Source organism: Euleptes europaea, chromosome 1 (assembly GCF_029931775.1).
Source record: "Euleptes europaea isolate rEulEur1 chromosome 1, rEulEur1.hap1, whole genome shotgun sequence".
Lineage (NCBI taxonomy): Eukaryota > Metazoa > Chordata > Lepidosauria > Squamata > Sphaerodactylidae > Euleptes > Euleptes europaea.
Window position 1 is genome coordinate 88320335 of NC_079312.1, and position 71588 is coordinate 88391922.

At 41.9% G+C, this 71588-nt stretch overlaps 3 protein-coding genes across 8 annotated transcripts in view; 1 reads left to right on the top strand and 2 right to left on the bottom strand.

Annotated features, from left to right (window-relative positions):
* LOC130491687 (deoxycytidine kinase 2-like) overlaps positions 1-678 on the bottom strand; it is a 6201-nt gene extending 5523 nt beyond the window's left edge. The window contains exon 1 of the mRNA XM_056865477.1: positions 579-678. Coding sequence (XP_056721455.1) covers positions 579-678 — 100 coding nt within the window. The remainder of the gene's footprint in view (positions 1-578) is intronic.
* HNRNPH1 (heterogeneous nuclear ribonucleoprotein H1) overlaps positions 1-9620 on the top strand; it is a 16863-nt gene extending 7243 nt beyond the window's left edge. Inside the window, exons 2-13 of one of the 4 annotated variants that reach the window (XM_056865421.1) lie at positions 2260-2394; positions 3165-3320; positions 3486-3629; positions 4798-4936; positions 5805-5983; positions 6075-6146; positions 6204-6337; positions 6538-6673; positions 7005-7088; positions 7196-7246; positions 8218-8310; positions 8880-9620. In XM_056865421.1, coding sequence (XP_056721399.1) covers positions 2260-2394; positions 3165-3320; positions 3486-3629; positions 4798-4936; positions 5805-5983; positions 6075-6146; positions 6204-6337; positions 6538-6673; positions 7005-7088; positions 7196-7246; positions 8218-8310; positions 8880-8998 — 1442 coding nt within the window. In that variant the 3' untranslated portion in view covers positions 8999-9620. Of the gene's footprint in view, positions 1-2259; positions 2395-3164; positions 3321-3485; positions 3630-4797; positions 4937-5804; positions 5984-6074; positions 6147-6203; positions 6338-6537; positions 6674-7004; positions 7089-7195; positions 7265-8217; positions 8311-8879 lie in introns of those variants that run through there. The other 3 variants (XM_056865429.1, XM_056865438.1, XM_056865446.1) reach the window with 3 other exon arrangements.
* Positions 9621-13500: 3880 nt separating this feature from the next.
* On the bottom strand, positions 13501-45541 carry RUFY1 (RUN and FYVE domain containing 1). Of its 3 annotated transcripts, none has more exons than XM_056865363.1 (18): positions 45271-45541; positions 35470-35643; positions 34464-34581; positions 31825-31926; positions 31502-31625; positions 30612-30673; positions 29040-29105; positions 27416-27485; positions 26594-26695; positions 25365-25481; positions 23694-23861; positions 21938-22035; positions 21055-21174; positions 17929-18058; positions 16945-17039; positions 16229-16277; positions 15557-15634; positions 13501-13665 (listed from the first exon to the last, which is right to left on the bottom strand). In XM_056865363.1, exons 1-18 carry the CDS (start codon positions 45539-45541, stop codon positions 13522-13524), a joined length of 2088 nt encoding a protein of 695 aa, XP_056721341.1. In that variant the 3' UTR covers positions 13501-13521. The 3 variants fall into 3 exon arrangements, with proteins under 3 accessions (XP_056721341.1, XP_056721357.1, XP_056721349.1); XM_056865379.1 differs by having other exon boundaries at positions 45320-45424; XM_056865371.1 differs by lacking the exon at positions 45271-45541 and adding an exon at positions 36785-36854.
* Between the last annotated feature and the right edge of the window lie 26047 nt (positions 45542-71588).

Below are 71588 nucleotides of genomic sequence, written 5' to 3' on the forward strand. Positions count from 1 at the left end.
AAGGATACAATACTCAGTAGTACTGTGTGTCATGTAAAAAAAAAAAAAAGGAGGGGCAGATCATGAGAGAGGGGGCATCTTGGCCATCTTCTGGGCATGGAGTAGGGGTCACTGGGGTGTGTGGGGGGAGACGTAAGTGTGAATTCCCTGCATTGTGCAGGGGGGTTGGACTAGATGACCCTGGTGGTCCCTTCCGACTCTATGATTCTATGAAAATGGAACCTGGGTATTGAAGAGTCAAACTAGTCAGCTATAGGCTTTGAAAATAAGGGACTTTTGGGGTGCTCATCCTAAAAAGATTAGTAAGAAAACACAGTGATCTTTACTGTAGTTGACTCTAACGAGATCCTGGCCACTCAAGTACTCCTCCCAGAAATTTGGCGCCAGATTTTTGTTTGCCGCGGGAGTGTGTGTGTGTGGGAGAGCAGAGCAGTCATTCTTCGCAGTGCAAGAAGGCAGGCCTTCTATAGCAGCAGTCCCCCTTGAACTAAGCCCATGGAGAACGCTAAAAGAGATGATGAAAAAGTAACAGCGGTATGAGCTAGTAAACCTAGGCGAAACAGCGGATTAGCACTTACCAATATTCCCTTCAATTGAAACTTTCTTGAGGCGTTTTTGGAAGCTCTGGTCTAGGGATTTAGGTGGGTTGGGATAGAGGCGCTTGGCTGGAGGATGCATCGTAAGCTGTTTCTGTGCTCTGTAAGAAAGGAACTGAGGCGAGCGGCTCCCGCGCTTTCAGTCCCGTTTAAGAACCCCGCGTCTATTTAGCCAATCCTGGCGCCCTCGGCCTTTCGTCTTTGGGACCACCCTCCGATGGAGTCCGGGTCGATTCAGTGCGAATCCGCCATTCTTTTTTGTGCCCCTCCCCTTGCAGAACTAGGCGCTGCTTGTCTGGGCATATAACTGCGTCTGACCCTGATTTAGGAAGTGAGTGTTACATTGATAGAGCGGGAATGTTACTGTTGGGGGGAGCTTGCTAAGCACACTAGCTGTTCCATCCTTTTAAATTGGCCATTTTTTGTGAAAGCAGTGAGTTTAAATTTTCCTAACTCTGGGTTCAGGCTGCTAATTTGAAAGGAAGCTGTAGTGAAATCATTTCGGACTTCACCTTTGATGTGAGCAAGGTTATGATTCCACGCCGCTCTATTTCGGCGTTATGCAAACGTTTCACGCTGTCCCTCGACTAGTTCCGGAGTTGTGAATCGGGTCAGGAAAAGATCCAAGTTTGCTGGAAAACAGTTGATCTTTCTTTGCCTGGTATTCTGGTTGCCTTGTAAAGGCACTACGGTACTCGTCCCAAACGATTAAGTATGAAGGCCCAGCAGTAAAATCTGCATTGTGTGTGGCTTGGAGTACCTCGTTTAACTTGGGTAACTCCTCTCTTGGTTATTGTCTAAACGTTTAAATTATTTTGCTGGGCGAAGCTTGAGAGCTGAGTAAGCACAAAGCGAACCCGCGCACTGGGGAAGAGGGCTTTGTTCTTCGGCGCATGCGCAAGGCACCGTGCGGGGGATTCTTCCCGCGGAAAGTAGTGTGGAACAAAGTGGGGGGAAGGACCTCGCCGCGCGATTTTATGCATTGACTCATACTCGTCTTAGTTCCGTATGAGTTGCTTTCATTATAGGCGCATAACAGCCGAAGCCTTAGAATCGCGAGAGGCGGTGGTTGCTATGGAGCATGCGCAGATAGCGCTTGAAAGAGCGGGGGAGGGGTGAACTCGGCAAGGCGCGTGCGCTGTGTGGTTTAAATGCGCGCATGCCCTTTGCGTTTTCTCTCTCGGCCACGCCGCGCTACGCTTGAGAAATAGGTGAGCTGGGCGGGTGTCGTCTCTCAGATTAGCCGCCCTGCACTTTAGTCGTCTTTCCTCGCGCTTCTGCCTTGATCCGGCGCCCTGCGCCATAGCCGACTCTTTTCTAAGCTGCCAGCGGTGGCTGCGGCCTACTCTTTGTGAGGCGGAGGCGGCGCCAAAGGTCGGCCGAGCGGAAGCGCAAACAACCGCTCGGCGCCATTTCCTAGCGCTCACCGCCGATCGGCCTTCTGGGTTAGAGAGGTGAAGAAACCCTTAAAACCGCCCGCGCTGCTCCGGTGGACGATTTCAGTTTGCGATGTGTACGTGGGGGTGAAACGTTTTTGTTTTTTGGGGGGTGGCAGAGAAGCGTGGGAGGAGGGGCGGGCAAGCGGAAAGTTTGTAGGGAAAGGGTGCTGGGTTGCCAATGTTGTGTCCCACTCAGTGTGGCGACTTCTTTGTCTGCCCCGTAGCAACAGAAGGCGAAACTGAGACCACGCTCACTTCCAGTATGATGCTGAACACGGAAGGCGGGGAGGGGTATGTCGTGAAAGTGCGCGGGTTGCCCTGGTCCTGCTCTGCGGATGAGGTACAGAGATTTTTTTCGGGTAAGTATTGTTTCATGATTCTTGGCATACTTCCTTGAGACTTCAAAGACACTTAAGAAATGGAAAGTGTGTATGTTTCTTGTTCCCTCCCTGGTATTTTATTTTTAGATTGCAGGATGGATTTACTTCATTCAGTCTTTTGCAACTAAATGGGGTGGTACTAAGGTGCAAACTTCCTTGCGGTAAGAGGGAGAGATGTTTAACTGTTTTAATTTCAAGAGTATGAATTTTGTTTGTTGTTAAACATATTCTGCTTTTCCTGATGGCTCTATAAGCATCTTATGTTTTATAATTATATCAAATAACAGTGAAGACCCGCATTTTTTTTGAAGGCACAGACTTAAGCATTCTAAGATGACTCCAGTGAAGTAACTAGTTCCAAGAAATGTGATTCAGAAATTAGTAAATGAAATGTGAAGCACGGTAGATGGGAACAAAGTTGCATCCCTAAATGGTGGATTATCTGTTTGGGATTTTTTCCCTCATGTTTCTCCTTTTTAACTCTTTTGTGTTCTCTTACCGTTTCCACTGTGCTCATTTTTAGATAATTTCACAGCATGGCCTGTTTAATTTGGTGTTGCTTTGTACTGTTCATCTATTTATCTGTTTTTCATACTCGGGCTAGACTGTTGCTACTTCAGAGGAAGGTACACTCTCTTCCAATAAGTTTTAAGTATGCATAGTTAAAATGGCAAAGTTGGTCTTACTGAATACAGGATTTACTTACAGCCATGGTCTGTGGGTTAAACTCGTTGTCTGCTCTCTCTTAGAATGCAAAATACTAAATGGATCTTCAGGGGTCCGTTTTATCTACACAAGGGAAGGAAGACCAAGTGGAGAAGCATTTGTTGAACTGGAAACTGAAGAAGATGTGAAGCTGGCACTGAAAAAAGACAGAGAAACAATGGGACACAGATATGTTGAAGGTTTGGATTGAATTGACATAGTAACTGCCTAGCCTTTGATTTGGGTGGAGTTTAGATGCATGACTTTTTTGTGAATGTAATGTGAATATGTTCTCTCAATGATTGTTGTGCATTGACCTTTTATGCCAAATTCCAAAATTGATTAATTCTGAGTGCCTCTTCCAGTCTTCAAGTCAAACAACGTTGAAATGGATTGGGTTCTGAAGCATACTGGTCCTAACAGCCCTGATACTGCTAATGATGGTTTTGTACGGCTTAGAGGACTTCCATTTGGTTGTAGCAAGGAAGAAATTGTTCAGTTCTTCTCAGGTATGTGGGGTACAAGTAAAAGCTATAGCTGTGTTGGTAAAGGTTAGAATTCTAGAGGTGCTGAACTAGTGCCTAGTTATGTTAAATAAAACCATGACTAAACTGCCAGTTTTGTAACAGGCGTGTGTATAGCTTAGTTAAACCAAACCCTGATCTATTTTATGATTTGAGAGATGCCTCCAAAATTTAAAATCTCAACTAAGTTGATTTTAATTTAATGCTGCAAATGTTGGGTTTGGATAATATGTTAAATAGATGTTGATAGGTTGGAGTAAAATAACTTTAACAATTCCTATCTGCTAAGCATATAAAATGCCTGACTAAAAATATCATGAGTGTCTGGAACGTGGATGAATAATTGTTGTGATAATATTGCTTAGCTTGGTGGTAGAAAGCAGAATGAAATTCTGTGAAATATCTTTTTGCAATCAAGGTACAGAAGAAACATTTTGTTACAATATTTGCTAGTTCTGCAACTTGACATACAATTGTTTGCATAATAAAAATTGGCTTGTCATTGAAATACTGTTTGTTTGAGAAACAACGAGTAGACTATATAGACGTAAATGTTACAGTAGAATCTTTGGAATGTGTTGCAGTAGTCTGAATAAGTTTGAATGTGTTTTATTTTGAATTGTGATATGATCAGCCTGCCATCTTCAGTTTTTAATTGAAAAGTTTTCATTCTTTATAGATACTACTTTATTGTGTGCATATATAATTTTTTTACATTTATGAAAATAAATTTTTAATTTTGTTACCAGCTCTGAATATTGCATGTAGTATTTGAGTGAGTTTAAATAGATACTTGTCATGATTGCATAATTGATCTTACTGTTTTCTAAAGGATTTTTAATTGATAGACTGCAAAGAATTAATATTTTTAGTAAAATATGGCTTCTTTTAATGTTTCTTAACACAACCTGTGTTAATTAGAGAAAATGTTGATCTAAATTTGCAGACATATAGTCTTTTCACAAGCAGGCTGAGTTAAGAATCTTGTCAAATAGTATTTGTATGTTTTTGTTACATTGTTTAATAGAATGGTATTCTGATTCTGAAATTAAAGTATAACATCTGGTGTATTTTAAAGCTATAAGAAAATCATGATTGGGCTTGTGATGTTAATATTACCCCCCTACTGGGGTTATTTGTCCTTGGGTTGAAGGGTTGGAAATCGTGCCAAATGGGATAACATTGCCGGTGGACTTCCAGGGGAGGAGTACGGGGGAGGCCTTCGTGCAGTTTGCTTCACAGGAAATAGCTGAAAAGGCTCTAAAGAAACACAAGGAAAGAATAGGGCACAGGTGGGGATGGATGGTTGGTTGGATATGTCGCTCTTCTTATGGTAAACTGTAATTAAATCCATATTCTCTCTTCTCAAGTGCTCACCTCACAATATGTAATGCCATAGCCTACTAACATCTCCAGTTTAAATTGTAAATGTTGTTTTTGTTCTTTCACACGTGCAGACTAGCTGAAATTCTAGTTCTGCTGTTACCTTGTAGATAACTCAAAGCCATTAAATGTGTTTAACTTTCAGAATTAAGGAAGTTGAGAGACTATGGCTTTTAATTTTTCTAATAGCACCAATTATGCCTATAGTTCTAAAAACACTTAGCTTCTTATTACCATAAGAAAATGTAATTTCTAAACATATTCTATACATTGATGTAACATTTTCTTGTAATTTTTCACGAACATAATTTTCAAAATGTCACAAAGGTTTCTATTCTAAATTTTGTGACTTATTAAAGCATGCACTTTTTTATGCTAACGTGACATGCGAAAGCAAATAATGGGGTTAGTGAGCACACTTCAGAGTGTGCATATGGGTTAAAATTCTGGTGGAGACTAGCTTTTTAACCTCACCTCTGCATATTGCAATATGAGCAAAATGTGGGTCCTGTTGAGTGGACATTTCCCTCCAGGGTACATTCTGATAGTCCCAAAGACTAAGCAGTTTGCTCTCCCTAACCCTTAAGGCTGGGATACCTAAATGAGCTTACAAATGCTCAATAATTGAATTGTTAGCCTTGGATTAAGATCCATAATTGTAAAAACAATTCTGGCTTAAAATTGCCAGTTCCAAGGCTGGTTTAAAATGCTTGTTTTGTATAAACGGGTGTGCAAGGTAAGGAAAACTCAGCTAGTTTTATGTGTAAACCTTTTTAGGTACATTGAAATCTTCAAGAGCAGCAGAGCAGAAGTGCGTACACACTATGATCCTCCCCGCAAACTCATGGCCATGCAGAGGCCAGGTCCTTACGACCGGCCAGGTGTGGGAAGAGGCTATAACAGCCTTGGTCGAGGAAGTGGATTTGAAAGAATGAGGCGTGGTGCTTATGGTGGAGGTATGTATCTGGCTTTTAAAATATAGTTCCCCTGTAATAACGCACCTTTTAGAAGATTTGCTTCAATGTTATTCTAAATTCTGGCTTGCAGGCTATGGTGGCTATGATGACTACAATGGGTATAATGATGGCTATGGCTTTGGATCTGATAGATTTGGAAGAGGTAAGGATTCTTGATTAGGGCAAATGAGGTAACTTTTTCTACATACACAACATTTAGAATGGACTGTTCTCTCCACAGGCATGTCGGATCACAGGTATGGCGATGGATCCTCCACGTTCCAAAGCACAACTGGTCACTGTGTCCACATGAGAGGATTACCATACAGAGCTACAGAAAATGACATTTACAACGTGAGTAGACTTATTTTGCCAGATTGTATTTTTGAGGAATACAATTGTCCTCATTCTGTCCAGTTCTTGGGTAGACTTATTTTGCCAGATTGTATTTTTTGAGGAATATAATTGTCCTTATTCTGTCCAGTTCTCAGGAATATCACATGAGAATTTTCAAGAAAATTAATGATGGTTTGCATTTGACATTCTTTACATAGTTCTTTTCGCCTTTGAATCCTGTGAGAGTCCACATTGAAATTGGACCTGATGGTCGAGTAACAGGGGAAGCAGATGTTGAGTTTGCTACTCATGAGGATGCTGTCGCTGCAATGTCCAAAGACAAAGCAAATATGCGTAAGTTAAGCTGCTTTCCCCCCTCTTGTACAGTTCTTTGCTTTGCTTCTTTGAGGTAGGATTCCATTGAATATACCTGTTGGTATTGCTTGTTGTCTGTATGTGTGTTAAGTGCCGTCAGGTCGCTTCTGACTCGTGGAGACCCTGTGAATGAAAGTCCTCCAAAATGTCCTATCTTTGACAGCCTTGCTCAGATCTCGCAAACTGAAGGCTGTGGCTTCCTTTATTGCTTGTCTCGGTAAATACTTTTACCATTGAGGTTACTTATTTGTCCATCAAGGCATATTAATTCTCGTGCGTTAACTTGTTAACTGTGTTTGTATTTCCTCAGAACACAGATATGTAGAACTATTCTTGAATTCTACAGCTGGAGGAAGTGGTGGTGCCTATGGCAGTCAAATGATGGGAGCAATGGGTACGTGCAGGAAATTCAATACCCTGTTAATTGCCAAGATTTTTCAATGTTGGATAATCCTATACAGAGCCTACTTATTTCAATATTCAATGTTTTCTCAATTGCAGTCAAGGAAACCGAAGGTGTAGTTCAAGACTGGAACACTAACACTCTGGCAGGTATATAAACCTTTTCCGGTATTAATTTTGCAACATTTAGGCTTTTAAAATATTTATTTGAATGCTGACATGAGTGCCTACTTTATAGATAGGGGTTACAAGAAGTTGGGAGAGGGTGATTGATAGTTGCTTACAATAGTATTTTTATTCAAGGCTTCATTTTGGAGGGTGGAATTTTAATGGTAACAGTTGCCCACAGTGGTTTCTCCTTCACCTGATGCCGTGAAACTTGGGTATAGAAGTTAAATCTAAAGAAGAATTCTGAAGCCTGTCTTCCTGGTTTTTTAAATTTTTTATTCCCCAAAATGGCAGCTGGTTTCCTCTGTTGCTTGGGGGTGTATGCTTCCTTTATAGTACTTTATGGAATGGTTCAGATGGCTTAATGTTGTGTTTTACAAGATTAAGTTAAAAAAACAAACTATATGTTCAACTGCAAAAAAGTTTTGCGGGGCTACTGAAATAGGGCAAAAGTTAGAAACATTGAATGCTCCTTTGCACGAAATCTCTAGTCCAGAATAGAATTACTAGGCTCTGATATGGAAGGTCTGCTGCCACAAGTTGGCATTCCTCTTAAGATACGCAAGTATGAAAGCTAAGCAAGCACCAATATGTGTCACCTGTTACCACTTGAGGTGCGTCGGTGTATGGTTGACTACATCAGAAGTGCCGTCTGGCTGCAAGGAGTAAAAATGGCATGATGAAATAACAAAATCACTTTTTAATACTTGGGAACTGTTGGCACCTGAATTCTAAGTTACATGCTAACACAAAATTGGTCACTAGAAAACAGCTATCTGAAAATCCCCCCTCCCCCACAGCAATGAAAGAGCATTAGGAAAAACATTTCAAATCAGAGTCTATGTAAAAGTAAAAACGAGCAGAATTTAGCTTTTTTTAGGTAGCACATTCTCTAGATTTTTTTTTATAAAATGCTAATCAAGGTCTTAATATACCTGTCCTTAACTTGAAAGGGAGCCAATCCAGTTATGGTGGTCCAGCTAACCAACAGTTGAGTGGGGGTTATGGAGGCGGCTATGGTGGTCAAAGCAGCATGAGCGGATATGGTAAGATGTTTTCATCCATCTTAGAGGGGTGTGTAAGAGTTGGCTAGTATATCTCATGTAAGGATTAATTTCTTTGGCAAACACATCACATATGCTGAAACTCAAGAATTTTATTTTAGCTACCTTTTAGAAACTTGGGAAATAAAAAGTTTAGAGGAGCAAAAAAAGGGTTACCTTGTAGCTGCTCATCAAACCAATTGGGTCTAAAGCTAGATTGTTTGCTGTGCAGTGTTAGGATTTCTGGGTCAGTATCTAGTTCATCTGTCATCTGATAGTGTGAGAAGGGCTACCTGTAATACTGCTTGCAATAGAGGGAGGCATGAAGATGTTTTAGGACTTCCTTTGCACAAGCTTACAGAAAATCTGGGACACTTGTTTGTATTTGGCCTTACAGAATTTTGAACTTTAATGAAAGATATTAAACAGAAGCAGGTTTGTCTTTTTTAATAGTACAGGAATATGCAATGTAATTTAAGAGGGTTAATGTGGTTGGGGCAGGGAGGAGAATGCATGTTCCTGTGGCTGTTAGCTCTTGCACTAAACTGCCCAATGTACGTTCTCTGTTGTAGGTAACCAGAGTGCAATGAACAGCAGCTACTATAGTAGTGGCAATCGGGCATCCATGGGAGTGAATGGCATGGCTGGAATGTCCAACATGTCCAACATGAGTGGTGGCTGGGGAATGTAAACCGGTCATCTGACTTTTTGACAACTTTTTTTAAAAAACAAAAAACTAAGTTTAACAGTTTTGCAATACAAGCTTGTGATTTATGCTTTACTTGTAAGTGAATCAGGATCATTTTAAAACATTCAGGTTCAGTATTTTTTGAATCTTCTGAAACATTCATCTAGAGTGTAACGGTCAAGTAAAGAATTTCCTGTTAAACAATTTTCAGATTTTTTCCAGTTTTTGTTGTAGGAGTGTATTTGAGCAGTAAGCGTATTTAGGTTAAAGCTGTTTCAATTATGTTAAGTGTTGCTCTTATACCATATAACACCAAACTGTTTTCAGTGCATGTTCAGGAACATGCTTTTTGTACAAACAAGATATAGGAGCTGTGTTGGCAACTCAAAAGTGAACATTTGGCATGTTAGTTCTAGTTTTTCTTTTAATATCTTGTAAGGCACGTTTAAGCTTTTTAAGTTAATGGGGAAATGAGACGCAATACAGCTACCTTTAGGAGTTTGGTCTTGGTGTTCGTATGAAATCTGAGGCCTTGATTTAATCTTTCATTGTATTGTGATTTACTTTTTGGTGTATTGCGCTAAGTGAAACTTGTTGAAATAAAACATCCTTTTTAAAACTGGAACTTTTCTTGATTTCAAGTGAATAATTGTGATTAAACACCTATCTGGAGGAAAGATAATTCACTTCAGCTGACAAACTCCATATCCTTAATCGCTGAATTTAGGTTTCAGGTAGCTGCATTGGTCCAAAACAAAAGCCATATAGTGTCCTTTATGAGGGCCATTCATGGGAATTCTTTTCTCCAGTTTAATTTGACTGCGTTTTAATGGAAGGCTGTACTTAATTCCCCACTGGAAGCTACATTATCTGCTATGTCAGTGTAAAATCTGCCAGTAGCAGATTGTTAAATACATGAGGATTCACAAAGCTTCTCTAACCCCAAAACCAGGAATAATTTGTTTTATTATTATTTGTGCCTAGGTTGTGGCCCCTTACGACAGCAGAATAAGTGCTATTGCTCCATGCCTGCTTTATTCAAGCATCCACATATTGCTAGGGCAGTGTAAAAAGCCAGGGAATTATTTCAGAGATGATGCACGGAAGGACTCTGTTTCCTTCCCCTATACAATACCCTTTTTCAGGCCTGGCATTTTGTGAAATTGCTTATTCCCAGCCTCAAATACTGGTCAGGCTGCAGGACCTTCATTTCATAAGGCCTATAATACCACAGTGTCAGACCTTCAGTCTTTATTTTTTTATAGCAGCAAGAATTTGATGGGAGCATAACACCTTTGTGAGTAGCTGTGGCCTACTGCTAAACACAAGTGTTGGCCTTTGAACATGACTCTGTTCATGTCTTCCTTGCTTTTAGGAATGGTAGTTGACGGCTACTCAGTTGTCTACAGCTTAAGAAGCTTGCCTCTTCAGACAGCACAGAGGAGAGGTAGAGTGGCAATTTGATCAAAGAATTGTCACTCTGCATTGGATAACATGTTTAGCTTCCAAAGCAGTTGAATATTTAATCTGGCTAATCTTATAACTGGCAAGTTATAAATATTAAATGTACTTATTGATTACTGCTGAACAGAACAACTTATGGTGGATTGGGGGGAAAATAAATTTAGCAGATGTGCTTACTATTACCACAACTATCCATACATGCCTTGGGGAATTCATACATGCTTACACACACCTTTACATTTGAGGAAGTAACTGCCTTTTATTTGAATGAATGGTAAACATCCTGAAGCATAACACTCACTTTGTTTGAAAGAATCGTGGCATGACAACATCTTAATATAGAACAGTGTTTACTGAAAATAGAGCTACAGCATTTTCCGCAGATTCACCTGGCATACATCTAAATGGGCCTACTGTACATTTTATCTTCCCTCTTGAAGTCTAAATAGAAGTATCTGGATCCAGTTTCTTTAAATCACAAAGTACCCTTCAATGTGACAAGGCAGCCTTTCCCAATGCCTTGAATTCCATGGGGATTACTCCTTCAGGCCTCTCACTTGACCTTCATGTTCTGGGGTATTTTGAGCTGCAACATGAGGAAACAAGAAGTGATATTCTGGGATAGAAATCATTTGTGGCCATGGAAATCCTTTTCTGGATACAACCCAGTAACTAGAGAAAAGTATTTTATTTATACCACCCCTTTGCTATAGGTGGGGATTGGGGAGGCAAGGAAACCTGTGTTAAAAGTGTCGTTTAGGTCATTCTGTGAACTCAAGGGAGTCGTGCAATAGTGTTTAAAGCACTTTAAGATTGGGTTGGTTTAAGCCTGGCTCAGTAACTTCTGTGAGATAGTGCTGGGATCTATTGAGAAACAGGTCTGTGACTGCAAATAAAGTCTGTTTTGCTCTAAGAAAGCTGAGATCAACAAGCACTACAGTCATTCTGAAGAACATTAGCCAAAATTACCTGTAAGGAGAGGCTTGCCAACAATTCCAGGTATCTTAGAACTATTAGCAGGTTTTGGCCTGAAATTACCTTTTGAAATGTGATTTTAATAGGCTAGCTTCACAACGTGTAACTGCAATAAATCAGCACAAGTAATTTTTAAAAAAACATCTCAATTGATTCTGCAAGTATTTTCATGAGACAAGTACTGTGCCCTCTTCAGAAGATGACTAACATGGACTAAAGATGTCACCATGGCAATGAGATATTGGGTGCTACCGAGTTGGTGGGGTTAAAACAAGCAAGAAGGCAAAAGCAGCTACAGAGATGCTGTTTTCACAGAGGGCAGAATCATGCCTGAGAATGCCTGCAACTGAGCCAGAAAAGGCAAATCCTTATACAAAAGTTTGACCCCTTGGCCTGAAAAACTATATGTCTGCTTATAGTGTTAAAAAGGATGGTCTTCTAAAAGTCTTGTGCTGAAACACACCCGAAGAACCCAGAACCAAGTCTGTGTTCATTACCAGTTCAATGCAGCCCACTAGAACACCAGTTAACAGCTTCGGAGGATAAATCTATATTTGAATGTACCAGGAGCACAATAAACCCTCTGCATCATAACAAAAGTATGTAAAGTAGTAAATACAAAGTTTTTTTAAAATATTAATCATTTCTGGAGTACCATAGGCACTAGCTAATTTTGCAACAATACTCACAAATTATAGTTCTTCCTATTACCATGCTTGTCTTGAGAACACACATCTAAATGAAGATATCCTCAATCTCTGCTTAAAGGTTTTACCATCATCTTGACTCATTCTATACCTTGGGTTGCCCAATCTTTCTAGTGAGGAAACTCTTCTGCTTTTCCCTTGTATCTTGGGATTCCTTGAGATTCTGTTCTTAGCCTGCTACTGTCCTGTTACTAACAGTCCTGGGGTGAGCTCAAGTCCCAACTTTTAGTACCATGTGTATACTGATCGCACCTAGCTATGGTACTTCCTCATCCCACCCATTTCCCTTTCCCAGTTGGATACCTTTATCTGGATGTCTCAGTACCACAGATTGAAAAGAAATTGAGTTTTACAACTGCGTTTTCTGGGTTTACTGACATCACTGAATACGTGACATCATATGAATACGTCAAAGCCTGGACTTCATCTTCCTTTCCCATGTCTGTTTTCAGCTAATCAGGTTTATATAGCTCTGCAAAAGAACATGCATACGTGCAGTATTATACTAGTATTAGAGGAGCAAGAGTTGCTCATTATGCAACCCCCATCACACAACCTGTTTCACATTTCTATTAATATTGTATATGTTGCTTTGAAGAGATCATAGCTTATATCTGTTTGCTTCCACTGCACACTCCTTACCAGCTTAGCAAGACTCTGCATACTTTAAACCAGTATTATACTTGCTGCAGGTTTTACCTATAAGAGTTCTGTATGGATTTGCAAGAAATGACTTATGAAGGTGCACATCAATTCTATTTAAGCCTTTTTATTCTGTAATCACTATCTATTTTATACGTGTTTTAGAAACAGGAATCTATACATTATTTTACTTTGAAGTATAGTGAAGGCACATTCATTTATACATTGCTTTAAATGTCATTCATAGTGACAAACGTGAAGATGTTGACATTTTCACCTTTAACTACATACAAATCTAGAGGCATTTTCAAGTGGAATTATTACAACAGGTAGACTCATGAGAAGGTTATAGTGTTCAGAAAAGTAATTTTTGTTTTCGAGATCGAATGTACAAATGTAGTATACAAAGTTACAGGAAAACAAAATAGTTCTTTCATACTGATGAAAGCTAGAAGTGTAACTGCACTTCAGACTTTCAGCATGCAGAGCACATTTTATTTTAAAACATTTTTTATGGCACTTGGTCTATGCAAAATATTTAATTTTCATAATTTCTGTAAGATCAATTTTTTTTGCAAATCTTCCTTGTCCCATTGTAATGTAGCAAGCAGTAGTTCATAAGGAAGCTCTTTGAGGCATAAAGAATGGTGAAACTGAGATTCCCCCCCCCCCCAAAGCCCATTAAACATTTGGCTGTTTGTCCAGTCTAGTTTGGTTTCCTTGAAACAAATGGACGTCTTATGAAGCATTGGATGAACACCTCTGAAGCAGTAAGGTGTGGCAAGTATCACAGACTCGTACAGGCTTTGGATAGGATGGGAGTGCAAGTTCATTGCTGGAACAAGTACTGCAAAAGATGTCGCCACAGTTTCGACAATGATGCTGCAAGGAAGTTACAAACATGATTAAGAGCTGTGAGTCTTAGAAGTGATTCCCCAAGTCAAGGAAAGTAGTTGTGCTTAAACTGCACAAAATTCAGTGAGACAAGGTTATCATGCCCAGAAGCGCAACTGACTTACTCTAGACGGGTTGCTGGGCATGAGGGCAATGGGGACAAACCTGCACAAAAGGTTCAGACCAGGGATTGAAACTGGAGATGAATTCTCTGCAAAAGACCTCAAGCCCCACAGTCCGTGGACTCAGAGTAAATGCTTAACAGTTTCCATCTGGCAGGGGAGGTACCTTGATCACGAAAGGTGGTTTTCGCTCATCCATTGCACTTCGGGTGTGCTGACCCTTGCCATTTCCCCAAATGCGAGAAACTCGACTTTTGGGGAGGAGCCGTGACTCAGTGGTAAAGCATCTGCTTGGCATGCAGAAGGTCCCAGGTTCAATTCCAGGCATCTCCAGTTAAAGGGAGTAGGCAGGTAGGTGATGTGGAAGACCTCGGAGACCCTGGAGAGCCGCTGCCAGTCTGAGTAGACAATACTGACTTTGATGGACCAAGAGTTTGATTCAGTATAAGGCAGCTTCATATGTTCGTGTGTTCACCCTAGTTATACTGTTGTAGGTTCCTTAGGACCAGCAGCACCACAACCACAATGGTAAGAACCAGGCAAAGTGTTCTTGTTGAGCAACATGAATGTCCACACCACGACAACTTAATGACCTCGGTACATTCGGAGACCAACCCCATTGTTCACCAAGGACAGTTCTAAACATGACGATGAACTCATGCAAAGGTCACACACGAAATATTCCAGCATGATACTGCTGAGTTAGGGGATGCTTCAAGTTGCCCTAGGCTACAGGTATGAATCAGTGCAGTCAAAGGAACTTGTATTCAGGCAGCTATTGACATAGACAATGCCACATGATGGAGCAGTTTTACCCCAGGAAACCCAGCGCAAACTACTCCCCTTTGTGGGCAGTGCTCCTCCTTTATTCCTCCTTTGTGGGCAGGAGGAATTTTGATGGACTCCCCAGAGGACAAGATTTGGGCTGGTAAGACAAGCTGAGATGCTGCCTTTACTGGGTAGCTGGGAGAAGGGGAAACTCTGAAAAGAGAATGGGGCCCAGTTTACAGAGCACGGGCTTAAAAAGCACCAATGCTATGCTTAGTTTAAAGCGTTCAACACAAGACAGAAAATGCCTTAATAATAAAATATCTCCTGCTTTCAATGCCTTCACTAAGATGACTGTTCCTGGGGTCTCTCGTGAAAGACTGGCATCTACCATGCCCACTGACTTTTGGACAGCCATGCTTATCTGCAATGTTGACATAACACTATGGATTGGAAGGGGCCATCTTTGGCATAAGGATCTCTCCCCACCCCCACCCACCCAAGAAAGTTGATTTCTGGAGTCACAGAGGCCATGTGGATTAACAGCCATGGGAGTTGGGGGCAGGCTTCACTGAGGAGAGGGAAGGAGTACAAAGCGTTCTATTCACCTTCCAGCTGCACTGCTCCCACTGGTCTATTAATCCACACAAATCCTGCAACTCTGGGAGCCAACTGTCTTGGGATCAAAATGTACTACTGCGGGGGAAGGGGGAGACAAGAGAAAAGAGCCATATCCGTCAGCATCTTCCACTGACAGACTGCTAGATCCAGCTCAAAAGATTTGCAGTACTGCATATTGATGCTTACATTTTCTACATTTGACTGATAATTGCCCATGAGTTAAAGGAGTCAAACCTTGGGCCCAAGTCAACTTTTACCCAGTTCATCATCCCCAGTACTCTGTTGAAATTTTACTCCTTGCTAGGAACTATGCCTTGAAGACTGTCCTTTTTTATTTAGTATAGGTTACTCTAATCCATTAGTATTACCTTTCTCCTAGAAATGGAGAACTCTTTCTCACATTGTTTGCAGTGGGTTGCTTCATCATCTTTTAGCCAGGTATGGCCCTAATTTTTCAACAAAATACAAAAAGAAAAAAACTGTTTTCAGTATTCAATTTTAAACGTACAGTACCACAACAGCAAGAGACTAAAAGGCAATCTAGGCCAACCTCCTCCCACAGCTGCCCCCCAAAGCCAGTCATACGCAGGAGCATTTAGCTCTCCTGAGAGATAGGGTCAAATCATTAGATTCCAGTCCGGTAGCACCTTAGAGAGCAACAAGATTTTGGGGGTATCTGATAAAGGGAGCTTTGACTCCTCCCCCCCCCACAATCTTGTTGGCCTCAAAGGTGCTACTGGACTGGAATCCAGCTGTTCTGCTGTAGTCTAACACAGCCACCCTCTGAAACTATCTTCACGGAAGGTCAAATAATTGGTAGTGATAGTCTATGGTCATTTAATGATTGTTAGAGAATGCCACATTTGGAAGACAGGAGGGATCAAGAAGTGTCAAAACCTGCTTTTAAGGCAAGCTTTTGATAACATCGCAGCCTTCACTATTGCAGCCTCCAGTATCTCAAACTGCCTTGTGCTGTTGGGGAAGCTGCAAATAAAATAACAGATGTGAGGTCAACCTTACAGCTCTTAAATCTGGAATACCTTTAAAGCTTTATTTACTTCTTTAATATCTTCCATCTTAAGCTTGGACCTGAAAAAGGAAGACATTTGTGTTACTATTAAGCATGGCATTCAAAGCACTTCTGTTGGCAGGACAAGTCTGTCTTCTAGAAAAGGGAGCCTATCTCCAATGGAAGGGTCCTCAATGGAAGACCCAATCCTTATTGAAATCCTTTAAAGTAATATTATTTCCATATTGCAGGTAAGAGATAGAAAAGCTGGTTTAAGACTACCCAGATACTTTCTGAGTCATGTGGAAGTCACTATAACAGATCTCGATTTTCTGAAATATTTCTAGAATAAAACACATTCCAAACTTAAGGGACCAAAAGGTGCCTTGCAAGCAACCCATGCTTCTATTACAGCAGTAATTTCTGAAACCTCTTGTTCACCTGGCAGCAGTTTCGCTACCTAGCAAAGATTCTATGGCATGTGGCAATCCTCCTTGTCATTCACAGCGTGTTTAGAGCCTGCATGTCTGCTCCTCAACCTTTACCCATTTATAAATAATTATTCACTGGAATAGCCACAGCAAACACAATTGGCCTTCCAGCATAAATAGAATCCTTAACATTTGCAAAATGTGTAGATTTTGTGGTCCATTATTTCTTTGCTGTTGTGTATATTAGTCAATAACACAACCTCCTTAGTAGTGAGAGATTTTTCTATATTGACAGGAATTAGTAGAATGTCATTACTGGCTAAGGTGAAGTCCCATTTCTTGAAGGGCTTGTTCCTGTTCTTCACAGATCTTTTCAAGCTGCTGCTTCTCTTCTTGCAGTTTCCGCAACTCCTATAAGGAAGACCCACAAAAAGAAGGGAGGCATATTTCTTCTTCCTCTTCTGTCCTGAATGGGCCTTATACAACATGAACTGATTGCAGCAAGGAGAAGGGATCATTTACCTACATTACAATAAAGTAATGCATTATGGCTAGAGCCAGTGAACACTGGAAGGCCATTCATAGAAAGCTCTTGCAGCATTTTAGAGGACTTACCAAGGCAGTGGCTTACTTAAGTAGGGCAACTACATTACTGTATCCAATAGCGAAGCAGCTGATCCCCGTGCCAGACCACAACAGCCACAAAAAACCAGGCCACCTGGTCTAAAGGTTGCTTTCAAACTAAGTTTTATGCTAACAGAAAGAGCTTCTGTCACTGGAACAGGAGGGATGGGATGAGCAGCACATCTGGGAGTCTGCAGCAGGAAGGGGGAATTGGCAAGAATTGCCCTGTCCTGTCAGCACAGCTTTTCTGCAGCTCTGAACTGGTGAGAATCTACAGGTAGCGAGCCCTGAGACAGCTGCTCAGCCATTTCATTGGAGGGTCTTCACCTCCAGGCTTGGAAGTCTTCATCAGCATATTTAGTATTTGAATTTGATGGAGCTTTTTAATTTTTGTTTTTAAATAAACTTATTACAGCATCCAGGAAAGCGTTTGAAGACCTTAAAACAAGCATCTTCTTTAGATTATTTGTGCTTTCAAGTTGCTTAATACTGAAAATGTTATTAACAATTCATCCCTAGCAATTCAGTTTTCCTGAACCAGTAACTTGCCATTATAAACCCTTTAGCCTTGAAGGACAGGATTATCCAACAGTTAGTTGCTTGCTGAAAGGCACACACACAAGAACACCCCCCCCCGGTTATTTCCCAGATAAAATTTGGTTTTCAAGCCACGTACCTTTTTCAGCCCTTCTACTTGCTGCAGTTCCGTTTTGAGCAAGGTGGTAGTGTCCTTCTCCTGATGCAACTGTTGTTGCAGCGTCTGTCTTTGTTCTTTCTCAGATCTTAATTCTTTTTCCAGAGTAGAACTGTTAATGATAATAAAGGAGTTTGTTAGAAACAAAGCTGGTTTCCCACCAGTACTGATGCTTTATTGGAAATTCTAAAAAATACCCAGTGAACGACAAAGATGAATAACATACTTTTTCCTTGTGTCACTGAAAGGGCTTTTTCCATGTATGTGTAGATACCAGCTGAGGACCAGAAAACTACTTGAGGCAAACCCTTCCCCTCCTTGCTCACTGGTGCCTGCCATGCACTGGCCAGACACCTATCAAAATGTATAAGTCACCCATGTTCCAAGCAGGGCTCCATCCTTTAGCATCCTTCAAACATGTAAGAACCACACTGGATACACTTTAGAAACATTTAAAAGTGAAATACTTGCACTGTCTATAGATGGCCTACTCGGTCAACTGTCAGCGTAGCCAATTCTACAGAGCCACAACCCAGAAGGCCCGGACCCGAGTGCTAATCATTCTCATCCCTTGGTTGTAAGGGACCTTTCACTGGAGACAGCAATAAATTCTTATTGGTTAATAACTTTTAGTCAGGGATGGGAAGCAGCCTGGAAATTCAGAATTCTATTTTATAGAAACAGAAAGAGACCAAAGTCTCATGAAACTTGAACTTCCACCATTCAATGGCAAAATGCTGGTCCATTTTCTATCAACACAGAGTGGTGTCTGTCTTTATAGTGAGATCCTTTACTCTGAGAACAGAGTGAAAACTGGTTCAGTTTTATATCTGATGTAACTTCAGAATAATAATAATTATCAATTTTTTAGGTCACTCTATCCCAACATGTCGGGCTCAGAGTGGCTTACAACCATGTTATACAATTAAAACCCATACAACATATAATTTAAAACCAACAGTGCCCTTAACTCATGGCGGCAGCATTAGTCCACACATTCAGAGAACAATTATTTATAAATATTTTCAGTAATAGAAGAAAAGGCAGGGGGAAGGGAGAGAAAGGGAGGCCAGCAAATAAAAGCGGTTGCTGTCTGCAGCCATACGCCTGGTGGAAAAACCCTGTCTTACAGTCCCTGCGGAATAGATTTAAATCCCGCAGAGCCAAGCTCTCGCTTGGTAGAGTGTTGCACCAGGTTGGGACCAGAGCCGAAAGTAATTATTAGGACTATCTCTTTGGTGCTGCTCAGCCAATTAGAGCTTCTAAGTGCTGAGCCACTAGATCTTGGCAATCAATCAGTGTATTTTCAATCTAGTGCTCCAAGATGATCTGGAAGCTAGGTGAGTGTGGGTGGTGGATGCTTTATGAGCTCCTGCCCTTCAAAAAGTATGTGTGTATTAGGTAAGCAGATTCTGTTCCCTTTCCCTGAGTCCCCACCACCATGTCTAAGAAAGCAGAGAGCACTCTGTTTTTGCATTGCTGTCTATAATAAACTGGGCTTCCTGTCTATCTCCTAGTTTTAACTGACAAATGCGTGACAGCTTGCAACATGAAGGACCTTTTCTGAAACTTGTTCCTATTGATTGGGAAGCTTTATAGATAGCCAAAAATAATAATAACCACCACCTAATCCACATGCTAGAGTTGTTGAGGATACAAAATCAGGTACAGTTTTGTCTAGTATTACATGACAAGGTGTAATACAACACACCTATTGTCAAAGGCTTTCATGGTCAGAGTTCATCGGTTCTTGTAGGTTATCCGGGCTGTGTGACCGTGGTCTTGGTATTTTCTTTCCTGATGTTTCGCCAGCAGCTGTGGCAGGCATCTTCAGAGGAGTAACACTGAAGGTTACTCCTCTGTTACTCCTCTGAAGATGCCTGCCACAGCTGCTGGCGAAACGTCAGGAAAGAAAATACCAAGACCATGGTCACACAACCTGGATAATCTACAAGAACTGACAACACACCTACACTATGCAACCTTAGCTAATCAAGTGTTTCTCAAGCCAGTTCAACACTTTGTTAGGCAAAGAATGTGTTTAAAATTTATCTACAGAAAAGCAACAACAGCAATAGATAAATATTTGGAGCTTATATATCGGCCCTGGAAATGAAAGAAAGAATCTATTGCTCAGGTGTTTGAAAAGTAAAGCGATTTCTTTTTTAGGTACTTTTTGCATGCTCTGCTTATGCTAACACATGAGGTGGTGGTGGATCTTCCATTAGCTGGATGAATTTAAGGAGGTTTGCCATCTGACCTTACACAGGACTTGTGAACCCTCATAGACCCTAGCTTGAAAAATGGGCTAATTCAATTCTTAGGCAGATAAAGCAAAAGGTTTAACAATACAATTGTCTAAGTTCACTACAGCCACATCCTGTACTGTCCTAGCAAAAAGCATATCCTAGAACTGCATAAGGTGCAGTAACTCAAATGTCTGAGTACCTTTTCTCACAGGAAAGGTTAAGTGCTTAGTTTATGACGAAGAATGGCAGTGGTTTACAAAACGATGAACCATGTGGAGAGATATGATCACTTTGCTGTCCTCAGAACACTGTTCCTGCTGTAATCAGGGATGAAGTTACTAGCATTTTGACACATCCACTAATAACTGCTTCTGAGCTAAGAAACTGCTAAGAAAGTTCCACTACAAAACAAGCTTCATCCCCGCCCTTCCTCCACAATTTGCATGCTTTCTCCGTAGTGTCACAATTTAGTCGAGGTATGGATAAATTCAGAAATTATAGGATTGGATCCAACCAGCTTTTCAGAAATTATAGGATTGGATCCAACCAGCTTTTCCCCTTCAATCTCCCCAAAAGGCTATGCTGGGAATTGTGGGACCTGCACAGACAAAAGCCATATGGGATGGGGTTGTAGTAATGTAGAAAAGGTGGGAAAGATTGAAAAAGCATAAATTACAAATAATTGTAGCACACCCCTGTGCAATTATTGGCATAAATTCAATTTGATTGTTTGGTCACATACCAAAGTGGATTATAGATTCTGTACCAGTTTCTAAGGTCCTATTAATACTAAACCCATGCATAAGTCAAGGTAGGATTGATACATCAGTTCTTTGAACACAACAGAATCTAAGAGTACCATTTGCTATCCAGTTGGGTTAGCAGTTGTTTCAGTGACTCCGTTTTGCCACCCATATCTTGTTTTAACTTTATATTTTTCTCTTCTGCAACCAGCCTGGCTTTTTCTGCACGTTGCAATCTAAAGCAAAATAAGAGAGATACGTATGTAAGCTGTGACTGCGACACAGAAGTATTCTAGGTTTTGCCCTTCACCAAAAGTACTTCCTATGAACCCCCCTCCCCCTTGTCCACAGTCATAAAGCACAAGTTGTGGCAAAGTTGGTCAGCCTTCTCTGCATTCTTTCACACACAGATGTGTGTTACAAATGTTGGGTTGGTTCCAGCAGCAGAAAGGAGGGGAGATTCCCGTAGATTCCTCCCTCTCATTGCAGACTCCCTCTTCATCACTCACCCTGTTCCTGAAAGTCCACTGTTCCCTAGGGGGTAGCACTCAGTGGGCTGCAGCAAGAAGATAAATGGGTGGAAATTTGTCCCCTCTTCTGCTGGTGGAAGTGGCTTATGCCGACAGATCTTGCTCGCCCAGTGTCTGATCTAGTGATGCACTGTTAACTAGTATCAGTCAAACTCCTACCACACACAATAAGATTTATTAATGTCCCATCCAAAATTTACAGCCTGTCTTGTCCTAGTTCAGAGCAGCGCAGGCTTCAAGATTCCCCTCCCTTCTTTATTTTCATCAAACTACCTCTGGTCCCCATCTCTTTAGTGCCCATATGACTGGGAAACTGACTGAAAATAAAGCAGGTAGGTAGGCCTGATGGGAAAAAATCATATACGTAAGACTGTAGTCCAAAGGTTGCCAAACTGATCACCCTGAGCACCGTGTGGCATTTCTATATGCTGTACATATCTTATAGAGTTTCAGACTGGAAGCGACATACCTGTCTTCCATCTGCTTCACAGAAGCCATCATTTGCTGCGTTTTGTCTTCAAACGAAGATATTGCTTCTTTTTTCTGTTGCAATGAACTTTCTGCATTCTGAAGGAAAAGTGTTGAAGTAGCTCACTTCAATTCATCATTCAAAAACCAAACCACTTACGGGCCAGGTTTTACGGAACAGAGTTTATCCGCACAATAGCAAAACCAATCAGACACAAGATTTGTTAGATCTTATCAGACCAACACATTTTTTCAATGCCAGAATGTAAGTGTGCATCACTTCCAAAGGAACAGAGCAGGTAAACTGGTTGTAAGAATTAAACAACTGGCAGGATCCCACAGATGTGGATGAAAAATTCAGAATTACTGGAGAAAGCAAACTAGAGAATCACTAGATAAAGATTAAGGGTTGGAGCCAAAATTCTGTTAGAGTTCTGATGATGGACCAGACCCCCCCCACACACACACACACATTGAAGCCCACTGAACTTGAAACGCAGCTCATAGGTGACTGGGGACCTCAGAAACCGCATAGAGGTCTGCAGTGGGAGGGAGAAACCAGAGAGATCTCTTTTTTCACTGACAAGAGTGCTGTCTATCTGTCAGCACAAAATAGCCTTAGGACTCAACCCTAAGTTAAGACAAAATGTTAAAGTCTCACAAAAGGTTAAACACATGAACACATGAAGCTGCCTTATGCTGAATCAGACCCTTGGTCCATCAAAGTCAGTATTGTCTACTCTGACCAGCAGTGGCTCTCCAGGGTCTCAGGCAGAAGTCTTTCACATCACCTACTTGCCTAGTCCTTTTAACTGGAGATGCCGAGGACTGAACCTGGGACTGTCTGCATGCAAAGCAGATTCTCTACCACTGAGCCATAGCCCCTCCCCAAACAAATACAAAGAAATATGAGATCCAAACCCAACACATGTCTGTAGACTGACAGACAATATGACTAAGATGCATCACATGGGCCTCTAAAATGATTTAAGGTGCATCACAGAGAGAAACAAGGAACATTAATGGGGTTCTCTTACTAGTGCTCAGTACTATCTATCATCCCAACAAGAAGCAGAAAGGCAAACATGCATGCTATGCCAACGACCTTAGCCAATTAAAAAAAAACAGGCTAAGGATGGTGACAGGGGGACATCTATAACTTGCCCTAGAAACTGCTTGCATCCCTGTAGCAAGTTATCAAGTGACTAAATACCTTAATTGAGCATCCGACTGTTTTAACCATATCGTGGAAAGCAGCCTTTAGAATCTTGGCGGGAGGCAGAAAGTTTTAGCTCCCTTTCCTCTGGCCACCAAGAGCAAGTGTGCATGCACTCATACTCATAATGAATCACTGTGCGTGCAAGCACATGAAAACCACTTAAGACCAGTATGTGTATTTCTGCTGCTGGGTGAGCACACAAAGAGGTAGGAAGGTCTGCAAGGTGCCCGACAGGATGCTAAATCACCTAAGTAAAAAACAAAAGGGTGGAGAACCTTTGAACAAGATGGGAGGATGCAGGCAGATAGCTGGCCTTGGACTGGACTGACTTGGGTTCAAAACCCTGTTCAGTTACAAAACCATTGGGCATCCTCGGCCAAGTTATTCTCAGGCTAAATTCTCCATCTATGAAACAGGCATAGCAATGACCCTATTTCTGTTGAGAGAACCAAAAGTCACAATATAATGTACATGTTCAAAAAGTTTTAAACATGGTTAATGAATATTGGACTTCTCTCGCTTTACTTCATGCATTTACCTGAGATTTATGGAACATCTGCAAATTAATGGCTTTAACTTCCTCCAGCTGTTGACGAAGGGCCACCAGAGTATCCTGTTTTTCATGTGTATCTTTCTCTAGAAGTTTCATGGCAATTTCCATTTCTATTTTCATTCCAATTTGCAGCTCCAGCTCTTTTTCTAGTTCCTTAAAAATTACAATGCGAAGCACAAAAATAAAACATTTCTGCTACGCTATCAAGACTTATGTTAGGTCACAAACACATTGTATTTTTTATGCCTTATATAACAGAATTTCATAAACTGAACCATAATGGAACAGGATCTGAAAAATCACAAGATTACTTCTTCATGCACACTGAACTTTTCAGGAAGCCCAACTCCATAATGACCCTATTAAAGGCATTCATGAAGGTTGGGGACAGCATCCAAAAGTGGAATTTTTTTTAGCACAGTCCCGGGCACACAGGCACAGACGCACATGTACACACAATGCTCTCTGTATCCTGGTCAGGAGACACAAGTTAGCGAAATATATTCTCCCACCCCACTAGGAGATCATTCTTATTACATTTACAGGCCTGCTAAGGAAGCTAATATTTACTGACACATTCAACTTCCTGCTTCTTGACACACATACCAACCAAGACTCAGAAGCCCCCAAAGAGTTCCAGCCTCGTATATTCATGGTACAGCCTGGGGTCCCACAACTTCATTCCCTTCGTCCTTCTTTCCAGTCGCTGCAGAGGCTCTCCTCTGCTGTGGCGTTCACTTCCTCTGCCGCTAGCACTTGTGTGTGTGAAAGGTCAACGTTGTGTAGTGGTGGAGGAAACGAGGGTTTCAATGGAGGGAGAGCCTCTGCAGCAGCTGGAGAGAAGTTCAAGGGGAACAGTGTCATGGGATCCAAGCCATGGTGGGCATGCATAAAAAACAGCTCTGTATGCTGGGCTCCCCATCCATCCCCTGTTCACCTCCCCTTCCAAGTGGATCTCCTTCCCAAGCTGCAGTGGACTCAGTATACAGAGCCTGATACAGGTTGAGATACAGGGAAAGAAACCAAGCCACCTTCTTGGTGGTCCCTCTCACTGGCTGAACTGGGCTCAGAACCCGGGGGGGCGGGAGGGAGGAGATGGGAAAAGAGAAACAGGTATTGTTTGCTTGTACTGATGTTATGTGCAAGTGCAAGGCTAGGCTAAGGATCCTTACCACACACACAGTCCCCAGTACATTTAGTATCTGCCTACACATTGTATGTTCCTGACAAGAGTGCTGTGCAAATGCAGTACCTGTGGAGAGGATGCGTGCATGGCAAGGAGCTACTGAACGTTATATCCTTATGTGCACAGTTGGCATTCTTAAGGGCTTTCCCTGTGAGGAAGGTTAGATTTGGGGCTGGGCAGAGAGAGACTGGCCAATGTCACCAAGGGAACTTAATGGCTAATCAGGAACTTGAATCCAGATCTTCATGGCTGACCCCCTGTAAATTTATACCACACTGGCTAATGTTCAAACCTGTCCTGGGTATTTTGTACTTAAGCTTTATGCCACACCCCATATGCACCTTTTTCCTTCCCTGCCTCTGAGTAAAGCAACTCATGGCCCCCATTTCATCAGGTTTCAGACCTGGAACACTGAAACCGAATGCACCAGCTATTGTTCACACTTCATTCTAGACAATACAGTATCTCACCGTTCTGATTCTTTTCTCCTCTTTCAGTTGTTTCCAGACATCACTGTACATTTCATCCAGGCCTTGACGTGTCTGCTTATATGTTTCCAGCTCAACTTTGGTGTCCTGCTTAGTTACCTAGAACAAAAAGTGGTATGATAAATTTCAGCAAGTCAACTGGAGTAGAGATGCTTCCACATAAGGGGTTGGAGCTGATGGAGTGTTTCTGCCGACAGATCTCTGCTCATTTCCCTCCTCCTGCAACAGCACAAAACACCCCCCCCCCAACAATAATGAGGAACATTCACAGTACTTGTATGAGTGGATAAATGGATCCAATCCATGCTTTTAAAGAGAACACTCAGCCTTTATGCTCCATTAAGAATAGTATCATACCTACACAGAAGACAGACAGCACGCACCCACTGTTAGGGGCAACAAGATAACATGCTTCAAAATGCATAATGAAAACTGAAATGCCAATTTCTGAAACTATAGTCAGTTTTTTTTCTTTTAAAAACTTAATTATCCTAATCTGATCACTTTAGTGGAAAGAGCTCCGCTTGGTGCACAAGGAGTTGAATTCTCCACTGAAGTTAATGGGGAAATCCTCTCCTGCAGGAGCTCCATACGTGCATCAAATGGCATACATATGACAATATCCACAAACTCATACCACAGAAAATATTGCAATTTACCACAGACAGGAAACAACTGTCTTTAAAAATAAATAAATAAAAATAAAAGGTAGGTCTGTACATAGTAAAGAAGAAAAGCACTCTAAAATGTTTAAAATGATGCCTAAAGCACTACACTTGTGCCACCTCATACCAAAAGAAACAGCATTATTTATTACTTTTTTCCTCATTTTAAAAAAATAAAAGATTTGGAACATTTTAAAAAGATATTTTGTGCACAGTCTCAGGTCTCTTCTTCTTAAGACAGAGTAGTTGACTTTTTTTTTTTAAAAAAAGGTAAGCCGAGATTCCTAAATATTTTACTTCATTTTACCCTGCCTTTCTCCCCAATGAGGATGCAAAGCAACTTACATTGTTCTCCTCTCCTCCATTTTATTCTCACAACAACCCTGTGAGGTAGTTTAGGCTGAGTGTGTGTGACAGGCTCAAGATTACCCAGCAAGCCACCATGGTAGAGTGGGGATTTCAACCTGGGTCTCCAAAATCCTAGTCCGGCACTCTACCCTATTACATCACATTCCCCATGCATGTCAGCAATATACTATATCTGACCTCAACATGCTTTTCACTTCGTTCACGGATTAATTCATTTTCCTGCTTCAGCTCTTGCTGTTCTTCCCGAAGTGCCTTGATCCGGTCTGTTGCTGCAGCCAGCTGGCAAAAGGAGAGGGGAGGGGAAGATGGTAATGACAGAAAGAAACAGGACTGTATCATCTGGATGAACTTAAAACCTACCATTGTGGCAAGTCAGGGCAAGATCATATTAAACAATTCAGCTGTTAAAATACACATACTTGATTACACTTTTATTACCAGTACTGACATTTTCTACCACTTTATGCTTTTTCATTAAAAAAGAAAGAAAGAAAGACCTACTGCAATGTATCCAACCAGGTTGTTCTGAAGACTTAACAGACTTAAGTGTTTCAAACTCTGAGCAGCAATTCCTACAGAATCCCCTCTCCCACTTCAGGTTTCCACTGGGCCCCCGATGCTGTTCCTGAGAGGTTGCTGATCCCTGGAGCAAAATGTGGCGGGGAGGGGGGAGGGGAACTCAGTGAACTGCCGCTCAAGAGGGAAGTGGGCAGGTTCCACAAGAAACCCACAAATGTCTGGGTATGCTTTCAGTTAGAAAGCAAGCAGAAGAAGCAGAACTTCTCACTTTTTTACCCCGGTGAAAGCTCAATTTCCTCATGCAACTAGCAGGTTGTACTCTAGAGTAGGGGAATTGTTTGGCTTTCCCCCCCACTGTGAATTTGTTCTGCTCAGATTCTTGTCAGAACCATTTGATTGGAATCTTTTGACTTCACCAATGAGATTATTCCAAAATAATAAAGGAAACAGTTGAGGAAGAAAGATTAGGTTACCACACACCTCTTCTTGGAGCTTTGAGTTAGTTTTTTCTAAGCATTCTATCTTGGTCTGAAGGTCTCCAACAGTGCAACTGCAGCAAAAGATTACAAATATCTGTTTAACACCAACCACTCACACTGAAAACCTAAGCAGTCATCAGGATCCCCCCCAGTGCTTACAATTTCTGGTCTGATATACAGTGATATACATACCACAGCCCTTGGAGTATTTATACATTACATTTCTGAGGAGTACATATCAATACTTTCCCCGGATGATTCGTACTTTACGTTTGCATATGAGCATTCCTGTAAGTGGTCTGCAGAGAGCCCATTTATCCTAACAAGCTTGGCCTCGAGCAATCTGCGTTTGAAAGCCCAGGGTAAAATGTAAGCAGATAATACTTTCATGATTTATAAGTATATAGATTGCTCATTGATCTCGGACCTCCAAAGATTCCCCATGTAAAGGGCAAGGATTAAAAGGATCTCTGTGGCATCAGAGAAGCTAAGCCAATATATCCATGAACAGTCAACGAAAGAAAAAATGAGGTCAGGATGGGTGCAGCAACCAGCTACAGAAATAGATCCTTAGCTAGGGACTGGCTAATCGGAAGTCCCACCTGGCCCCACACGCTTTTTAAAACTCTTGTTTCTTCACTTTAAGAATAAGCTTAATAGTGTTATTTTATCTTAATATAGCTGGATTGCAAGAGATCTTATTTTGGATATGACTTATAGCTTGGTAATACAAACCTGAATTGACTGCAAGTCACTTGAGCAGATCTTAAGGCTGCCCCCGCTCTACTGCAATTCCCAGCCTTGTGCCAGAAAAAGACACTTAACCCCAGCATTTGCAGAACAGCTGGCCATTTCATAGTTCTCACAATAGAGGGAAGTAAGCAGTGGGACCTGTATTTTAACTGTGGTGGGTTTTTTTTAAAAAAATTCATTGTACATTATACAGATGCAGTACAGCAGCCGAGTTTGTGTATGACACAAAATGATTGAGTTATGATAGGTTGGATCCAGCTTGCAGCAGGAGCTGGCAGAGTAGATCTTCCCAACTTTTCTTATGCAGACTGTCATTTGTCCCAAATATCCTCTTTGAGGGATGGGAGAGTCTCTCATATAACGCGAAACACAGTATAGGGTGCTGCAGCGATGAGGGAGAATCAATCACAGTGTGGTGTAGTGGTTAAGAGTGGTGGTTTGGAGCAGTGAAGTCTGATCTGGAGAACCGGGTTTGAATCCCCACCCCTCCACATGAGCGGCGGAGGCTAATCTGGTGAACTGGATTTGTTTCCACGCTCCTACACATGAAGCCAGCTGGGTGACCTTGGGCAAATTACATTCTCTCAGCCCCACCCACCTCACAGGGTGTCTGTTGAGGGGAAGGGAAGGTGATAGTAAACCGGTTTGAGTCTCCCTTAAGTGGTAGAGAAAGTCGGCATATAAAAACCAACTCTTGTTCTTCTCTCTTCTGCCTACTCATTCCACAAGCTTTCCCACTGGATCTTACCAGTGAAAACCAAAGCAAATTGTGAGGACCTCCCAGTTCCCTCATAGCATTCATTATATTGATCAAGCTGCCAGAGCTGAATTTTGGTTCTTACACAGCAGGAAAACAACAGAGCAAATCCTACCTTAGATGGCGGTTAAGTTCTTCCACATAGTGTTTCTGATCAAGCACAGCAGTAATCCCTCCATCTCTGTTTTTAAAAACAAAAATTAATTATCTCCCCTCAGAAGCACTGGTCCTTTGAAGTTCTACATTTACAGTATACAAAGGTTTTCAACCAATAAGCTACATACATTATGAGACGGTATGTGCCCTTCCCTTACATGGAACAAATGTGGTCTCAATAAGATGGGAACTAGATATACAAACACAAGGAATGACACACACAAAGCCAATAAAACTGATCCAGTATCTTGAAAGTCAAACCTTACTTTGCTAATGCAACTCAAATAAATACCTTTAAAAGAAGAATTATGTTGAGAAAACAAAGACTGACATTGGCATGAAAAGAAGCAAACAGAAACATAACAGAAACAAGAGGAAATAAGACCATTAAAAAAATTAAGTAGGCTTTTTTGTTTTCCAAAAGGACATCAAGCCACATATAAAATGCAAATTAATGCTGTTATGATTAATGGAATCACAGCTGTAAGAACTCCCTTAACCAGTCATACTGGTGGAAGGTAAGAAAAACAAATGAGGAAAAATGTTTTCTTGGATGAAACTAAAGGCAGGGCTATATGTCATGAGGCAAACATGGAGTTTTCAAAGGTTTAAAATGGCCTGAGTGACATTTGCAGGGAAGAGTTGATGGGTGGTGGGGAAATATAAGTATCTCCTCTACTTCTTTTGTAAAGCACTGTCCATGGGTGGAAGGAGGTGCTTATATTCTTCTTCCCTGAAAATACTGACAAGCCATTTTAAACCATTGGGAACCTCAAGTTTGCCTCATTACATATAGCTCTGCCTCACTGTTTCCCCCTGAGCTGGGCTCTGGAGCTACAAGTGAGTGTAACTGGTGGTGGTTGGAGGGGACAGGAGAAAGGATTTTTGATAGAAAAATTGGCAGGTAAGGGGAGGACTAAGCTTCCCACCTGCTGATACTTCCTAGCAAGTGTTTCCCCACCCCACCCCCAATTCTCACTACCACGGCAGACAGATTTGGGAATTACTCATTCAACCAAACCTGGAAATTCAGTAGAAGATGGGCATTTGACTGAATTATTAAGAACTGTGAGATATTTTAAAAACATAATTTATTAGAATATCAACAAAAAACACTCTTTGTAATGTAAGAAAAAAAATTAGTTTATCACCCAATGACACACACAAAATGAAACTGAATAACTGAAATGAATTCATATAACAATGCTCTACAAATCTAAGATTTTTTTATACATCTGGTTTCGGGTCCTCTCAAAAATGTTGCTGCTGAATGAAGGGATGTGAAAGTGACTGAGGAAGTTTGATTCTTGAAGTTCTAGGGACACATTGGAAATCTAGCACTCCAAACTGGCACATACAATACTCCACACTCTCTCTCACACACACACAATTGACATTTTCTCCATTTAGATTTAATTTTCCTCTTGCCAAAAGGAGATAGAGAAGGATCTGAAACCAACTGTGTTCATTCCAACATTTCAAAGGTTTTCTACTGAACAATAATTAAGAATGGAAGATAAAGTATACCTACTGTTTGCCATCATCAATGTTTTGTGTATCCTTAAGGTACAGGGAGAAATCAATCACTGCAACCTGAAAAGACCAAATTAAATTTACTACTACTTCTTTAATTCAATGAAATTAATAACATTGTAGGCAGAACCCTGACAAGATTAGCTGTGGGTTACTTTCTTACACCCTCTTCATGTTAATAAAAGGTTTGGGTGGATGGAATACAACAATTAAAACCCAACTGTAGGTAGCAGATTAGATTGCCTCAGTAAATGCTTTACCTTGAGAATCTAGATGGATCACACCCAAAGCCAGTCATTGATCTGCACAATCCATAGCGACAGTTACTGAAGACCATTAAAGTCCATAAGGTGGGACTGACAGAACAAAGAAAACAATTCTTCACACCTTCAGTGCTGGTCTATTGAACTGCATTCAGTCAAGGGCTATAGATTTCAATTGGCCATAGGAAGGAACCGGAACAACAACATCTGCCCAGAAGACTGGGCTGATGGGACAACATGTCCCTATTTCTGGGAAGATATTATTCCAGTTTTTTCCAACAAAGAAAGCCTGTCACATGATGGCAGCTTTAAACAAACACCATCAGGGAGCTTTCTCTGTAGGTAAATTGTACCACTGATTGTCATCACTCTTTGTAGCAGCAGAAGCTTACTTGCTCTGGAAGAAATCCAATATTAGCAGAACAGATCTGTAGGATTCAGTGCAACACGCATGAAACATTGCACACTCTAAAACACAACATATCACTATTCTCCACAGTGTAAATATAAGATATTTGGATCAGCAACTGAGTACAATAAGACTGAATATATCTTAAGCAACATTATTTTGGCTTAACTGGTATGCGAATTAGAAGCACTATTTAATCTAAGGGGTGGTTTTCACCTGGGAATCCAAATCTTCTCCTTTTAAGCAGAGGTTTGCATCAATGACATTTAGCCCCACTAGAAGACCTACAATCACTGCTCCTTCTTCTTCCATCATCAAGGCATCAGGCTCATAAAATTCACTAGGGAAAAAATAGTATAAGAAGTAAATCTTGTGTGCTGCAACACCTACCACGGCAGAAAATCCATGCAAGAATGGTTTATTAAAGGCTGCATCCAAGTCAATACCCCTATGCACGATTCAAAAACATTTACTTTAAACCCTTTCCTTTCTGTATAATGAACTAATGTCCTTTTGAAATAAAAAAATATTAAAAATACCTCAACAGATTCTTGTGGTCCAACAGAACTTTTAGGTAGTCTGCTAGTTTCTTTTGCATGACAGCGAGATAAAGCCAAGCTCTGCCTCTTCCTATTGGAGTCCTACAAGAACACCAGCCAACATCAATCACACCTGTCATGTAGCACATTACATTTGACAGTTTAGCATACAGCACACTTTTCAGAAACACTGAAAGAAAACTTACATATTTAGGCCTGTCCTTTTTTTAAACACTGCCTCACAGTTAACTGAAAAACTGTTTAATCACCAATATAGTACAGTAATTAGGCTGGCCAGGTTGCCCACTACCCCTGCCAGCTCTCTTACAGCTCAGCCGTCTCGCAGCAGGAGAAAATGGGGCAGGGGAGATGATGTGGACACAGCTATGTTATTTTCAGTTACCACATTCATGACACTCTAAGGAATTTTCCCTTCTCTACAGTCTTTACCATGGAGACTGGGAGAATTCCTAGAATGTCTCATGATGCTTCCCCTCTCCATCCCCTGCACCCCCAAAACCTCACCGATTACCAGGGATGCCAAGATTGCCTGGCAATCCTAATTGTAGTACACTATTACAAATGAGAGTTATTTGTTACATATACTTTAAGGGATATTACATATCCTTTAAGGGATACACACACACATACAGGGGAAACACATGCGCAGGATTTAGATAGTCCATTTCTGAACGTGTTTACAATGTAAACAACGTAAGTTCTTCTGTGTTCAGTGTGACCTTCAGCCTACTACCCAGCTTCAGAAAGAGAGACTAAAAGAGCAGGATTGTTTGGTATCTTTCAGAACATTTCATATCAGATATTTTATTCTTTATTTCATTTCTAGCCCCACCCTTTTACATGTTTCCTTGCAGAGCAAACCTATGCAGAGTTACTCCAGTCTAAATCCATTGAAGTCAGTGGACTTACTTGGGCCCCATTCAGAAATAGCTGCCCCATCATAGAATGCTTGGCTCAGAGTAATTGGCAGCCACTTTGTGACTGTTGCTTCCTCCCATGGCAGCCATTTTGTGGTGGCACCACTACCCTTCCTCAGAATCCCAAAGGTGCCCGCAGGCTCATCCCTTGCCTATTGCATACCTCCTAGCTGTACTCTTTAGACCCATTTTTATGCTGATAGATGCATCACATCATTAAATGAACAGTTCTCATAATTCACTGATAATTGGGAAAGAGTTTTAAATTAAGAATACTACAGTACACGGTTATTTATAGAGTATACTGAATACATTAACATCTTTTTAAGAGAAGCTTATCTCCTAACAAAAACTGTTTACAGTGTGGAGAAAGTATGCCACACTTTACACACAACAATCCCAAAACAAGCTCGTTTTTGGAAACAAACTGGATTTTATTAAAACAATGGCTGTTACCGCACTAGGTATTCCCAGCGATGTATCAAGAGTTTGGAAATGTTATAAAAAACATCGCTTTAAAAGGGTTTTTGGATGCCAAGGCTAAAAAATGGTTGGAAGATTCACAAATAAAGGGGCCAAACAAAGTGCAAACAGTATTTTTTATAGCAGTTTCAAACTCTTAATACATCGGTGGGAATACATAGAAAGTACGAACAGTATTTTTTATAACATTTTCAAACTCTTAATACATCGCTGGAAATACCTAGTGCGGTAACAGCCAATGAATTCACATGTAAGGAAGTAGATTTAAGAGAGTTTTCAGCATGGATTATAAGGTGAGCCATCACAAAACCTTCATTGTATAAGTCTAATTGATTTGCAAATATAATAGCATAGCATGCAGGGCAGGATACAAGTACTCTGGACGGCAGAGCTGACAAAAAGAGAAGAAACAACAACAATGGAATTATATTGAAATATGGTGTCCACCTATGCTACGAACTATATAAAAATTAGGCTGTTGTACTATAATACTTGGACTGCAATGCAACATAGAAACCTTATATTTGGAGTTTTATGAAACTGAATCTACCATCTAAGAGTTTAAAATAATAATTTTTTTAAATCCAAACCATCTCGTCTTATTCTGTTTCATGTTATGCACACCAGTGCTAACTAAATGAAGAAGAAGAGTTGGTTTTTATACGCCGACTTTCTCTACAACTTAAGGAAGACTCAAACCGGCTTACAATCGCCTTCCTTTCCCCTCCCCACAACAGTCACCCTGTGAGGTAGGTGAGGCTGAGAGAGCTCTAAGAGCTGTGACTAGCCCAAGGTCATCCAGCTGGCTTCATGTGTAGGAGTGGGGAAACCGACCCGGTTCACCAGATTAGCGTCCGCTGTTCACATGAAGGAGTGGAGAATCAAACCCAGTTCTCCAGATTAGAGTCCACCGCTCCAAACCACTGCTCTTAACAACTACACCACGCTGGCTCTCTATGGAGAATGCTTTTTTATTAGATATGACACTGAGGAATGGAATCTTTGTGTATTGCTGGTTACCAGATGTTAGGCAAACAGGTCATGGCCTACTGTCCTCATGTCCTACTTGAACGCTTTCCACTAGCACCTGACTGTCTTCTGTTAATGAAGTAATTTTTGTTCTTGCAACTAATAACCTACAAAATATCATGCAGGTATGGAAATAACATAAGGTCTTGGAATCCTGTTCCTTTTAACAGTTTATTCTCTCCAACTTACTTCAATTCTGGCAGATTTCTGACACTTGTCGCTAAATCTGATGCTTCTGGACAAAGTTTCTCCACCAGTTCTAAAGGTCCAAAGAATGATTTGTGCTGCCCAATAAAACTTTTCTTAGCTGGGTTTTTTAAAAACAGGAAATAAGGGAGGAGAAAAGACAAGGGAATAACAATTCTTAATTTTAGTTCACTGAACAAAAGCAAGTATCTTTACATATTCAGTTTTTTCACTAAGCATTTCCATCTGTTACACAAGTAACAAAATTATTTTGCAATATTATCATCAAACCTACTATAGCTAGAATGATCATCCAGTTTAGAAATAGCTTGCTTCCATTAACTGTCCAGTAAAACCTACATTCACACAAGTAGGAAGACAGCTGTGTCACATGTAGCAAAGACACTGTCACGTGTGATAATGACACAATGTTATTCAACTTTGTTCCATTTCTGTCCCACAGCATTCCAGAACTAGATCTACACAGATGATCTAGTGGACAGTTACATTAACCATCTTTACTTTAGCTTCTGTTTCTTCAGTAAGGAAAACAAGAACACATCAAACTATTTAGTACATAATTTATCCATAGGATTCGCTATAATGAGTATAAATTACAGGCAGAAAGGTACCAGCTGGATATGAGGAAAACTTTACAGTAAGAGTAGTTCAGCTGCCTAGGAAGGGGGTGAGCTCCCCGTCACTGGCAGTCTTCAAGCAGCAGCTGGACGAACACTTGTCAGGGATGCTTTAGGCTGATCCTGCATTGAGCAGGGGGTTGGACTAGATGGCCTGCATAACCCCGTCCAACTCTATGATTCTTTAATGTGTCTTAAGTATGTTCTTATGGAACAGTTATTGAAATGAAATACTAACTTCTGAATACATACTTAAACACTCCCTTCAGTAGAAGGCAGAAATTACTGTGAACATCTCAATATCTAAAATTACACCCAGGAAAAACAATATTTGTTTTATAGGTAGAAGTAGAAACTCAAGAAGAACTCACCTCTAAGTCCATGTTTGAGGCAGTGCTCCATCACCACAAAAAACTGTTGCAGAGGAGGGAAGTCAGAATCTAAAGTCCTACCCAAACTTAGAGCTGACTGGATTAAGACTTTAATACTCAGTTTCATCATGTTCATGAGATTTGAACGTTCCTCCATTGTGTGGTATTTGGCTGCTAACCATATTTAGAGACCCAAAGAAGAAAGAAAAAAGTAGCTTTGTAAGGTTTACCCTTAGGCTAACAACAGGCAATTTATTTGTCAGCCTACCAAACTCCACAGATAACACACCCACACACACACTTAAAAAAAAGTGGGGGCTTTGAACAATGTCTGAATTTTGTAAAAATCAGCATCATCACAGAGAAACCAAAATATTAAATATCTTGTATCAATGACATTATTCATGTATCTTAGCAACACAGCAAATGTATACAAAATTATACAGTAGATATAATATGTTGTGATTTGGTGCACTGAATATGTATATATAAAGGGGATATCCACAGAATTAAGTAACGCACTACCAGAGCTTCAGGTTTTTTTTAAAAAAAAACCTTAAAATGCAAGATAATTTTCATCTGAAGGACTGTTAACAGGACCGAAAATACCATTTTGGTACAACGTTTTAATACCACTTCAGTTCCCAGCCCTCCACAAATACATGCAGAACAATTTAGGATAAAGAGTGTGTGTGGGGGGGGAAGCCTCCCATTCAGACAGACTCGAGGGAACCAGCCTCATCTTTGCAAGGGGCAGATCCGGTATGATCCGTATTTTGCAAAGGGAAGCCAAGGCAGCTCGCCTAAGATCCGAGGAAAGCCAAGCTTAGAGAGGAGAGGCACCCCAAGGGCGGAGAGACATGATTAAAAACTCAAGGTTGGAAAAAAAGTAATCAGAGTAACTGGCTTCCTGAGGGTGTTTTCTCTTCTGGCAGCCTGCTGTTCTCAATGGTACTGCACACTGTAGCTCATACAAACACACATATATACTTTAGTAGAAAAGGGCAAGAGTCCAGTAGCACCTTAAAGACTAACCAGAATATTTTCTGGTAGGGTATACCCTACCAGAAAAGCTCCTACCCTGCCAGAAAATATTGTTAGTCTTTAAGGTGCTACTGGGCTCTTGCCCTTTTCTACTACTGCAGACAGACTAACACGGCGACCCACTGTGGATTATCGACATATATACTTTGTTTGCTCAACACTCCCCAAGCCGGATCCCCCAGGGAGGTTCACCCCCTCCCCCCCCCCGCCTCCAGAGGCGACCCGAGACCTAAACATCCCCCTCCCCCTTTATTTCCCATTGGTGTCTCACCTTCACCTGCGTTACCAGAGCAACACTTCCCTCCCCCTCGGCCTTCGAAGAGAGGCTTCTCATTGGACAAAGGTACGCCAGCTGCTGACGCACTTGGCGCGAACCAATCGAACCACCAGACGCGCAAGCTCCGAGGTCCCCGGATTGGTCGCGCTCGGCGAGCCCGCCCTCCCCTACTTCGAACGCTCAGGAAAAGCCTTGAAGTTCCACCCCGACCTCGATTCTAATGAGCTCTAGGGAGGAAGAGGCTGGCGCTGATTGGGCGAAAGCGCCCGGGCGCTTGAGCCTCCTTTCTTCCCTGTTCCAGCCAGGATTCAGCCGGGATCGAACGCACGAACGTTCTTCCCTGTTCCAGCCAGGATCGAACGCACCTTCGTGCGTTCGATCCTGGCTGAATCCTGGCTGGAACAGGGAAGAACGTTCGTGCGTTCGATCCAAGAACGTTCGTGCGTTCGATCCTGGCTGGAACAGGGAAGAACGTCCGTGCGTTCGATCCTGGCTGAATCCTGGCTGGAACAGGGAAGAAAGGAGGCTCCAGCGCCCGCGCGTTTTCGCCCAACGTGTTGCAAACCCAAGAGAGTGGCGCAGCGCCATTTTCCTCGGGCGCCGTTTCTCATGGCTGTTTTCTCCTCTCGCCTTTTGTCGTGGAAATAAGGACCTTCGCTTGACTCTGTCTTTCATTTTTGCACTCCTAAAAGTTGCAAAGCAATGGCTTGCTGCGTGATTTGCACTGTCAGTCGTCCCTGGGATCCCCCCCCCCCCGCTTTATACCACAGTGTCTGGGACGCGCTTTACTTTCTCCGGCCCTCCTCCGCGTGCCCTCTTCAGTGTACGCCCGACAGCTCTTCATTTAAACGTTTCCCGGTTTGCCCGTTGCGCGCCAAAATGTCATAATCATCTCTGAAGCAAGGGCTATGGGCGTGGGTTACAGGGCGGCTGGCTCCTCACAATGGATTCGAGCCCTTTTCGCCTAGTAGGGTTGCCATACTCCAGGTAATACCGAAGAAAAACGAGGCTCTGTTCGGTATAGTAATGTTAAAAAACAAAACCAGCACACGAATCTCAGTGCAATACAATTATATTAAAAGTGCAAGGTGACAAGTGAATACTTAGCTCTAAGATAACAACGAACAATATATGTACAATATATACACAAATATACAAAATGGACTGATGGATTCTTCTTTCCAAGGTAAGAACACTTTAGATCATATTGTATTGCAGAATTGTCAGTATAGAAGATAGATAATGGAAGTCCACAATGAAGACAGCCGAAGAAGAGGTGAAAGGTAAGGACGTCTTCATTGTGGACGTCTTTCACATCCCTTCATTCAGCAGCAACATTTTTGAGAGGACCCGAAACCAGATGTATAAAAAAATCTGAGATTTGTAGAGCATTGTTAGTTATATGAATTCATTTCAGTTATTCAGTTTCATTTTGTGTCATTGGGTGACAAACTAATTTTTTTTCTTACATTACAAAGAGTAGAAGTCCACAATGTGGAAGTCCACAATGAAGACGTCCTTACCTTTCACCTCTTCTTCGGCTGTCTTCATTATGGACTTCCATTATCTATCTTCTATACTGACAATTCTGCAATACAATATGATCTAAAGTGTACTTACCTTGGAAAGAAGAATCCATCAGTCCATTTTGTATATTTGTGTATATATTGTACATATATTGTTCGTCGTTATCTTAGAGCTAAGTATTCTGTCACCTTGCACTTTTAATATAATTGTATTGCACTGAGATTTGTGTGCTGGTTTTGTTTTTTAACAATACTCCAGGTAATAGCAGAAGATCTCCTGCTGTTACAACTGATCTCTGGCCTATAAAGATAAGTTCACCTGGAGAAAAAGGCTGCTTTGGCAATTGGACTCTATGGCATTGAAGTCCCTCCCCTCCCTAAACCCTGCCCTTCTTAGGTCTCTCCCCAAAATCTCCCACCAACGGTGGACCTGGAAACCCTATTTCCTAGCAATACTCGAAGTGACCTATCTCACATGTTGTAAAGATTACAAGATACTTCTTTGGAGTTAACGAACCCTACACGCTAAGCACAAAGTCTGTACCCATTTGCTCTGTTACTGTTTCAAACAAAGTTTATCCATTGGGGTTATTACTTTATGGTCCTATAAATCAAGTCATCCACTGCCTACCCGTATCGCTTCTGTGATTTTAATAGTTGCAGAGCATGCAGACATTGCACAGGTAATGCTTTGCTATTATTTCATTCCCGGGCGGTGTGTTGTGCCAATAACCAGACGAGGCCTGCCAAAGAAAAAAAAAGGGACATGCACCCCCCCCCCACATGCACCCCATAATTCCTCCTCTAAATAGGATTGAAGTTTACTTAGCTGGTCTTACATAATCAGCAAAGGCATATTTTGGCTCACAATCTAAAGTATATCCATCTATCCACCTCCAAAATGGTAACCCGGAAAGATCTGAAGGGGCATTTTTACAATTTTCTAAACTGCAGAAATGGCAAGAGAAACTGACCTATATTCTCATGTCACATGAATGTCACCTTTTAAATCTTTCTCTCCTACCATTCTGGTTACAATTTATTTATTTCTAGTTTCCTGATCATCAGTAGTGTTCAATTCTGATAAAGTCACTAGATTATGCTTGGTTGACAGGCTATAGCCAAGTATTTCCAAACAATTCTGTGGGTTGGAATGACCTGAAGAAAATTGCCAGTCAATTCAATTACATTTCAAACCATTGTCCAGTAACTAGGCATGCATCAATAATTGCAGAACGCAACCCCGAAGACCTGAAAATAATGTACACAAACAACATTTAAACTAGGTAATATGTTTTATAGTCTTTAAAAGTGCACCTTTTCTGTTTGGCACATGATTATGCCAATTGGTTCATAAATCAAAAGTGGATCATGAATCTCCCACAGATAGAGACAAAGCCAGGAGTTCAGCTGACCCTTGCTGACTCAGTTAAGAGCCTTGGGGTTATTCTGAACCCAGCTTTATTACTACATAAGCAAGTTAATGCAGTTGCTACAAAGGCTTTCTTCCAACTCAGCCTAGCCTGAAAGATGGCCCCTTATTATGATCTGGCTGACCTGGCCACCTGGATCCATGTCAGAGTAACTTCGAGACTAGACTACTGCAATATACTGTACATTGGTCTCCCTTCAAAATCAGTTTGGAAATTTCAGCTGGTACAGAATGCCACAGCTCAGCTATTATTGGGAGCTAGATGGAGCATGCATATTATACCCTTCCTGCAAGCACTTCAGTGGCATCACTGGCTGCCCATCAGTTACTGGCTTTAATTTAAGGTATTAACTATCACATTCAAAGCCCTTCATGGGCTGTCATGTCTGCAAAACTGCCTTTTCCCCTATACTCCACAATAGCTTCATTCATCAGAGCAGGGTCGTCAGGTGCCAATCTGCCAATGGTAAAATCAACAACTTCTCCATTGTGGTCCACAGCTTGTGGAATGGCCTGCCTGAGGTCAGGAAGGCTGCCACTCTACTGGCTTTCTACAAACTATGCAAAACTGAATTATTCTAGAGGGCTTTTCTACTTAGGCAATAGACTTGCACTATACTAAATGATTCACAAAATTACTTAGAAAAAATTATTAGGGGCTGTGTTCTATACTACCGTGCATTGCTTGTTGAAACCAGGATCCTACTATGGAATTTTGCATCATTTAATGTGTCAAGGTAATATTTATGCTTTGTTTCCATTCTGTTTTTAGACTTCTGGTTGGTTCTACAACCCTAATTCTATTGCATTGTTTATTCAATGACCCTTCTATCGATTGTATTGACTCTGTGTAATCTGCCTTGAATCCAAATTAAAAATAAATACAAATAATGAAAAATATAAAATAAATAAATAAAGGGTTTACCCCTGCAAAATGGCCACAAAATACAACCTGCTGCTCGGTGGTGTTTTATATTAATAAATACAAAACTTGAAAAATATAATATGAACTTGGTAACTGATGTGAGATTTCTGCATTTTATGTTAAGGAATGGGAAAAATAGTGTGGATTTACTTTGGAAATTGGCTCCCAAAAAGTTCTGTAGAGTTTGAAGTGGTTCTTTTGCTTCAAAAAGTTTGATAATCATTTAGTCACATTCTTGTTTCAATATTTGCATCTAGGATTGTAACATTTTCTCTTGATTTTGTTGCAGTAATTGGCCATGTAAATAGGGCTGCCAGCTAGGGTTGCCAACCTCCATGCGGCACCTGGAGATCTCCCACTATTCCAATTGATCTCCAGACAACCAAGATCAGTTCTCCTGGAGAAAATGGCTGCTTTGGAGGGTGGACTCTATGACATTATACCCTGCTGAGGTCCCTCCCCTCGCCAGGCTCCACCCCCAAAATCTGCAGGTATTTCCCAACCCAGAGCAGGCAACCCTACATGCTAGCTCTGGCTGGAAAAATTCCTGGAGATTTGGGGGAAAGCGAAGTTTGGGGAGGAGACAGAGCTCTGCAGGGATGTGATTACATGGAGTCTACCCTCTGAAGCTACCACTGACTCAGGGAGAATTGATCTTTGTAGTCTGGAGATCAGTTGTAAATCCGAGAGAACTCCAGGCCCTGGAAGTAGTCAACCTTACCTTCAAAGTGGGTTTGTGCTACTAGTTAACTACATATCCTAATTACACATTCAGTGTACAACCAAATATATTGCAGATAACCCTTAGATAGCAATTGGTTCTTGTTGGTTATCCGGGCTGTGTGACCGTGGTCTTGGTATTTTCTTTTCTGACGTTTCGCCAGCAGCGACCACGGTCACACAGCCCGGATAACCAACAAGAACCAATGAACTCTGACCGTGAAAGCCTTCGACAATACTTAGATAGCAAGTTACGTTATGCAAAACTTCCATTTAATTTGATACATGCCAGGTTGGATGCAACACCTGCTGGCCCCAAAGCGCACAGGCCACTAATATATCCTGTGTAACAGAGAAAAGTAAACCATTGCAGACTACTGCAATTTGTGATGTTTTTTGTAGCAAGACATTCTGAAAGTATGTGGGTTTTGCAAGTTTAATAGTTGATTTCCATAGAGGTCATGTACAAATCTTTGGGGGCGGGAGGGGGAAGGGTTTAGATCTAAAGAAAACAGGGTAGAAAATGTGTACCAATTTTAGTCTGTACCAGCAAAATAAAACAGGCATTAAGTGACACCTCAGAGACCAATGATGTATTCCAGCATAAACCTTTGAAAATCAGAAAAGCTTATGCTGGAATAAACTATATTAGTATTTAAAGTGCCATTGTACTCCTGTTTTAGGCATGCAGTGCCAGCCTATGCATGTCTACACATCTGTAGGTCCCACTAAGTTCAAAGGTATTTACTCCCAGGTAAGAGTGCACATGATTGCATTCTAAGGCTATGATCTAAGCACAATAAGCCCCTTGCAATTAATGAGTTTTCAAATCGATAGTTTCTCCAGTATCACTAACATCCTGATCTTAGAAGCTCAACTGGACTCTTCTAGAAAATTATGGGTTGCCTTGCCCGCCGCCCCTCCAGTTGCCAGCAGGAGAAAGGGAAAAAAGCCGCTGTCGATACCGTGACATTACTTCCGGGTTTCTCCAGAAGTGTCATAATGCCGTTGACAACGGCCACCTTCCCCACCCCCACCCCCTGGTCTCCTAGGCCTGGTGAGTCTAGTTTTGTTGCATTTTAGCTATTACAACTTAGAGTCAGCTTTATTTGTGAAGACAATTTCTGAGTACACACATGAGGGATTTAAAAGGCAATTCTTAAGCTTAAAAAAACTTGTAACATTGAAAAAGTAAAACAGTACTGCTTCCCTGATTCTAAATATGTGTGAAGTTCAAACCAATGTGTACTCATATATAAACCATTAAATTCAGTGGAGTTTACTACAAAGTATGTGTAAATAAGACTGGAGCCTTAGTTGGAAACAAGCATAACTGAGGTCACTGGACCTTACTTCTGTGTACTTCCAAGCGTGTACAGGAGAACAGAACACGAATCACAGTAAAATATTTGAGCTTTCCTTTATATCATTCTGGAGAAAATTCTTAAAAATATGGTTGAGTACAAGCTTATCCAACAGCCCCAACACAGACTACAACCCACACAAGTCTTTGTTAAACAGTGGAGACATGTTACCAGATACTAACAATAGAAGATGATAATAAATAGTACACGATCTCCCATTTAAGAGTGTATTCCTCTTAGTGCTCTGATAATTGGTGGGTGCTAGGAGGCATATAAACACATATACATACATAATTTCATCAAGTATACCTGCTAATGAAATGGCACACTAACCGAAGTATACTTTGTCAATGAAATCTACAATCACTACAGAAACACTAGACTACTCTGTTTCTCAGGATTTGATATGTTAATATTCAGGTTCACATATTTCCCTAAGTCATTAACACCTTCTGTTTCACCAGTTTATATGTTATACTATGCTAATTATGAATTGGGATCCCCCCTACAAATCTCAAGTTAGTAGCATTATTCATCACTAGTCTCTTGCAAGAATGGGAAAAATGGTTAACATTTATAGCCTAGTTTTGTAATGGTTATGGGAACAAACTGGGATTTACTCCCAACGAAATCTACAATCTAATGCTCACTTACTTGGGAGCGAGTCTATTGGACTCAATGGGATTTACTTTATAATAAACATGCATAAGGTGTTGGAGGAGAGTTTTATGGATACCACAGACTGCCAAAAAAATAAGTGAGTTGTAGATCAAATCAAGCCTGAACCCCTCCTAGATGCTAAAATGACCAAACTAATGCTATTGTACTTTGGTCACATCTTGTCTTCTCATAATATTGGAAAAGGCAATAATGCTGGGAAAAGTTGAAGGCAGCAGGGAAAGAGGAAGGCCTAATGTGAGATGGAGTGACTCAATCAAGAAAGCCATGGCCCCCAGTCTGCAAGACCTGAGCAAGGCTGTTAATGATAGGATATTTTGGAGGTCACTGATCCATAGAGTTGCCCTAAATTGGAAGCAACATGACAGCACTTAACACAAATACACAAGGTCATCATACAAGTATGCAGCCCAGTTTGCACCAGTGACACATTTTTAGAGGCCTGAGCACCATATTCCTCCATCTGCTGGTCTGATACTTCAGTGCTAAATCAGAAATGTGTGAAGTAGTACACACAAAAAGAAGGCATATTGTATGGGGTTGTGTGTAAGATTTCTCCATGGGGAGTGTGCTGGCCACAGTGATTCCAGAATACCCCTAATCTGGTGTCTCTCTTGCAGAACTGCATGCTGAAATCAGTGCAGACCAAGTCCTGACAAAGACCATGTACTGACATGTGCAAGGCATGCTTTTCTGTTCTGGTATGTCTGTTGAATTTAATTAGGCTGTTCTTGAAAATGGAGCACTAGCCTAGATTGAGTTTGGTCTTAACATGAGCAATATTTTTTCACAACATTCCAAGTGTTGGATATAGAAGAAACTTTCCAAGTAATTAGGCTTGATCCCCCTTCACCTGGTAGTTATTTAACTAGTTAAGGGGGCAGGGTGTTTATTATGACAGCTTTAGGCAAAGTTGTTGAAAAATCATGGAGAAGTATTGCATTCCACTCCTCCCCTTGCGTCTATCATAGTGTTCAATTAGTTCATCTTTTTAAATATGAGAAAATCTCAAGGTTTTTTGCCTTCTAGTTCCCACTGGAAAATTATAATACTATTTATAGGCACATAATAGCAAGCAATGTATAACTGACGTTGACCAGCCTTATTCAGAATTTCAAAATGCTTTCTTAAAGACATTTGGGGACCAATCCTAGGCAGGTCTACTCAGAAGTAAGACTAATTTTATTTAATGGGACTTAATACAAGGAAATTGTTTTTAGCCTTGGTTACCCAGATTCCAAATTTTCAGTGTTACGCCAAATTTCTTCAGATATTTTCATATGTTAATCTCATTGTCAGTTAATCTGTGCAAGCAAAGCAGTCATCATTCTGCACCAGCGCATAGCTTCCCAGAAGTTAGTAATAAGCAAAACAAGTTTAAGACAAATCACAGATGTCACATAATCCCAGGGGTGGAAGGGATGAAAACAGTCCAGATCTGCCGTCTTAATGAATGTATTACTAGGCCTGGTTTGAATTTAGGTTCGCTACACTTTAGCTTGTGACTCTACTTTCAAGGCCAAGATGCAGGTCTGGAACATGTGAAGAGGAACATTTGCAGAATGTCTTTTCTATACCACTGGATACCCATAACCAATCCTCACAGTGTGGAATTTAGTACCTGGGCTTCCTAGTCAAGCAAAAGGTATGCTATTCAGGTAGCACTGAACCCACCTGAGTCTAGAAATTAAGCATATTATATTAAGTATGCCCATTAAATAATTGTCTTTTCAGATGTGCCAAGTAACCAATGTCTCTTTGGCCACAAGAAAGGCCACTTGCTCTTTTCTAGCCCAACTTATAATTACACAGTACAAGCAAAAACATAACCATACTTAGTTTGGCTGTGCTGTCATTGCTGACTGGTTTGGGAATGAGTCCTACCAAGGCTGCAGACTTCAGAGCGTTTCCGTAGCTCACGGCTAAGTTTTCGGATGCCTTCTTGGCAAAGGAGAAGATGGGAGCAGACCACGGCGGGTCCTCGGCCCTTCTCTCTTTGCCATCGCTTTGCAGCTCAGCCGTGCTGGGGATCTGGGCACTCGCACCAGTTGCAAAGTCCTCCTTCGGCTCCGCGGCAGAGACTTTGCCATTCTCCCCTTCAGCCATCTTTAACGTGTCATATGACACCGGTCTTGAGCAATCGCGTTAAGACACCCACTTCCTCTTCTGCTGCCCTGCTCCGCAACTCTCAACTCGAGAGCGTTGCCTTTAAAGGCATCTACTAATCGCGTGCATCCCCCCCCCTTTTTTTAAAAGACAGCTTTACTTTGTAACACTTTTTTACAGCCGTCTGGTTATTCTTCTCTAAAACAGTGTTACTTGATTTAACTTGCAGTAAAACCCCATTGAACTGTACCGGGTCAAGTAAATCACTCTGTCGTAGCAAAATGAAACAAAAGCCCAGCGACGTCTTAAAGACTAACAACTTGGTCTGGAATGAGGACCCGAGGGAGTGGGGTGGGGTAGAAGACTAGCCAGCGCTCCCAAGTCTCAAACCAGCCGAAGCACGCGGTTGGGAAGATGCTTAGAGAAGAGCTGACCGAGAAACATGAGCCCTCACTGCCATCTAGTGGGTTGATTTGGAACATGAAGAGGAGAAGACTGAGAGGGGATACGATCACCATCTTCAAGTACTTGAAGGGCTGTCAGATAGAGGAGGGTGCCGAGTTGTTTTCTGTTGCCCCAGAAGGTCGGACCAGAACCAACGGGTTGAAATTAAATCAGAAGACACTGTCCTTCAGTGTTCCTCCTCTGAAGATGCCTGCTGCCACAGCTGCTGGCGAAACGTCAGGAAAGAAAATACCAAGACCACGGTTACACAGCCAGGGTAACCTACGAGAACCAATGTACTCTGGCTGTGAAAGCCTTCAACAATATTTTCAAATCAGAAGAGTTTCCATCTAGACATTAGGAAGAATTTTCTAACAGTTAAAGCGGTTCCTCAGTGGAACAGGGCTTCCTCGGGAGGTGGTAAGCTCTCCTTCCCCGGAGGTTTTTAAGCAGAGGCTAGATGGCCATCTGTCAGCAATGCTGATTCTATGACTTTGGGCAGTTCATGGGAGGGAGGGCATTTTGGCCATCTTCTGGGTATGGAGAAGGGGTCACTGGGGGTGGGGGTGGGGGAGGTAGTTGTGAATTTCCTGCATTGTGCAGGGGTTTGGACTAGATGACCCTTCCAACTCTATGATTCTGATTCTATGACACAGTTTGTGCAAATATCGTTTATGAAAACTGAAGCAAGGGTAGTGGATTTCACAATAAATCACTGAAATGATTCTATATGGGGTGAGGCTATTGACATGCATGATGCCAATCTAGAACCAGTCAATATCACTGTGAAACATGAGAGTCAACGCCTTTCAGCTGTAGTGTCTACTTTGGAAACCAGAACAAAAGTCAGTGGTTTCAGTGTAACTCACTATCAGCCACTGGAGTACAAAGAAATTCATGCCACTGCACTCATCTCATTAATCTGTAGGGTTGCCAGCTCCGGGCTGGGAAGAACCTGGAGATTTTTGAGTGGAGCCTGAGAAGGGCAGGGTTTGGGGAGGGGACTTCAATGTGGTATAATGCCAAAGCATCCATTTTCTCTAGGTGAACTGATCTCTGTTGCCTGGAGATCAGTTGTAATAGCAGGAGATCGCCAGCCACCACCTGGAGACTGGCAACCCTATTAATCTGGATGAGGAATCCTGTCACATACCAAACTTCAGAAATGCAGCGAGGTTCTATTTAGATTATTTATTTATTTATAACATTTTTATGCCCACCTTTCTGCTGATCAACTCAGGACCCCAAGGCTGGTAAACAACAATAATATAAAACACAGTAAAACTGCATACAGCCACACAAGTCAAAATATGAATATAAAATACATCAAAACAATATTAAAACTTCCAATCTGAAAACACCTTATGCATACCTAGAAAGATATTCCCCTTTGCCTGTACTCAGAGTGCCCCTAAAGATCTCTTTAGTCACATTAAGGGGAGACAAAAATCACTGGAAAAGACAATAACGCTAGGAAAAGTCAAAGGCAGCAGGAAAAGAGGAAGGCCAACATGAGATGGATTGGCTCTATAAAGGAAGCCACTGCCCTCTGTTTGCAAGACCTGAGCAAGGCTTAGGGTTGCCAGGTCCTGCTTCGCCACTGACGGGAGGTTTTTGGGGCAGGGAGGAAAGGAGGGTTTGGGGAGGGGAGGGACTTCAATGCCATAGAGTCCAATTGCCAAAGCGGCCATTTTCTCCAGGTGAACTGATCTCTATCAGCTGGAGATCAGTTGTAATAGTGGGAGATCTCCTGCTACTACCTAGAGATTGACAACCCTAGCAAGGCTGTTAATGATAGGACGTTCTGGAGTACATTGATTCATAGGGTCACCATGAGTCAGAAGCAATTTGATGGCTCTTAACACACACACACACACACACACACACACACACAGCTTTGCCAGAAAGCCAGGAAGATAGTATCCCACACATCTCTTCTGAGAAGCTGTTGCACAAGCAGTCGCTGACAGCGCCCAAGCTTGAGCTGTTGGAGAACATGCCCTATACCAGGGGTCTCCAGTGTTGTGCCCGTGGGCGCCATGGCACCTACCAACACCTTTCCTGGTGCCTGTCAAGTGTTGTTAGAAAGTGGGCAGGGCCAGGCAGGGCTTTTGCCCAGCAAGGCTTCTAATCGGCCATTGGATATTTGATTGCCTGTGCAGATTTTTAGAAACATTGCTTTGGCAATAGCTGTGACCACAGCACAAGGATCTTCACTGTGTGATTGAAGGCAAGTTGTGGCAGCTATTTTGAGACTTGCTCTGCCTCCTTTGGCAGCCGTTTTGGGGCAAAATTTTTGTTGCTGTGCCCACTAAACTGTGTCAGAATTCGAGAGGTATCTGCAGGCTCAAAATGTTTGGGAACCCAGCCCTAGACAAAGGGGGCACAGAAACAGACTTGTGTAAAGCTGGACATTATATTATTACTAGTGGTTTTAATGAAAAAAATCCTACTAAAATTGTTTTGTTTGAAACAAAGTTACTTCACATGAATCTCTGTGAAGTATCTATTCTTTTTGTTTTCTGTCATCAATAGGTGATAGACGCTTTTACCTTTGGAAATTCTTTTCTTGCTGTGGTCATATGATCTTTAGTTTTTTAGTTCAACCAATCAATCAATCAATCAATCAAACCTTTATTGGCATGCACAATACTTGCAGAGAAAGTTTTTTAGTTATTCTCCTTAAAGAAAAGCTTTGAAATGTATATACGTGAAATAAGCCAGTTCCTGAGTCCCATTGTACTTAAGCAATATCAAGTTGTGGTATCCACGGCTGGCTTGGGTCTCAACAGTTTCTGTTTAGTGCTATGGGGTGAAATAAATAGGCTACAGTTTTGGACAAAATCCATTCTTCACCATGGACAGTAGTGTCACCATGCGAAGGGGGCAGATTTAACTCCCTATCTGGAGGAATCCCTGCTTTTATTACACATGTGAATGTCTACCATTCATTCCTGTGGGGAAAAAGTTCTTATGAGCTGCACATAGGAACAACAATGTCATGTGAACAAAGTTACCTACCAATGCATAGTGGCCTATCCTCTGTCCAGGATCTCATGGGAGTGCAATCTGATCCTATTTCTTTAGGACATTTCTATGCTGCCTGCGCAGAGTTCTTCTTGAGGCAGCTTACAGTTATCCATATAAGAACAACAAGCCATTAAAATGAAAGTTTTCATAAGGACCTTTCGTGGCCTTCATTTTTCTTTTCTGAATTAATCAGAGATACAAAAAGCTGTAACACCTTCAGTAGTTGGTCCAGTCTAACTATTTTTGCTTATCATAATTTAAAATGTCAAAAAATGTTTCTACACATGACTTTCTATTTAGTCATTCTTTTATCTTTTAGAAGCTTTATTCTAATTTCCTAGAGAGCTTCCCTTTCACTATTCATTTTTATAATTCACCCCCACCCCAGGTATTAAAATTCACACATGGTGGGCATTTAATCATCCAAATACAGACAGGGAGAGTTTGGCAGAGATAGAAATAGACACACTTTCTATGGACTAAGCCTTTCATCATGAAAATCAGACATATGTGATTCTGAGTTTCAGATTAGAAGAGGAAAGATTATATATGTGGCACAATCTTCTCCCAGCTTCAAAAGGAAGGGGATGTGTTACTGCACAAAGATATCTACAATTCATATGGAACATCCTTTTTGAAGTTCATTTTTGTACTTCTTCCTGGATAGTTATCTCTGTTCTAAGAAGCAACTACTAAGTACTGTGTGGATGTGATATTTCCTGGGATCACACTGAATTGTTTCAAAGCATAAGCGTAACTGTACAGACCATAGACTGGCAGAAAGTAAGAGCTGGGGAATAGCTTACCTTCAACAACCACAAAAGGTCTTTATGAAAAGTTTCACTTTAAAATGAAATGACAGCTGAGGTTCAGATCCACTTTTTAAATGAATATGTGCCCATAAGGCAAACTGTGTGGTTCCGGCGTCAGGAGAGGGTAGGTTATAAGGAGATCTGTGATCTGTTCATCATTTTTATTTTTAGGGTGTGTGTGGGAAGAGCTGCCAATTTGCTAAAATACCAGCAGGGGGAAGTGGTGTTTAGTCTCTGTGCTGCTTTCTTTTATGTAAATTTCCCCCTTCCCAGCTACTGTAAGCCCTGTGAAGGGGAAAAAATGCAGGAATAACCTGTGAGTCTGCAGCCATCTACAGAAAGGTTTCTAGCCAGCTTCCATTGAGAAGAAAACCCCAAGAAATTCAAAGCAACTGAGGAAAAAATACTGTATGTTCCATTGCTGAGATAGTGTAGCCACACAATATGGCAAAAGCCACATTAGTGGAAGTTTTTACAAATTACCACCATAGTACAGGGGCTAGTTTTGCTGATGGCGCTAAGTTAAACTGTAAATTACCACTTCTTGCTCTTTCTGAGAACTTCAAGTACAAGAAAGTATTATTGCTTGTTGAAATTCGGCATTGGAAATCTAAATATTAGCTTAATTTCATAAGTGGTTTTTTTTTAAATTGAAACATCTAGAATAAAACTTCCTACTCATTATACCTTTTCCTGGACTAATTTCTCATTAATGTTTTCTGGAATAATATTGATTAGGCCAGAGAAAGGTGCAGAGAAGTAGGATGTAATCTGCTAATTACATCTACCTAAGTGTTGAATTTTACAGCAAACCAAGAAACAAACAGATAAGAGTGCTCGATTAATATTATCAACTCCCTTGCCTTTTTTCTTATAACTCTTCTGAATGTATAATTACATCAGCTACTGAAATAACTTAGGGCTTTCCAGTAGATGTCACTGTAGTACATCTTTATTCAGATTGGAAATCTGTGTTTATTAACACCCATAGGGATCAGGCCCTGAGCAAGTTCACTGTATAACTGCTTAAGTAAAACCATACAGTTTTCAAGAATACTTTGCCCCATGGTGCTCTGTAACTATAGAAAAGGATTTTTTAAGTTAAAGCATTTAACTAAATGGGGGCAAATTATGCCATCAACCCCTCTCTGCAATATACAGATTGCTCCTCATTCTAATCTCCCTCCCAACCCACTACGATAAACTCATAACGTTATTCAAGCGGAACAATAAAAGAGAAGAGGAGGAACATTATTGAGGGAGATACTATTAGATCTTCATCCTCCAATGGCATTCTCTTGTATGTCCAGATTTTCTTTCCCAAAGTTTGTCAAAGGTTCAGGCAACCCAGATATTTGGTATTTTCCACTCATGCAGGTTTAACTTAAGCATGTGTATGCTCTTAGAACATTTACTTAGCTGATATAAAGTAAGTGACTTTTCTTCTTTTGGTACCTATTCGGTATTGAACTATTGTGAAAAGCCCGATTAGAAGACAACAACAGAGAGATTTGACCTTGAGGTTAGCCATGAAAACACTTGTCCAGGGGGAGAAATAAATTGTTTTGCGTAGGATACCAATGCTGGTAGTAGCATATTAGGAAGCTAACACATCTAGAAAAGGCTCCCATATGGTTTTTTGGGGGGGAGGGGGAGGGGGCTATTTTGGGACTGAACTAGAGTTGCGCACCTCCAGGTACTAGCTGGAGATCTCCTGCTATTACAACTGATCTCCAGCTGATAGAGATCAGTTCACCTGGAGAAAATGGTGGCTTTGGCAATTGGACTCTATGGCATTGAAGTCCCTCCCCTCCCCAAACCACACCCTCCTCTGGCTCTGCCCCAAAAACCTCCTACTGGTGGCGACGAGGGACCTGGCAACCCTAGACTGAACATACAGGGTTTTTTGTTGTTGTTGGGTTTTTCCCCCAGAAGCTAAACGTGACAGGTTTGTAGTGATTGTGTCTTTACATTGTGGTCTCAAACTTAATCAAAGGATGAATGCAATGCTGTTAGTATTTTTACTGATTTGCTATGAAGAGTTTGGTCAAACACCTGCATAAAATGACCAGTTGTACCTTGAACACGAGAGGCTGTATCTAATGAACTCTCGAGTGGAACAGAGCATTCCTTCCTCCTCCTCCCACTACAGCAAAATCTGGCTGGTGAGAAACAAGCACGGGATACAACCCTCCATATATGCTTTCCAAAATGCTTCTCATTCTCAGTCACTGAAGTGCTAGACTCTGGAAGTCCCACAGTTCCTTCTTGTATTCTCACAAAAATCCTTATGTTTTATGGAAATAATTTACTTTGTTACCTAGCAAAACAAAACACTAGTCCGCTTACCTAAGGAGCCGTTAAAGTCATGGTCGGTAGAGAAATCAGCCATATTAAGAGAAGCCATTTTAAGAGAATGACTCAGCAAGTTTGTCTGACTTTTATAGAATTACTCGAAATGTGAGTGTTGATTATGGGGTACCCCGAGCTGCCCCTTTATATAACATTAACCACAAATCAGTGTAGCAACACTTATATAAAGGAGTTAGGCACCTGAAAATTCCATCTGTTGGTTTTCTGTGGGATTTTAGTAGTTTAATTATTTTGTAAATCAGGCCTCTAGTAGCAGGACACCAAGATCCCTGCTCTGAAGTCATATTGTGGAGCTAAAGTGCTGGAATGTATACCTCAGTTAATCAGACCAAGATGTCATTATAGTAAAACTTATACAAAATAAATGGGGCAAGGATTAAAGCTTTCTTTATACAGCACAAGTTCCAGACCTTCGCAGGAGTTAGAAATCAAGGAGGTTAAAGTAATTTAAGCAGAGCTGCCAAATGTTCCTTAATATAAAGCTCAATATTTTGTTTTTAAAGTAATTTAAGGGAACATGATAATGTAAGGGTGGAATATTGTCAAGGAAGAAGCACAGTTTTACATTTCTTATTAAATTCAAACTACGCTCAAATTCTTCTCTCTTATTCCTGTGAACAGGATTGCCAGGCATGCTTCTAATATGGCTTCTGTACTTTTAACAGTTGTATAGAAATGAGAAATAGCCATGAGTCATGTGGTGCTTTAACAACTAACAAGATTTTATTCCAGCATAAATTTCCCTGGATTAGAGATAGGGTTGTCAACCTAGGGTTGCCAGGTCCCTCTTCGCCACCGGCGGGAGGTTTTCAGGGCGGAGCCTGAGGAGGGTGGGGTTTGGGGAAGGGAGGGACTTCAATGCCATTGAGTCCAATTGCCAAAGTGCCCATTTTCTCCAGGTGAACTGATCTCTTATTTTTTTTATAATAAATTTTTATTGATTTTCTCAAAAATAATAACAAATACTTCAACTATCATAATGCATCAATCAAAAGTAAAAATGAAATTAATTAATGAAAATAATTGTACGTTACTTTTTCCATTAATCTTAAATATTCAATTTTAAAGTTAAAATATCTAAAATAAACTAAATTAAAATGAAATAAAATAAAAATGACTTCCCCTTCACTTTCTTCTATCCTTTTATAAAATTAATTCCCCTTTTGTATTATAAATTCTAACCCCCATACATTTCTTAACATTTAATCTAATTTATTACATTTCTTTAATCAATTTCTTTAATTTATTACAATAATATATTCTTTTAAGTGTTGGGTTAGATCAAAGTATAACTCTTAAGCTCTCCCATTTTCAATACATTCTCATAGTAAAGTTTCCATGCTCCCCATTCTTCCATAAATCTGACATCACCTTGTTGATTCACCAATGCTGTAAGTTTGGCCATTTCTGCCAGGTCTAACATTTTCAGTATCCAGTCTTGTTTGTCAGGAATTTCCGTTACTTTCCATTTAGCTGCATATGTCAGTCTTGGAGCTGTGGTGGCATATATCAAAAAAGATCTATGAGATAGTACAGTGTCTGGTATCATACTGAGTAGCATCATTTCTGGTGTTTTAGGTATATTGGTCTGTACAATTAGCTTTATCTCATTATATATCATGTCCCAAATGTTTTTTGCTTTGTCACATAACCACCACATATGATGAAAGGAACCGACATTTTTAATACATTTCCAACAATTTGGGGACATTGATTTATAAGCTTTTGCCAGTTTTTTTGGTGTTAAATGCCACCTGTATATCATTTTGTAAATGTTCTCTCTAAGTGATTGAGACAATATGGATTTCAAATCTTGTGACCATAGTCTTTCCCACTTATTTAATGATATATCATGACCCAGTGTTTGTGCTCAAGTAATCATAGTGGGTTTGGTTCGTTCTTGCTCACAATACAGTTCCAATAACAATTTATACATCTTTGAAATCAAATGGTCATTTGTATCCAATAGTAATCTTTGAAAGGTTGATTTATTCTTTGAAAAACCTGTTTTCATATCTTGTACAAAAACAGAGTTTATTTGGTGATATTGAAACCAGGTCAAACAGTATTTAACATCTTCATAACTTTTTAACCCACATACATTGCTGTGCCACTTTAGAAGATCCTGATATATAATAAATTGGTCTGGTCTCAAAGGTCGTAATGTTAACATTTCTTGCAATGAAATCCATAGTGGCGTCTTAATTTCCAATAGATGCTTATATACCTGAAACATTACCATAGCCTTTCATTATTTCCATCAATTTGTCTACTGATTGATTCGGATCATCTAAAATTAATAAAAGGTCATATGCAAATGCCCTCATTTTGAATTCATGTTTGTTTATCTTAAGACGTCCTTGTATGTCTTTTGTTTCTCGTATTTTACAACACAAAGTTTCCAAAGCCAAAATAAAAAGTAAAGGTGAAAGTGGACATCTTTGCCTTGTGCCTTTTTGTATATTACAATTGTCCGATATCGATTCATTAATCAGTATCTTTGCTTGTTGTTTCTTATAGATAGCTGATATACCAGTACGAAATCTATCTCCGAAATTCATTTTTTTCTAAAACTTTCTTCACAAAATCCCAAGAGACCATATCAAAAGCCTTCTCAGCATCCAGGAAAACAAAAGCTGCCTTTTGTTGTGTGTTATGTTCATAGTATTCCAAGGCATCTAAAAGAATCCTAAGATTGTCTTTGATTTGTCTCCCTGGTACGAATCCTGCTTGATCCTCATGGATTAAACTCCTTATCAGTTTTTTAAGTCTGTTTGACAATACCGAAGCATAGATTTTACAATCCACATTCAATAAAGAGATAGGTCTGTAATTGGTGACTTTTTCTGGATCTCTTCCAGTCTTATGAATCAAAGAAATAAAGGCATGTGACCATGTATCAGGAGATATCCCTGTGTCCATGATCGTGTTGCATACCAATAATAAAGGGCTCAGCAGATCAGTTTTAAATGTTCGGTAGAATAAAGCTGAAATTCCATCTGGTCCTGGGGTTTTTCTGTTTTTTTGCTTTATGATTGCTTCTTCTAGTTCTTCCAACATGATCGGTGCATCTACAATCTTCTTTGTTCCAGAGATAATTTCCTTATATTGATAGAATCTAAAAATTTGTCTATCTTTTTTTCAGAAATATTATCTTTCATATAGAGTCAGGTATAAAAAGATACAAATTCCTTCTGAATATCCATTGTAGTATAAACCGGCCCTTTTATTGTTTGTATTTTAGCTATAATTTTTTTCTGAACCGAGTCTCTTAATTGGCTGGCCAAAAGTTTGCCCGGGCGATTTGCATGTTCAAAATATCTTTGTTTGGCAAATTTCAAGTTTTTGTTCATCTCTTCCATAAGTACCATATTCAGTTGATGTTTGAAAGCATTTATCTTGGAGAAAATAACCTTTCTCTGAGTTTCTTGAGATTCTTTAATTAATTGTTGTTCCAGATTTTGTAATTCCCAAAGAATATTGTTTGTCAACAACAATTGCTTTTTCTTCCAAGCCGTATTTTTCTGAATCATGAAGCCTCTAAGAACTGCCTTAAAAGCACCCCATACAATGTTTAATGAGGTTTCTCCATTAACATTTATTTCAAAGTAGTCTTTAATGAGTTTACATAGTTCAATTTTAATCTTCTCAGCTCTTAACAGCCTGTCATTTAATCTCCATCTAAATGCTTGCCTATTATTCCATTCAAAGGAAACCGGATTATGATCTGAAAACGTTCTTGGTATAATTTGCACCTTTCGCAATTGGGTAAAAATTGATTTATTTGCCCAAACCATGTCAATTCTGGAGTGTGAATCGTGTGTTGCTGAATAAAAAGTATATTCCTTAGCCGTTGTATTCATAGTTCTCCAAATGTCCTGTAGTTCAAAGTCCTCCATCATTTGAAAAAAGTTTTTGGGAAGACATCCTTTTTTATCTTTAGCTTTGGACTTCTTGTCCAATTAATAGGATATAATTCCATTAAAATCTCCCATCATCAGGATCTGTTCCTCAGCATATTGCAATAAAATTTTATGTAATTGTTTATAAAATTTGGCTTTCCCATCATTAGGTGCGTAGATCCCTACTAACAATGTTTTTTGTCCCAATATTTTAGTCCTAATTATTAGGACTCTGCCTTCTTCATCTTTATAGACAAGTTCAGGAGACAAATTAGGTTGAGCATAAAATGCAACTCCTTTAGTTTTTGTTTTAGATGAAGAATTAAACATTTGTCCCAATGATTTTCTTTCCAAGTATTTTCTATCTTTTTTTGAAATATGGGTTTCTTGTAAACAAATCAGGGAGTATTTCTGTTTTTGTAAAAATTTAAAAATTCTTCCTCTTTTTACTTTTTCATTCAGTCCGTTTATGTTCCATGAAATAACCTTAGCCATGATGATTAAAAAAAACAAACAAACAGATTTATGTTCCACCAGTTGCTCCTTGCAAGGAAGAGTCTTCTTGGTCGCTGTCTTGTTCTCTTTCCTGGTCAGAAGTCAGGCCTGTTAAGTCTTTTCTATGCTTTCTGAAAATTTTTCCAACATCATCCATTGAAGTAACAGTGCATCTGTTCCCCTTGTAAGTAAAAGTAAGTCCCTGAGGCAAAATCCATCAGTATCTTATTCCATTTTTTCTTAAAGTCCTTGTGAATTCTTTGTAAATATTTTGTTTCATCATCAGGTGTTGAGGGATATCTTTGAGGATAATTAATGTGTTACCTTCTACCGATATAGGTGTTTCATAATGAAGTTGCATAATAGCATCCTTCACTCTAATATCATAGAAGGTAATCATAATATCTCTGTCTTTAGATTTCCTCATTCTAGTTGGCAATGGTAACCTATAAATCCTATTCACTGCATGGTTCAGATCCTGTTCACTCATCTGGAATAAGTCAGCCAATGTTTTTATCAGGGTCTCCCTGGTATCTCCAAAACCTTCAGGGAGATTACGCAGACGCAGGTTGGATTCTCTTGCTTTCATATCCATCATTGCAAGCTGGTCTTTCGTTGTTTCTTCTTGAGTATGTACTGCTTCCAATTGTTTTTCATGGCCCTCGATTTTTTTTTTACTTCTTTCTGTTCCTCAGTCACCTTCTTAACAGATGAATCCATTGTCTGCATGTCTGTTTTCAAGGAGGTGACTTGGTCCTTTATATCCTTATATATCTCTCCTGTCACCACATCCAGCTTTTGGTTAACTGAAGTGCTTAATGAAGTTAAAAGCTCAGACATCTGATTCATCTGCTTGGACATTTGGTCAAACTGTTTTGTAAAAGAGTCAGATTGTTTGGCCAAAAGTTCTTGCATTTTCTTCTCAGCCTTCTCCATTGTTGCTTCAGCAGAGGGTTCTTTGGATTTTGATAACGCAGGACTGTGTAATGATCCTGATCTTGGACGTGTTGACATTTATGCTGGCAGATAATAAATAAATTCTTTCAGGGCCCAAAAGGTGTTTTCCTTTGGCAAGTTCGATGTATCTCAGTCTAATTAGTAAGTTCGCCAAAGTAGATATTAACTTTAAAGTCTATTTAGTGTAAAAAACGGGATTTAAGTTAAAAGATATCATAGAGTTTTCTAGACGCTCTAGCTCGGCTTCAGTACCGGAAGTAGGAAGTAAGCAGGAAGTGATCGTGGACCTTCTGTTGCCTCATCTCGATGGTTCAGGGTAGGACAGATTTAGTTGCTGCACCTGAGAGATGCACTTCCGGTCCTACGATCCAGAAGATGCCGACTTCCCTTTCCTCCGTGGTAGTTGTTAGGTTGCTAGACGTATCATACAGCAGCGAGCCTTCCGATATCCCAAACCGGTCTCTTCCAGAGGGAAACGTGGCTGGAGGACTCACTCAGCCGGAAAAAACAGCAGAGGAGGAAAATATATATCTCCTTCCCCTTTACAAATCCTGGAATTTAATTGGACTATTCAATGCCTCTCAAAGGTTCCCGTTTGTTGTGTCTATCTCCAGATTGAATTGATAGGGTCCCTGCTATCTTGTCGGAAATCTTTTTAAACCAAAAAGTTATTTATAGTATGGAGTGGAGTGTACGGATTCTGCAGTCATTTCCATTTAGTCTGAAGATCTTCTAAAGCCAGGTAAATCAAAAGGGTTCATATAACTTACTCGGATTTCGGAAGATGCGGTTTTCTGTGCTTTTATGTAGTTCATATGATGGTATTAGATAGAGGAGATCGAAGCCTGAATCCAAAGAAGCGTCTGTGGCAATGAAATCCCCTCAGATGCCCGCGAAACAGCATCCAGATCTCCGGGAGGCTTAAAAAAGCCCTCTCGGAGAATTTGGGAGTCACACCACTCTTGATGGCTGCAGGGGGTAATCCTTCTCCCCGTTCCACCGGGGAGCTTCCCTGGGAGACGTATTACTTCAGTCAGCGCTCTACCGGAAGTCCGTGAACTGATCTCTGTTGGCTGGAGATCAGTTGTAATAGCAGGAGATCTTCTGCCATTACCTGGAGGTTTGGTAATCAAATAAAACCTCATGCTAAGATATAGTTATAAAATAGCAAAACAAGCACTGATGGCTAACTAATAATTTTTGTTGAATAAAAAGGTTTACAAAGCACAATAAGGCAACAATATACCGTATTTTTCGCTCCATAAGACGCACTTTTTTCCTTCTCAAAAGTGAGGGGAAATGTCGGTGCGTCTTATGGAGCGAATGTGCGGACTCCCGCCAGCCCGCGTTCCCCGCCCGGACGGCCAGCTGGGAGGCGGGGTATTTAAACTGCTCTGCAGAGCAGTTTAACCTCCCCTCCCCCCGCGCGCTTCCCGTTCCTGAGCCTCAGGAACTGAGGAACTGTACTCAGTACAACAGTACTGAGTAGACAGTACTGACTTGGATGAACCAAGGGGGGGGTCTGGTTCAGCATAAGGCAGCTTCACAAGGAGGGCCCCGTGGCTCAGTGGCAGAGCCTCTGCTTGGGCATAGCAGGAGGCCCCCGGGGGGCGCCTCCGCTCCCACCTGCCCCTGGCCCAGGTGAGCCCGGCGCTGCCAGGCCTCCGCCTCCCCCCCACTCGCTGCACAGAGGCTGGGCAGGGCGCGCGGAGAGCAAGGCCGGATCCCGCCACCAGGACGATCCACCCGGCGCTCCCTCCTTCCTTCCCTTCCGCTTGCCCAGCCTCCGTGCAGCGGGGATCGCCGAGGGGGAAGTGGGAGAGGGGAAAAAGGAAGGCCGGGGGTGGGGGGGGTAGGCCTGAGGGGGAGATGCTGCCTTCGCTCAGCCTTCGCTCAGCTTGGGCGGGGGCGCTTCAGGGCCGGGAAGCGTGGGGGGGGGAAGGTTTAAACCCCCACCGCCCCCCTTCCCGGGAGTCCTCACAAGAAGGAGGCCTGAGCCGGGGGTCAAAGATGGTGGTGCTGGGGCGGCTTCTGCTGCTGGGCTCCTGGGCGGCCGGCGCTGGAGGTAAGCAGACCCGCGGCCTGCCTTCCTTCGCCGCCCGGGAAGAAAGGAGGGTCTCCTCAGAAGGGGCTCCCCCCCGCCCCAGCTTCCCCTCCCCCCGCCACAGCTTCCCCTCCCCCCGCGGGCGAAGGCAGCGTCTCCCCCTCAGGCCTACCCCTCCCACCCCCGGCCTTCCTTTTTCCCCTCTCCCACTTCCCCCTCGGCGATCCCCACTGCACGGAGACCGGGCGAGCGGAAGGGAAGGAAGGAGGGAGGGCCGGGTGGATCGTCCTGGCGGCGGGATCCGGCCTCGCTCTCCGTGCGCCCCGCCCGGCCTCCGTGCAGCGAGTGGGGGGGGAGACGGAGGCCTGGCAGCGCCGGGCTTGCCTGGGCCAGGGGCGGGTGGGAGCGGAGGCGCCCCGCGGGGACTGAACCGGGGGCCTCCTGCTATGCCCAAGCAGAGGCTCTGCCACTGAGCCATGAGCCCCTCCTTGTGAAGCTGCCTTATGCTGAACCAGACCCCCCCCTCGGTCCATCCAAGTCAGTATTGGTCTACTCAGACCAGCAGCGGCTCTCCAGGGTCTCAGGCTGAGGTCTTTCCCATCCCCTACTTGCCTAGTCCCTTTAACTGGAGATGCCACTGGGGATTGAACCTGGGACCTCCTGCATGCCCAGCAGAGGCTCCACCACTGAGCTCACAGCCCCCTCCGCATGGCTCTCCAGGGTCTCAGGCTGAGGTCTTTCCCATCCCCTACTTGCCTAGTCCCTTTAACTGGAGATGGCGCTGGGGATTGAACCTGGGACCTCCTGCATGCCCAGCAGAGGCTCCACCACTGAGCTCACAGCCCCCTCCCCATGGCTCTCCAGGGTCACAGGCTGAGGTCTTTCCCATCCCCTACTTGCCTAGTCCCTTTAACTGGAGATTCCGCTGGGGATTGAACCTGGGACCTCCTGCATGCTGAGCAGAGGCTCCACCACTGAGCTCACAGCCCCCTCCCCATGGCTCTCCAGGGTCTCAGGCAAGGGTCTTTCCCATCACCTACTTGCCTAGTCCCTTTAACTGGAGATGCCACTGGGGATTGAACCTTGGACCTCCTGCATGCTGAGCAGAGGCTCCGCCACTGAGCTCACAGCCCCCTCCAAAATACACATGAACACATGAAGCTGCTTTCTAATGAATCAGACCCCCCCCCCTTGGTCCATCCAATTCAGTATTGTCTACTCAGACCGGCAGCAGCTCTCCAGGGTCTCAGGCAAGGGTCTTTCACATCACCTACCTGCCCGGGCTCTTTAACTGGAGATGCCGGAGATTGAACCTGGGGCCTTTCAAGACCCCCCCGCCCCCGCCCGGCTTCCAGGGAGTACCTAGAAGCCGAGCGGGTCCCCGCCCAACAGCTGAGCCTCGGACCGGGAAGTGGGGGGGGGAGGTAAAACTGTTCTGCGCTGTCTAGGCAGGCAGCGCAGAGCAGTTTAAAGACCCCCGCCCGGCTTCTAGGGACTCCCTGGAAACCGGACGGGGGTCTTTATTCGGCAGAATATTTTATCTTGTTTTCCTTCCTCTAAAAACTAGGTGCGTCTTATGGTCAGGTGCGTCTTATGGAGCGAAAAATACGGTACACATATGCAAAGATGACTGACGTCCCAAGTGATTACAATCGCTCACAGTTCTTAGTTTCCAACAAAAGTACTGAAGCAATAACAGCAAATTGTGTGCTTCGGATGCTGGGATGTCTACCCGAATGGAACCTCCTTAGGTAGAGACGCCCATTCTTGCAGTGATGAAAAATAAGGGCGCCAATATTCCGAAGATTGTTAATCCCCGAGATAGGAGCCCAGCGCTGAGCCCATTTCGCAGAAGCTTTGTCTACCGGGAATTCTTAATGCAATTGATAAACATCATATTGCCAAGTATAGATTCACAAACACTTCAGCAGGATGGCTGCTAGCCATATTTTTGTACATATTTTGGTGTCATATTAGATAGAACCTTTGTTAGTTAGTGTTGTGGCATGAAGTCAATGCCAGTAAATTTATTGCAATTTGCATGTTCCTTTGTTGTGATTTATTATATCTGAGCTCTCGTGCTGCCAATTATCTTAAGTAATCTTAATTCTGGCACAGGTTGCATTTTTTTGTAACCTCCAGGTACTAGCTGGAGGTCTCCTGCTATTATAACTGATCTCCAGCCGATAGAAAGCAGTTCATCTGGAGAAAATGGCTGCTTTGGCAATTGGAATCTATGGCATTGAAGTCCCTCCCTTCCCCCAAACCCCAATCTCCTCAGGCTCTGCCCCAAAAACCTCCTGCCGGTGGCAAAGAGGGACCTGGCAACCCTATCCCAGAGCCACCTTCCTAGTTAATTAGCCTGCTTCCCTCCCAACCTCCAGGTAGGACCTGGAGTTCTCCTAGAATCACAACTGATCTCTAGATCAGTTCCACTGGAGAAAATGGCAGCTTCAGAGGCTGGACTCTATGGCATCACATCCCTGCTGAGCTCCCTCCGTTCCCTAAACTCCACTCTTAAATTATCAGGAATTTCCCAACACAGTTGGCAACCCCACTCCATTGAATGTAGAAATGTAACCAAAATGCTTCTGGATTCATAGAATCATGGAGTTGGAAGGGACCACCAGGGCCATCTAGTCCAACCCCCTGCACAATGCAGGAAATTCACAACTACCTCCCCACCACACCCCCAGTGACCCATCCCAACAATTTCACTCATCAGATGTAAATCAGAAACTAAGGCCCTTTCCCCTTTCCCTGCTGGTGAGGTAGAGGTCTGACCCTTCCTCCTCAACTGCCCTGGGTCCTGCCTTTTAAAGGAGCCCATGGAAGCAGGACAGCCCTGGGCTTATCCAACGCCCTTTGGCGTAGGGTGGGGCTCTGTGGGGTGTGGACAATAGGGGAGGCTGGGTCCTTAGTGCATGCCTCCTCCCCCATGCCCCAACCTTCAGCACTGCCTCAAAAGGCTTCTGCCTGAGCCCATGTGGCCCCAAGAAGGGAAGGGTTGCTGGCAGGTGCCGCTCTGCCCCTGCTTCCCCGCTGTGTCATATGTTGGCTGAAGCTGGCTTGGGGAGTGTCCCAGGGGTACTTTCCTGTGCCATGGCTTGCCTGGCATATGCTTCCCCATTTCTTAGTGAAGCCTTCGCCCTGAAGGGGCCAGGGATGCCTCAGCCATTGGTGGAACCTGCGCCTCCTGCCAGGGAGTCTTCTTCAGCCTGTTAGGTTTGAGGTGGGGCCTCCAACCCTGGACAAGCACCATAAAAAGTGTGTGTTTGGGTGGGGGGATGGGAATGGAGTTTCCCATGCCTTCCCCTTTTTCTAGGAAGCTGCTGGCTAAAGACATAGGAGGCAGCAATTTCACTTCATTTCTTCCACCTCACTGCAGCTGTTGCTTATGGATTTTTCCACCTATGGATCAGAATGGCTATCTTCACTTTCCTTGCAAAGCCTTGGGGAAATATAGCCACATCACTTTTCTGAATGTAGGAAATTCATGATTCCTGGGTGTTGTTGCCATGTGTGATCGGATATTCCCTCATCTTCCTAATCAGTTTGTACACGCCACTTAGGGTTGCCATCTTCCAGGTACTGAGAAAAATATGCACAAGTACTACTGGGATAGTAGTGAAAATATAGTACTAGGCTCAAACCAATTAATTTAAATAATACACAAGCAAACTATGCAAATATATATTGTGAACAATGTGTAACATCTACAGACAAGTGAAAACAGCAGTGATAGTATGTACAAGCAAATCTAAGATGGAAAGTCTTTTTCAAGGTAAGACTTACCTTGAAAAAGACTTTCCATCTTAGATTTGCTTGTACATACTATCACTGCTGTTTTCACTTGTCTGTAGATGTTACACATTGTTCACAATATATATTTGCATAGTTTGCTTGTGTATTATTTAAATTAATTGGTTTGAGCCTAGTACTATATTCTAACTTCCAGGTACTAGCTGGAGATCTCCTGCTATTACAACTGATCTCCAGCCGATAGAGATCAATTCACCTGGAGAAAATGGCCGCGTTGGCAATCGGACTCTATGGTATTGAAGTCCCTCCCCTCCTCAAACCCTGCCCTCCTCAGACTCCGCCGCAAAAACCTCCCGCCAGTGGCAAAGAGGGACCTGGCAACCCTAATGCCACTGGAAACAACTGTTTGTTGTTAAAGACAGGAGAAAAAAGTGTTGGCAACCCGTTGCTTAGGAGCTGTATCTATATCTGAGGATACATGACAGTGTACCATCAGATGAAACATGATTCTCTCTGAGAATAATTTGTGGATTCTTGCCACATTTCCTCTTTAAAGCAGAATCCTCTTCCTGCATTTTTTCATGCACCTTGAGACATGACTGTGGTTCAAGGACTGCAAACATATCTTCAACAGATGCTTCCTTGCAGTTCTGTTGTACTGCTTTGTTAGACTTTCAATTGCTCATGGTTCTGGCACCTCTATATCCTGATGTTCCTGGCTTAATCAATTATTTCATAATAACTGACGCTCTGGATAAAATCAGTTTATTTTATTCTATTCTATGTTACCAGAGTATAAACCGGAACAGTAACAACTGAATAATAAGGAGGTTTTATAGTTCTCATTGAAAACAAACAAACCGAGCCCGAGGTTTTAATGTTTTCTGGAAAAACAAATCAAATTGTCTTCAATGTCCTATATTAGTTTCATGGTCTTGCAATCTTTCTTTCACACTTCAGTGATACAAATCATCTCCCAATGCAGTTTTGCTAAAAATTTTTTTGTTACAGTGGCTACACTTACATTTTCAGAAAGGAGCAAATGGAATGTGTAAAATGTTCTGGAATTAATAGACTGTAGAGGGGAATGCAAAGATGACAAAACATTGAATCTTAACAGCTGGATACCAATTACTCTTCTTTCTCTCAAGCAAACAGAGCGGTGCAGCGGATGTGCTCTTATTGGCCCACTTCAGGCAGCCAATTTAATTAGCTGATCTTCTGTCTCTTTCAAATAATTCAAACAAGTTTCACCTGCAGTAGGAAAAGATTCTCTGCCTCGGTTTCACACAGGGCATTACCACTTTTCAGCATTTCCCACCTTTCTTTGTTATAAAATTACACCTGTCTCACCCTTTGATAAATTCAAGAGCTTTTATCTTTTTATGTCCCCCTAAGAGGAACCTCAAACAGAACTATAAAACATGAAAGGGATAATCTTGATCTATGCAAATGACTTTAAAGAACGTAGATTGGGAATGAGATGAAAATAGACATTTTCCAACCGTTTTGTTCTTTGAACTGGTTGTTGGAGTTGCCTGGTTGCAATCAAGCGTCTGTGGGTTGGATCCAAGAACCTGGAGAGGAATGGAGCCTTCCTGCCTTTTGCAGCTACCTGCACCCCCCCTTAAAAGTTGTCACTGGGGATACAGAGGATTACGATAAAGGTAAACATGGTCCCTTAGGGCCACATCACGACGTTCAGAGCATTAGGAAAGGATAAATAAACTTTCAGAATAACATGGGCTTATCTGTTGGAGGTAGGATTGCCAACCTCTAGGTGGGGCCTGGAGTTCCCCTGGCAATACTACTGATCTCCAGACAGCAGAGCCATTAGTTTCTCTGGAGGAAATGGGTCACTTCAGAGGGTGGACTACAGGGCATCTCATCCCTGCTGATGTCCATCATCTCCTCAAACTTCTCCCTCCTTGTGTAGCACCCCTAAATCTCCAGGACTTTTTCAAACTAGACTTGGCAACTCTAGCTGGAAGGGAAGGGGGACAAAATCACCAAGCTACATTCCAGGAATATGGTGACATTTTATGGTGATGGAGGATCAGGGAAAAAGCAGAATCACCAGGTCAAATCTCATCGTTTGGACCAGGTTTCAGTTGCCCTGATAGATCATTAGAGCAACTGCCCTATGAGGGGCAGTTAAAATGCTTAGGGTTGTTTAGCTTGGAAAGAAGGCGGCTGAGGGGAGTCATGATAGAGGTCTATAAAATTATGCATGGTTTGGAGAGAGTGGCCTGGGGGAAGTTTTTCTCCCTCTCCCATAATACTAGAACGTGGGGTCATTTGCTGAAGCTGGAGGGTGAGAGATTCAAAACAGATAAAAGGAAGTATTTTTTCACACGACGCATAATTAAATTGTGGAACTCCCTGCCCCCAAATGGGGTGATGGCTGCCAACTTGGAAGGCTTTAAGAGGGGAGTGGCCATGTTCATGGAGGAAAGAGGTATTCATGGCTACTAGTTAAAATGGATACTAGTCATGATGCATACCTATTCTCTCCAGGATCAGAGGAGCATGCCTATTATATTAGGTGCTGTGGAACACAGGCAGGATAATGCTGCTGCAGTTGTCTTGTTTGCGGGCTTCCTAGAGGCACCTGGCCCGTTGACGCACTAGCAACTTACCTCGCAAATTACTCGCATCCAGTACACAAGAATCCAGACCGCTTTTAAATTCCTGTTCCCACTCGCCTCCTTTCCCCGCTGCACTTGAAAATCCCCAGACCGGCAAGCTTCCAGGCATGCCCAGTCGGCGCTCCAAGCAAGGGTTGCGATTGGTTCAGCTTTAGTAAGGGAGGCGGGGTGAGTGCAAGGATTGGGGCTGGCAGCAGGATTGAGGACGCATTGCATGTTCCCACTTCAAGGCACCGAGTGTGGAGGACGCTTTATTTTTTTAATTCGCCTTATCAGCGGATCCTCTTACTGCGGAGAAACTGTGCTCTGGAGACGTCCTGGGAATCCTTCGGGTGAGTTGCAGTGGGAACATGCAAGGAAAGCCCGCGGAAGCCGGCGCCGCAAATGGTAAGTGCGGACACGGCCCTGGTTGGCCACTGTGTGAACATACGGCTGGACTTGATGGGCCTTGGTCTGATCCAGCATGGCCTTTCTTATGTTCTTAATACTGACGTTGCTGGACCAAGGGACTGATTCAGTATAAACAGCTTCATGTGTGTGAGCAAAAAGGCATTCCTACTGAAGAGCCTATCTGCTATACACATCAGATGGAGAGAAAGAGAGAACCTTCACCCCAAGATGCTTCAGCCATCTTACAACAGAAGCCAAGTACAGATGACCCATCTGTATGTTGACTGACCATGTGCAGAGGGACAGTAGGCATGAAACTGCATGCCCCACCTCCGCATAATTACCAAGTCATCTGCACAGTGTGAACATGTGGAGGAAGTGTCCATACTTCCTCCTTGGTATCAGTGGGATTGTTTCCAAATGTTGCAGATCACTGAAAGAGAGAGTATGCATGGACACTTTCTCTGCAAATTTGCACCGTGCAGGTGACTCAGTAATTGTGTGGATACAGTTTGAGTACACTCACGCCCACTAGGGTTGCCAACCTCCAGGTAATAGCTGGAGATCTATTACAACTGATCTCCAGCTGATAGAGATCAGTTCCCCTGGAGAAAATGGCTGCTTTGGCAATTGGACTTTATGGCATTGAAGTCCCTCCCCTCCTCAAACCCTGCCCTCCTCAGGCTATGCCCCAAAAATCTCCAGGTATTTCTCAACCCAGAGCTGGCAGCCCTGCTCTCCCTCTCTGCATGGTCAGTCGGGGTTACCGCATTTGTATTCCCACCGATGTATTAAGAGTTTGAAAATGTTATAAAAAATACTGTTCGCACTTTGTTTGGCCCCTTTAGCTGTGAAGATGTCTTCCAACCATTTATAAGCTGTGGTATCCAAAAACCCTTTTAAAGCGATGTTTTTTTATAACGTTTTCAAACTTTTAATACATCGCTGGGAATACAAAGTGTGGTAACCTCCAAAGTGCAAACGGGGTGTCTGTCTGATTCAAAATCAAAGCTTCTGTTTCTTTACTCTCACACACATACCTCTGCTGGGGTGGGGGTCATTTCTTGCACCTCTGATGGGTGCTTGAACAAAGCCATTGGGGTCATCTGCTGACAATTAGTACCCAATTAGGAAACACCAGTGGCCTATTCTGAGTTGTTAGCCTAACAAAGGAATGGACGGCCAACGGTAGGTTTGCCAGCCTTCAGGCGGTACCTGGAGATTTCTCGCTATTCCAATTGATCTCTAGACAACAAATATCAATTCTCATGGAGAAAATGGCTGCTTTGGAGGGTGGAGTCAATGGCATTATACCCTGCGGAGGTTCCTCCCCTTCCCAAACCCCACCCTCCCCAGGCTCCACCCCCCCAAATCTCCAGGTATTTCCCAACCCAGAGCTGGCAACCCTAGCCAACAGCCACAACTGACACAGCTGTACCTTTTATGCCACACAATTGCCTGTTGTTTAGTATTTGAGCACATATTAATCAATTAATTAGCTTACAACTAGATAGCTTGTATCATTTATACATTTGTGTCTTTAAAAGATATCACATGGAAAGAAGTCTTCCAAGAGATGTTATGGCTACTAGTCCCCAAAGCAACTACAGGTAGCCTTGCCTTGAGATGCCATTTCTAGCTCTCTATTCAGCTCTATGCTTCAGGTAAAGGAGAGGTGTTAAGTCCGCGTGGGGAGGACACATGAGGACGAGACGGAGTTCCAACAACAACGCTTTATTGTAGTGAAGCACAGAACTGAGAACTGTACAACCAGGCTCTGCTTAAATGCTCCCCTGATCCGTGATAGGGGGAAAACAACCCCCGGGTCACCAATGGCATGACCCGGCTTAGGGCCAATGGGATGCGTTGGCTTGGCCAATAGCGCGAGCAGGGTTTAGGAGCCTTCGCCCGGGACTCAAGCTCCTAGGTTTTCCCCTGCTACGATCTTAGCTACTCACATACATTACAAGAGGCATCCAGAAAATTCTATAAGACTCTGCACTGAATAGGAACTATTGTTTGCCTCTTGCCTGAAGGACATGGAAAGGGCCCAGTGGGGGATCTTGAAGCACAGCTGCTTTGGTGACCATTGGCCATTGCAATTGCTGGAAGCCTTTTTCTACATGATGCCCCCTTGAGACGCAAACAACGAATTGGGGCCAAGCAGATTTAGGCTTACACTTTGAGTTATGATGTTCATTGTTCCCTTACTTAGTTCTTGGTTTAGCTCCTTATGTAAAAGGTTCAGCTCAAAAGCAAACCAGCCAGCTGGGAAGCTCTACAAAAAGCATGTAAGAGGCAAGGCCAGAGGAGGGGGAAAATAAATGAGAAGAGCATGGAGTGAGAATACTAAAAGGCTTAGATAACACTGGAGCAGTCAAACTTTAATCATTTTCTTTAGAAGAATATAACCAACAGAAGAGGGGAAAGGATCTGAACAAAGCGCTTGGTTTCAGTGGTTTGTTTTATACAAATCCTGTGATTTCAGGCTGTTACTTCGCTATAATCTTTATCAAAGAACAAATGCAGAGAGCGATTGCGGCAAGGCTGTGTGTCCACTGGCCAATAAGTTAAATGTTGATTATTCGAATATGCAATAAGTTTTTTTTAAAAAGAACCATAACATATTTACCAATTGCACTTGTAGCAACCATAGTTAATCTTCAGTTCCAGAGGGAATGTGCCATTTAACAGGAAGGCTATCTTATTCTAGCAGAACTCTTTTTAAATTTTTTAAAATTATTTTTAACTGAACACAAAAGAGAGACAAAACAAATTTCCCATACATACAACAACATACATACAGCCATTCTCCCCTTCCAAGGTGTGCCTATACCCATCTTATTATAAAAGAATAACCTATTAGTTACTAATAATATCCATTTTACAGGCATTGTGGTAGTGTTATTCATCTTCGTCTTAATATTAATTCAGAAGCATTTTGCATAAAAATTACATTCTAAATTGCGAACTGCTTATTGATAAAATTAATATATTGAAGGCATCTGCTCCAGCTATATGGTAAAAATACTGTTCAAATGTTATAGCATGTCTATCTTAACATAAATGTCTCCACATTACTATTATACTTTATCATAATAATTATTTTACATAATCATAACATTCCCATTTTATTTGGAACTCCCCCAGAGGTCTTTTATTCAACAGAAGCATCAACTTGGCCATCACCACATATTCTGCCATTTTCTCTTGCCATCTTTTAATCTCGAGGATTTCATCTTGCTTCCACATTGATGCTAAGACTACTCTGGCTGCCGTTATCATATAGTTAAAAAGTTCTCCATTGTTTTTATTCAGATCTGCTGGCACTATTCCTAGTAGCATTGACTCTGGGTCTAGAGGAAAATCTATTTTCAGAACCTTCCGCAGTTCTTGACAGATATCTATCCAGAATTTCTTGACTTTCTTGGATGACCACCAGGCATGAAAATAAGACCTGTCCATTGTTTTACATTTCCAGCATCGACTATCAGCATTTTTATTTATTCTAGCAGAACTCTTGCGTCCTTCATAATGGTACATCAGGCAGAAATTCTTGTGCCATTTTCTCCAACTCTGTGATTTTTCTGATGAAAAAAGAAATCATTCTTAATTTTCGTTGTTATCTAGGAGCTGTTATATTTGATTTATTGTTTATAGAGGGCACTCTTGTCAAAAAAATTGAGAGGAATATTTCCTTCTCTGTGTACCTTCATTAGAATTTTCTAGTGGTTTGCACTGAACATTGTGTACATTTTCCAGCAAAATATTTCAAAAACTATAAGGTATAATTAAAAACATTAAAATAAACCAAGCAGAAGATAAGCTTCTTATTTTTGCATGAGATGAAGTAATGTTAGAAGTAATGGGCTGAATCTAGTTCCTTCCTTCCAATTTGAGGCTTCTTCAGTTGTAGGAAGAATCCTTCCCTCAGTAGATGAATCTCCACTTAGTAGGAAAGAGTCCTTGGGTCCAAACCAGTATTAGTATTTGTGTTTGTTTACTTTATTGGCAGGGCTTTCTCTATTGGTACGCCATTGTCTTTGGAACTCCCTCTGTAGATGCTTACCTAGCTTGTTTTACCTTGTTTTAAGTTACCTTGTTTTAAGTTTCAGCCAAAAGCTCTTCTGTCTACCCTAGTTTTTTTGTGTCAGTTTGGTAATGTGTTTTCCTTTCTAGATGTTTTTGTTTTGTGTATTTATTGCGGTTGGTTGGCTTTTAATGGTTTGGTACTTTTGTGTGTGGCTGTTTACATGTTCTTGGTGATACTCCACCCGCTCTCTTGCAAACAGAATGCCATTCGGTCAGTGTGATTGGATCAATGGCATTAAGTTTCAGTTGCTGATGAGGCATTTATATGGAAATCCCACAGGCAGTTGGAGATGTAGGAATGGGTAGAAGGTAGGGTTGCCAGGTCCCTCTTCACCACCGGTAGGAGTTTTTTGGGGTGAAGCCTGAGGAGGGCGGGGTTTGGGGAGGGGAGGGACTTCAATGCCATAGAATCCAATGGCCAAAGTGGCCATTTTCTCCAGGTGAACTGATCTCTATCGGCTGGAGATCAGTTGTAATAGCAGGAGATCTCCAGCTACTACCTGGAGGTTGGAAACCCTAGCAGAAGGAGAAAGTTGAGGGCTGGAGCTGGGTGTCAGGCCTTAAGGGATACTGGTAGGCAGTCAAATGCTTGAAGGGGTAGTTAACAAGGGGGGGAGCAAGAACCAGCACCAGAAGGGCAGGGGAGGCTAGAGTTTAAAAGGAAAGAAAAAATGAGTAATTTCCCAGTAGTGGCTTTTAAAAAAACTGAAATGTATCAAAAGACACAATGGATTTCTCTCCCCTTCCCCACGCACAATTTTATCCCTCAAACAACCACCCTGTGAAATGGTTTAGGCAGAGGAACTATGTCTGGCCCAAGAACTTAAAGGCCAAGTGGGGATTTTGTCCCCTGGGAAGGCTGTGTCCAGTGGGGGTGGGGTAACTGTGGCAACTGAAACACATCTGTTCATATGTCCAAGGCAGGTCAAGAAATATATCCTTCAAAACTCCAAGCTAGCATTCAGCCGTCAGAACAATCTCTCCCCAACCTACTCCCTGATCCATCTCTAACCCCCACACAGATCCTGCTGAACCCTGCTTCTCCTGCCTGGGTCACTGGTTCTTGGTCACCAAGGAGCTTGCAGCTCTGGAGTGGAG

Bases quoted from the DNA above. Each gene is read 5' to 3' on its own strand.
- RUFY1 (XM_056865363.1), bottom strand. From the start codon at position 45,541: ATGGCTGAAGGGGAGAATGGCAAAGTCTCTGCCGCGGAGCCGAAGGAG. The intron at 34,582-35,469 runs GTGAGTTCTTCT...TAAAAAACCCAG, and splicing joins CCTCAAACATGGACTTAGAG to CTAAGAAAAGTTTTATTGGG. The intron at 30,674-31,501 runs GTGAAAACCACC...TGGTCTTTTCAG, and splicing joins GAGAAGATTTGGATTCCCAG to GTTGCAGTGATTGATTTCTC.